We start from the raw sequence: 62,298 nt of genomic DNA on the forward strand, positions 1-62,298 counted from the left end.
CGCTTGAGGTGCAAATTGTGTTGACATTATATGAAAGGGAAACAATCTTTTGTTTATTCTATTGTTATTTTAAAAATAATTGTTACATTCTATCCGTGTCCTGACAAATATTTATATCATTCAGATTAATAGGTAAACTGTAATGTGATTTTAGGGTTAATGTTTGGGGTATATGTGTACGAGTACTACGTACGACTTAGGCAATGAACTAAAAATATGTATGTAAGTTTATGGTAGTGAGGGCTAGTGACGGTACTTGCTAGTTAAAATCGTGCTAGTAAGTGACATCATACGAGATTTTATTTTACTGTATCCTCTACATATTTCTTCAAGATATAAAAGCAAATACGTATCCTATATTTTTTGGAAATTTATCTGACGGCTAAACAGGTTTCTTTTTTAAACCTTCTTCATACAAAAATAATTAAATAAATATCAACCAGACTCAATAATATCAAATTAGAAAATTGTGGCCTAGGATACAGGGACCCAAAATAGCACACAACACATAAACATTATTAAAACATAAAACCTATTTTGGGTTAATCCAGTAAGTATTAACCCAAAATAGATTTCACCAAAAAAAGACTTCTGTACACAGTAACAGGTTTATTTTTGGATATCGGATACAATTAGCGAGCCTACAAGCGAAGGCTTCGTTCAAAAGACAGGCGCCATCGATTACCGCTCGTTACCTGCCACGCACTGAAATAAATTAAACATTGATTGTGAACATAGTGCGGTGGTTACAGTGAAGCAAGTCGGGAAAGTGGCTTGAAGATACACTGATAGGTTATGTGTGCCTGGTATTTTGTTGCTTTCTTTTATAATGCTTATGCTGATCTTGAAGGTTTTATTTTTCCTGTGATTTGTTTGCTTTACTATGGTATTTTAGCAAAAGAAGAGAAATTAGGACCTTTAAACTTAGGTAGCTTTAAGACGACTGGTTGATACAATACAAACATAAAATAAAACAATACATAATATTACATGTCAACATATTACATGCTATCTACTTATGCAAAATGTAACAATACGATCCAAAACGCCGTCAGTTACCTTAACATTTAGATAAAAAAACATCATTAAACAGATCCGTTTGATGTCATAAATATCACAAATATTTTACGACATAAAATACAGTTCCCTCAAAAATACAGATATTAAAATAATTTTTATCTTTCCAACAACAGCGGTCAAAAATTCACGCCTTAACGAATTTAATACAGTTGACTTACCACTCATTCATCGACTGGGCCGAGGTTCGTTCAAATTCAACACCGCCAGCGTCCGTGGCGGGGATTTTCCGGGATTACTTCGAATCCCGTGACGTCATCGTCCCGTGGCTTATACCCGGCCGACTTATCCGGGCACGTTTTTTTCCCCTCAGAAAATATCGTCTTCAGTCGCTTAGCCGGTACAGTGCCGCCTCTGAATTATAATTAACTGAGTCTATGTTGAATGAAATTTAGAAAAGATGAATTATATTTTTTACCTCTTCCTGGTTTATTGACTGTCACACCGTTTAAGTTCAGATTTATTTTTAAGAGTTTTTTTAATGTGTATTTTATTAAAACTATTAATTTGCCTACATACCCCACAGGGGATCTGACGCAAGCTATTTAAAAAAAATAACTTACTCGTATGTTTTAACATGGGTTTTTATCACGTTTTTTTTTTCACTTAGACAAAAATAAAGGCAAGTACTGGGGCATCATCTTACCATAGGAGCGTAAGAAACATGTGTAACCAGTCTTACTAGAAATAATAGATGTTGTCTAGTAAGGCTTGATAAGCTGACGTGAGCTGGGACTCATCTTGTAACCGAAGAGCATTATCGTGTGGCTACTTTACTTGTGTTTGCTCTACAATAAACACTGGTTGGGGTATAATCTGCCAACACAACAGCTGTAAACTCAGCCACATGGTTACCCATTAACGCATTATAAACAAGTTACAATGTTGGTAGAGTTTTAATTTTCAGAATTCTTAGGTTTTAAATGAAAACGATACAATTTGTTTTTTGGCATGTTTGATTATCTTGTTAACATTTTACCTATGTTTCATATTGTGTAAAAATTGGTAACATGTCATATGCTGGAAAAATATGTAGAAAATAACCACCTAACTACCAAGTACGAGTACATACTTAAAGTGTATGAAACGTTCCTTAAACCAGAATAACGACGACCGAAGCTTCTTATTGTTCTAAACTCCGTCAAAGGACATACCCTCACACAAACCATATTACAAAGACAAATATCATTAAATTCACAACAATAGGATTTCTACTGGAGACCGCAGCATAAAAATAGTCGGTAAACAACAATATGGGTGGACAGTGAAATCCCTCAAAGGGCTTGCCTGCGGCTTGAAACTACCAGGCGCCAAGAACATGCGAAGAGATAAAAAAGTAACGTACCATCGCTCATAATCAACGCCATACGTAGTACAAAGCGAATAAAAACATGGGAAAAGATTATGTCAGGGATACAGTGAGTTGCAAGAAAACTGAACAAAGATTGCACAGTTTTGTGTGTTTGCATAGCAATAAGTTAAGCGATAGTTAATAATACTTGCTCAGTTCAATCTATTTATGAGGACTATTATAATTAATCAATATAATTATATTTGAAAATCACGCCTGTCACTGTCACGTCATCAAGTACATATAAAATCATTTATGTTCGGTTTCCATACAGGTAAATAAGTTATACGCACAAAACGGTACAAAAAATGCATTCACGTTTAAGGTTCTGGTTTGTAAAACATTATTTTACACACAACACAACTATAAATAGAAGCTTTAGTAACTAAAACAAAATTGATATGGTAATAAAAAAAAATACAACTTATTTTTACCGCTGCTGACTTGCCTCAACCTAAGTAAAACCAAGAGTGCAAAATATTTCAAAAATTCCTTTCATAAAATAAATAAAAATCTGCTGAATATAAAAAAGTGTATCATATTGATCGGCGTGCAGTGTACCAGGCGATAAGGCCGCGAGGTGTTATCCCACAGGCGTGTCATTTATTTTGATTACTCCCCTATCAGGTGGTTTATTATTTATATGACGTTACCTAATGTTTTGGCAACAATGTTATGGTGTTCTGGTACTTTTAGTAAGATTTAAGAGGCAAACCACTCTGTAAGGAAAAGATATGCCGTCGTAAAGACAGAATTTATAAGGAGTTTTAAGGGATTTTCGACCACTTTTAGTTTTATTCTTTGTTGCGCCAAAATTTGGATTGTCTATATGAATCTGTTTTGTCTATTTCACTCACGGCATGATTTCAATAAATACTAAAAACAAATCTCAAATCAAGTCAGTAAGATACACCATATGATACGTTAATATCTAATGCATATTAAGTAGAAAAAAGTACCAATAATACATTTAAGAAAGCCGCTCCATAGTACGAACCATTGTTTGGACCTTTAAAAGCTTATAAAGAATAACATAAATAGAGTAAGAGCGCGAACTCAGTCGTCCATGTTGTAATGAAATCGTTTGACGCAACACGTGTGTTCCCAACTCACTGCCGCGAATTACCCCTGAGTTACCTTATTCTGTAGGGTTGCCATGCTAACCAACGATTTAGATTTAATGTAAACATGATAAGGGTTGTCTATTGCGATGCCAGTCATATTTTATTTAAAGGCTTTCGTTCGGTTGGGGGTTAATCCTTTTTTTAATATAGGCTTTTGTTGGTTTAGCGGGCGGTAAATTGATACGGTTTTAATTGAGCGTGGTGATATTTTTGTATTTTAGGATTCGTCATTTCATACTAATCATAAATACGGGTGAAAGGATAAACAATACAGTATCTACTTAATAAATGTTAGAGATATTTATAAATAATGCTTACCGTGAAGTATAATTTAGATGCAGATTAGTTAGTTTCTTAGATAAATAGATAACGATAGTTACGTCGTCAAGGCGTCTAAATAAACAAATATTGCATTATACCACTTATCTTGTTGCTAAAACGGCACAGCCCTATAGGTAATTGCCAGAGATCTACGTACGCCTCAGTTTCACCGTCAGTTTAATGTTACGAAAGCACATTTACGTAGCACGCGCAATTTCGACTCTTTTTGATGACCTGGAAAGGTAAAAACACCGCTCTTTCATGCCTTGTAGAGCACTAACAAGGGATTCCGTATACCATTTTTATATTTACATTGCGTAAAAAGTACGAAGACCATTTGCATGATTCAATTTCAATAGTAAAACGAAATATTCCATGATACAGATGTATCTTTCGTATAGCAATTCAATCATTGCAAGCCATCGTATCTCATGGTTGGTGTTGGAGGACGAAATTTTGGAGTCCTAATTTATTAGGAAGCAAACATTAAAATCACAGACGAATTGACAACATCTTCCATTTTAAAGAAGGTCGAAAAAGACATCCACGTATTCCAAAAGGCTAAAAATAAAATTATAGCTTCTATACATGTATCGTGTGCGTTCATAAAGGTATACAGGTATATGGTATACAGCCTCGCGTTAAATGTCCCGAGTACACATTTCTAACGCGTGATTTCGCGAGTTCCTGATGGGCTGAGAAACTAGAGGGTGTTGCTTTTGAACGAGATACATACAGTGCTACTGAATGGCGGTTTTGAGGATTCGTTTACGACTTTGTGTATTATATTCTTACGAATTTGAATGTATTGTTCATAACTATATAGTGTAGACAGCTTAATGCTGTTTTTATTTCTTTGGCAAATGACTTATATCATCGAATTCCTATCACTATAGATTTATAGTTCCACCTTATTACTGTTCGAATAATTACAATTATTTAGTGGTAAATAATTTTGGATCCCGCAGTAATCCTTGTATGGCGTGGGGTTTTACAAACATTCAAACCGTATGCAGAAAGACACCACACTCATACAAATACTTGTCCTATGCAGGGACCGAACCTGCGACTCATCGTACACAGTGGGTTTGGTGGGCTAACCTCAACCACTCGGCTAACTTTGCAGTCAAATATGATATATTTAACTGCATGGCGAATATAAAGTTCAATTAAAATACTAACCACAAACACAGTCAATCTAAACATTTTGATACATCCCGTAATCGATTCCGAAATCCTTTCACTACATCAAAATAACGAGATCCAACGGTTTGTTAGTTTCAAAATATTTTTTCATATAAACCAAACACATAATTTACATGTTGAGCGGATCGCGTAAATCCAAAGTCGTCCCGCTACACCGATCTGTTACAATATTTGACATATTACAAATGCATCGATAAAATAAAAAAAACCCTGTGAAAAATTGTCGGTAAACTTTTTTACAAATCTGCATGTAAACTATCGTATTTTACAGTTTTGCGAGCATTGTTTGTGATAAACTGCGATTTTTGAAGCTGAGTTGTGTTGCCTTACATATCGTTTAATGTTTGGCACACAAGTTCTACGTGCAGAACAATGTAGCCTTGGTAAGCTCAAATATTGAAAGCTGATGTTGAGGTAGTCTAATTAAGTTTTTGTTTAAGTGTTGTTATGCTTAAAATTGGGGTTCATAAAATGTTATTAACACTTCTCGCTCTCTCCTCGTCGGTCAGATGGTTACAAATATATAATATTATATCAGTGTTAATAGTTCGAAAACAACCTTACTTTGTAACAGTCTGAGCTAATCTTTGTTATTTATGCAACTGTAGTTCTGCGGTGATATTAAATAAACACCAAAACGCTGAGCCAGAAGGAGCAAACACTAATTAAAAACACAAATTCTTTATTCACATAAAATGTCCTAGGAGAAACAAAAAAACGCACAAAATGTCCAACTAACGTAGAAACTTTAATAACTACACGAAAAAGTTCGCAACCGACATGACATAGAAAAATAAAATGTAAAAAACTGTTTGCGCTAATTGGTAGACGAAGTGCAAAATGAATTCATACATTTTTAAACCACCATCTGCCTTAAAATAATATTACTGACATATGCACTATGCAGTACTCTGCTTTTAGCGCGGCGGACATGTTTTATAATAAAGTCTAATTTGAGTCAGCGTGTGCCGAATAATATGAAAACCTACGGCCGTCATCAAGTCAACACGCACTGATGGATGTTTTGAAACGTTATTTTTTATTTATACACGACTAAAATGTATAGTTTCCCACATAAACTAAAATTTTAAACCCCAGTACGAGCTTAAGAAAGTATTTCAGCTATTCCATTTAATTAGTTGGGCCGAGTGTAATAATTACAATTCTACGAAACAAGTTGAAATGTTAACGCTTGTTTAACTTGTGTTACTTCATATAACGTACATGATTATTTAAATAAGACATATATTTTGGCTCGGGGCGCGGCGCGTTGTGCTATACACGCGACCATTATTTGTGCTGTAATTTGACAATGCACGCCGCAGCAGCGCTCTTGCCAGATAGATCTTTTCGCTTTGATCGTAAATCGTTTACATTTTTATTCGAGTATGAATGACATAGTTTACAATTCTTGTTATTTAGAGAGTAAGTACTATGCATTTTTAATGAAGAAATTTTTCTTCGTACTCTATATAAATTGAACAACTACCTATAAAACAAAATCCATGATATGTGTGTATAGCTTAACAACTAATTCATTTTAAATCAAATCAAAATAAGACACTCATCAACTGATTTGAAACGTAAAGTACAATTTCCAACTCTTCGAACGTAATAAAAACCTTTCACTTTTTCGTTTATGTTTTAAACACTTTTAAATATAATTCCATCATGTGTTTGTTGTACTAAAAGTGATATGTCTGTTTCCATAGCAACAGATAGAGAGATCCTGCTTAAGACAGTGATCTTTCGAAATAGTTAATATTGTAAATTTACTCACGCGAATTTTTTGGCATGGAGTGAATCTTCCGCACGAAAGTGACTAAAATACTGTCCAAAATAACATTATCATGAGCAATCTCTGGAAACTTGCAAATTAGGAATGGTATAACAAGGCACACAGCAATAACATTCGGATACATAACATCGACATTTCTGTATTTCCAAATTGTACCAGATTTTATTCAGCCATCATTGGTTGAATGGTTTACACGCTGATTAGAGAAACCCTTTTTATGGAACAACTAGGTTTATCTTTTGTATAAGAAATACAAGGTAATATTATCGAAACGTTTCGCATGATTTATTTCCCTCCGATGTACGTCTAGCTTTCGATATTTTTAGTAGTATCATATTGTGTTTTGATAGCTAGCGGTTTGAAGAAATTTACGTATGACTGCGTGTTAGCTTTGAAGTATTTCTTTTAATCTTGGCTGTGATTCTGAGTATAGAATAACAAGTACACCGAATGAATCAAATTACTTGTCTGACTTTTACAATTTAATATACATAAATTGTTTTAAAATAAATGTACGTTGACTATAACACAAAAATAGAACCTATTTTTGATAAATCAAATACAGGCTTGTTTATGCCTTTAATCTTTACGCGGTATAAATAATTTAGTTACCTACCACTACCATCCAATCACGAGCTCTCAATAAACAATTAATATTTTTAAAAACAAAAGTTCGCGATTGCTATAAAACCATGATAGGTTGGCGGCCCTGACCGTCCGCAACCAATTTGAAAAGCCTCGCAAACAAAATGAGTGTTTGCATAAGTTTAACAATGTTTTTACTATGCTGCATACATACAGGAATGTAGTCAAATATGTATGAGTTGAAACTTTAGACGCGTTTGTGGAATAATGAAACAATATAAGCGGTAAAACGTAGTAGTGTTTGTGTAGTCCAGTGGCGTGATCATTACTAAAAGTTGTGAACTAAAGGTAGTAGATTCGATCCCTGTACAATACGCATATAATAGGAAAGAATTAACTTAACTTCCAACTTCCATACGTTAAGTAGAATCTTTCCTATTTTTACATTTTTTCTAATTGAAGCAGGCTGAAGTGGACAAGTCTCTGAACAAAGAATGAATGTTATACCCCCTAAAACAACTACAAAATAAAACAAAAATCTAGTTACACAATATTCTTTAAGCACACACTCAGGGAGCTTCAGACACTGTAGAAAAAAGAATACCCAAGCAACTGCAATTAACAACCACTTTTTAATACAAAAAGTTGGTTGCTGTCTTGCTCACTCCACCTATATTTGCATACGTTTGAAGGAGATAGACAAAACATTGTCAGCTCACATCTGCGTCCCCACTTACAGTTTTTCCTGCATTTTTCCCACCTACAGAGGTTTTTATGCTAGTATGTCGGTTATTCAGCAGTCTTGTTAGACAGAGAATATTGGATGCTACTCAACAACACAGAAAATTATTTACACAATGAATACCGATCAAATTCTATTTCAGAGTTGCGGCATCCTTTAAACCCTGATATTATCAGTACTAAAATAATTAAAGCCAGATTTCGATGAATTAGGGCATTAAACGGCTGGTATCTCAAAACACAGACCTTTTAAGTACTTGACCTCATAGTAATTTGCCCTTTCGAATCACAATAAAATTTATCGCCTGCTCTTAAATATATTTTAGTACAAAAGCTTGTTCCTCCTATCTACCAATTTCCAAAGAGAAAATTATGTCTTGAAAAGATCAGAATCGAACAGATTTAATGCCATGTTATCAGCGGAGATAAGTGTAAAATAATGGATTTTTCCGGCTGTCTCTCTACTTCGAATTTATTTTCCGTTCATTTAGGAAGTATTTTGAAACCGTTACTTAAATTGACTACGTAACGTTAATGATGTCGTGGTTGTGAAGTCAAATGTCTAAAGATCGCCAGTATTTTTGTTTCTATTCTTAAACACCTACTCTGGTAAATGCGGTCCTGGTACAAATATTATTCGCATTCAATCAGTAAACATTTATTTATTATCTGTTATTATTGTTTGACTAACTGTACACGAGTTTAACAAAAATCTCTTTATTTTTCAAAAATGTAAATAGCCTAAATTATTCCTCATTATACTGATAACAGTCTCGTCAAAATCGGTGGAGCCATTTCAGAGATTAGCCGGATCAAACTGACCGATGAAATATTTCATGAATGTTATATAGCGTTTATTTATTCGTAAACATAAAAAACTGTTATTCCAATGATACTAACAGACACTCCAATTTCATATATACAATGTAAACATGTAAACGTATACATTTAAATAGGTTATCATCTCTACCCATCCTAGCTTCCATTCATAGCGCTGTAATGAGTCGCATATTTTAATTATTTACGGTAGCTAATACAGTGTCGTCAACGCGTCAGGGTGCTTGTTCCACTTTTCCCCACGTTACCCTTCCATTACTCTATTATGATGAGCGAATGTTTTGTCGTTTGCACGCCTCTCCGCCTGAATTATACTGTTTTTGTTATATTTTCCATTAAAAAATTTAAATATAAATATTTTTACTGCACAGTTCGATAGCCGCGTCTGTTTATGGGTCATACACACGGCTTGACTTAGAAATAATGTTTTGTAGAGAATAATTGTTTGCTTTATTTATTTGTTTTTTTTTAAGAAGTAATAGCGACCAATGATTAAACCAGAGATTTGAGAAGGTCTCTTTCTACTATGAGAATCGCTACTTTTATAAATTTGCGAATAACAAGTTTTCAGTTTTGTATTTTTAAAGTAGTTTTAATGAAATTTGAACCGGTGCACGGTGTTGGAGCGCTTGCGCTTCATTTAATATTAATTTTTAGATCGGAACGAGTTTTAAAATCAAACACCGTTTTATATTTACTTTCAACTGTTGACATGTAAAAGTGATATTAATTCTATTTGTAGAATAAAGTATTTAATTTCAATACTTTATCATCATAGGCATTTAAGACTTCCTTTCCATTATAGATGTACCTACGGCTAATGATTAGACCTGTTAATTATTCTTTGTTCTAAGGTAACGTGTAAGTATTTTGTTAATCTCCAATAAACTGGTTATAACTAGACGTGGTGTGGATTCCTTCGCACGTATTACTGCGAGGCGTGTCGTGTGATCCGCGCGCCTTATCTGCACTAAGGAGGATTTCCTCAGATAAGCAAGGGATGTGGGGCGTAAGGCTTGGCTTCTTTTGTTTTTCGCAAGTTTGGAGCACCACGGCTATTGGCTGTTGATAGGGAGTCTCTATCTAACGAAATAAGATGGATCATATCGTCATTCTATTATTGTGGTATGATAAAATATATTGGCTTTATTACAAAATAGTTTAGCTGCTTTGATAGTTGTTTGTTTGGTTATAACTGTTTTAAATATTCAAAAAGGAATAACTTAAAAATAATGTCATATGATGATCATTTTATATAAAACTAGCAAACAAAATTGCTAATGGTTGCCTGTCTTACACGTCACATTAAACCCACACATGCTTGTACCAATGCCAGTTTTATTCATATTTTTAATGCTCGTCATAACATAATTTTATGTATTTTTAAAACCGTCTAGACGTATTAAAATGGTCAAGAAAAGCATAAATTCTCTTTCAGACGTTGTTCTGCACTGCATTATGCGATGAGCTGGAGTGAACCACTATATTTTTATGTGCTCCTAGTATTAATCCTGTCCAGAATCTACATAAATAGATAGCACCATAGCGAGGTACATTAAGGAACATAAATAAACATTTTCCTTTCCGTGACAAAATTATACAAAACGAAACATTATTCTTTTAAATGAAATACAGAGAGAGAAACTCTTAACACTCCATAGGCCAGACTTAAGTCCGTAAGTTCCCAAGTCGGCGACTTTTAAGTCTTGTCAAAATATTTCGTTGCTCCGACACAGCGAACCGACAAAGTTGGCCGACTTTTATTGCTGTATTTATTACTGTTGTTCATTCATAGCTACACGTTTTAATGTCGCTAAATCTGTGGGACTGTATAAGTTCCCCAGTTTTATTTGACTTAGATATGCATGGGATATTTATGGTGGCTAAGGGAAGTATTAAACAAACAATGTAAGAATAGTTCGGGATTTGTTCTTGATAAATTATTGCTTTTTGACTACTGACATGCTTTTTGATTGATATTGAGCTACATTGTATTCTACGGCATACAGTCAGTCGCTCATACATACAACGAAGTACATGTCTTAAAAATATACCAGGGCAGCATAAAGACAAGGCTGTCTGAATCACTCAATAGTTTTCAGCTTATCCAATTTAAACAATAAATTCCTAAAATCTATAGGTACTTCTAACTATCCCGTATTTAAAGCGACCTTGACCGATAAAGTTCCATCCCTATGAGGGACTAAAGTGGCGAAGATAAAACTTTCCCGAGAAATCTCGAGATTGTAACGTTAATGCCGTAAGTTTTTTACACAAACTAAGTTTACAAAGTTAAACGTTTTTGTTTCAAAGAGAATCACTTAAGAATGTTACTGAAAAAAGGGCGGTAGTGTAGTTGTTCTTTGAAACGATATAATTTTCATACTGATTTCCCTATTGGGCATTAAAATTTGGCAAAATATTCCTTCTGGTACCTACATTTATAAAAAAAATAGAGATGCATCTTTACTTTATTTAATCGATAAAACATGCGATAATCGATAAAACTCATCAAATATTATGAAACCTGTGAGAATGGGGACTAATTACGTCACTTGTCAGTGAAAGTGTACTAATAAGAGACAGAGAAATCACATGTATTTCCACTTAGATATTTATCACTTCTAGACAAAAAGGAATCTACTTGTGAACCGTGTGTCCTACATCAGAGTACCTAGTTAGTCTTGGTACTTATTAAAAAGAACAATTGAGTTAAAACATAAAAATACATTATAGACTAGACGACTCCCAGCTTCAGCTGCTACAACCGTCTTGATTTAGAAGTTAGTGATAGTTATCCAAAATAGGAATAGTTGTTTATGACACTTATTACCTTATACGTTTTGTTTTTATTGTAACGAGATTTAGTAGATTTTTAAAACATCTGTATATCTACTCATGATCGCAATAAATATTTGAAGTTTGAAGTTTAGTTTCATCTTCCCCTTTTTCTGTCTGTCGGTCTAATAAAATCATGCAAGTTGTATTTGATCCACTTCCCGGTTTCCGATGGAGCAGAAATTTCAATAGCAGAATATATATTGCGTGACAATGCAATTTGACGTGACATAGAGCTATAAGGAGGTCCGTTATAAAATATAATCGAGTCAAGTTTCTTTAAATTGTCTTTTCGAGTTGAAATCTTTTTTATAATAACTTGTTTTCTGTCTGTTTCGTCTCGTTTTTCAGTCAGCCTGACTGTGTAAATGGATACTTACGACAAAATCCGAAAGTTTCAAGAAAATAAGATTAAATTTTAATTAATTACGTATGAATCGAACAAGCGATCCCCTGCACATGTAGAGCAAGTTCGCTTTATAATAATGTGGAATGTTGAATAAATAAAAAGTTTGAATAATTAATCCGTTTGCGAGGTGCACTGCGGAAACTTGTTGACTGAGCTTGTTTTAAAACTTAAATTTTATTGAAAGCTAATAGTTTGACTTTGTTGTGTAGTTGAATTTGCTTATTTTTTGCAGAGTATAGATGGTCTAAAATGCTCTGTAATTTTGGAGACACAAGTGTTCAGTGTTACGATTTGCTATTTTTTTGTTGAATGTAAAATAAATTTACAATTATTAATAGTGTGATGGCTAATAGGAACAAAATTTGTTTGTAAGTTACGGAATTAGAGATACTCTAAAAGACAAAGATACTATAAGCCAAAATAATCTCATACACAATTTGTCAGGTCATCTTAATCATTTTAATGTAAATAAAATATTTTTAAAACTTTTCTACAGACACGGTATACTAACAACGATATTACGTATTCACGTCCGGGGTCTAAATCTATTGTCAATTGAGATACCTGTCGAAGTGTCAACTCTGTGAAGTGACATGCTGCCACATTAATGCTAGTAGGTTGACACTCTTCCTGACACTGGTGTACTATATGTGAATATAATATAATAAAAATATTTTGAGTTTGTTGTGACGTATTTGAAGTTGTAAATAGGCGATGAAGTTGAACATCAATTGTCAGTACTTTTTGGGATTCCGTAAGGAAAGGGTAAAAACGGCACCCTATCACTCAGACTCCGTTTGCCTGTCACCAAGATGTACAGCAAGGAAGTTAAAGTTTTTAACGCTGATAAATTTTATTACATTCTCATTCTAGTAGCCATCATTACATCCTCAATCCCACGAGTTCGACTCACGCTTGGCCAGGGTTATTTTAATCACTGAATACACAAAAGCAAAAAATTAGATAAAGAGCATTTTATGTGAATTGGCTTGCAAAACATACGAAAGAAGTTAACGTGGATGTTTGTCAAACTGTACGTATTTATGTTTCCAAAATAAATAATCTTGGCAATTAGAGACATAGGTACATATATTACTTCCGAGTTGTTTTCCAAAACGTTATTGTATTTTCGGCCAATATTTCTCTTCGAAGTGTTAATTTTCAAACCCTATTTATATCAGCAGATAAAATCAGCTTTTCAATAACGGATTAGTAGTTAAGTTTAATTATATTTCCAAGTTTCTACCACTCCTACTGCTACATGTGATCTCATTAGAAGGCTTCGTATCTGAACAAGATAGCATTGAACGGGCGTGTAATAGAGCGCAGCTTTATCAAGAGCTCGATAGCACTCCTAGAGTTTCATTTTATCCTGGTAACTAGCTTTGAAACTTTGAAATATAATATTTACCGTTCAGCAAGCTTTCTTAAGCTATTAATGATGAAATAAAAAACTACTATTCTTTGTTATAAATATTAAACTAGCGGTCTTCTCGGATTACTTCAATAAAGAAGATTCAGAAAATAGTTTATTTTTATATTTATTTACACTTCTTATTCATAAATAATGTTAAGTCGACTATACCTGAGACATTGTCTACTAGTAAACTATAAGGTGATGCCAGAGGTAACAAGAAGGTGCATGAATGTAAAATACCTAGTTATTATAGTATCAAGATTCTTCTTTACAGTCTAGGAGAAGGCGCTCGAGACCTAACGACTTCGCATTTTTTTTACGCATAAGTTCTATATACTGTTATTCCCTATTGCAAACGACAAATATATTCACAATTGATAAATAACTTAGATTTTGTACAACCGTAATATTTCAACAAAAACGAATGCCGTCTTTTGAATTTCAGAAGTTTCTTTGAATTAGTAAAAAAAATAAAGAAAATCTAAGACTATTAATTGAATTAAATCTGGCTCAAATCCACTATTTGCGAATATACTCGCGTAATAAAATGTCAAATACCAAACTTTTTTAATCCCGCACACAAACCGCAGTTTATTTTTGTAGTGTAATTTGTTGTGTATTATAAGTGCTCATGCACAAATCTACCGATTTGCTTATTAATATTCTAATTTTGCTACTCGAAATTGATTTCCATGAATTAACAAATAAATTAGAAAAAGTCGAATAATGTTCAAATGAATATTATTCGACTTTTTAACGATAAGTATCACATTATTGTTATGAAAATACATTATAACACGAATTTCTAATGAGGAAATTTATCAGGAAAATTGGTGTTTCCTTAATACGTTTCCAGAATTTTAATGTGAAATTAGACATTCATTATTACCAACTTTATTACAAAAACATATATTTTATAAGTACACATCATTTTTAAGAAATGAGTATTTTTTACAAAGAAATTCACCAGAATATATGGAACGTATGGCTAATTCCTAGCAATAATATTGATAAGGGAACAAATAAAATGTATCCAAAGCACAACTATTTGTCCGCGGCCTTCGTCAGACCTTAACAAAGAGATTTCAATTTAAGTAAAGCAATCCAATTTCACACGCTCATGGATACAAATGGGCGTAATTTTATACCGCGGATGTAAGCCCCGCTTCAAATTAACGACTGTTAGTTATGACGACCTGGTACTTGCTGAAAGATTCTTTATTAGGTTTTATTGAAGTTTATGTGGAAAGGACAGAAAGAAACATTTAATTAATTATTGTTTTCATAGCTCTCTTTTTCCCTTTCTTTCCACAAACGACGTCGTTCTCATAACTATCAGTCTAATTTACTGTAGATTTCATTACTTTTTTTAAAGCTTAGGATAGTCTAGTGATGGAACCGCAGGTCTGCCAGAACGAGGCTCGAGTTCGATATCGGCACGCACCGCCATTTCAAATACTTTGTGCGTTTTAGAAAAAAAATCTCAGCTTGCGTTTTTTTTGGAAAAATTTAAAGAATTCAATCAAATTTCAGTAATATTTTGTAATTGGACTACTACTTCCACATTACGCGTAACAGATTTATTTGGACGTAATTAGAGATATATCGTGAAACATTGGATAGTTACAGACAACCCTTGCCTGTATCATGTCAACGACATCCGAGAGGCGTCCGAACCAAGGCGGACATAGAATGTAACAGGTTTCGCTTGGCTAGGTATTATAATAGAGATGACGAAAATTATATTCTTCAATGTCATTTCTGTGCATATATTTTGAGAAGTCGTTCAGACAGGGAAAGTGAATTGCAAAATGTTACAATGCTTTACAAAATAAAACTCTATGAGTCATTAAATTATATTATTTTGTGTCGGATTTGGTATTGAATTTATTTATTGTAGCAACAAATCTTTAATATGACTTATTGTGATTCCGGAAAAAGCATAATTACTCTCGTAATATAAACATTTTCATCCATGCATTGCCCGATTAAAATATCTCTCTATTTTTTCACAAAACTTCAAGATTCACAATTACATCAAAGAGCCACCAGGGTATAAGAAAAATAAAACCTTAATGAAACATTTACAAGGTCTGTCCGTACAAGTCGGGCACGTCACTAAACGGATTAACGTTACGTCAAGCGCCTCGATACACCTGTTGGTTGCACTGCAGTTCCGCGCAATGTACTCTAATATTATCTACGACTGCTTATGACGTCCTGGTACGCGTAATAAGGTTTAGTCTACTAACGAGTTTATTTTAATTTATTCAAAGCTTTTTTCTAATTTCGCGTACCCTTTTATTACGAAAAGTAAATAAAAACGGTAACTACTTGCCTACAGGCACTTAGATGTGATACAACAAAAAATCATATTTTGACATTAGATATTTTCTGCCATAACGGATAAAAAATGACATAATACGCATTATAATAGTTGTACCGCGAGCACGCACTCTCTCGCCGAGTATGACTGATGTATTCACATTTCCGTATATACACGTAAATGGCTTTTTGCGAACACCATCGTTCATCATACATCATAATACATGACAAATAAAATTGTTGGTTTCGTATTTTTAAAGGTTTGTCAACAAAATCCGATTAATCCTTTCGAACGTTTAATTAAAAACGCTATCAGTTCATAAAAAAACAAAAGCAAGCGAACTGTTTTTATACGAATGTTATCAAACGTGACATCATAAATCATGTTCGTTTACTTTTTCATTCTCAATACTAATTGATTACTTAAGGTTATGTGAGGAATTTAGATAGTGATGAAATGCTGACTAATATCCCCCAATGTTAGGGACAAAATATTCTGTAAAATCTGTCTTAATGTTCAATATCATCTAGTCTTCGCCTATGCCTCGGAATACTGGTATTGCGATCGCCACTGAACTTCACAGACGGACAGTTCGTTTGCTCAGTTGATTTAATTAAATATTTACATGAATATCATAAATATTACGCTATAATTAATAAATAATAAGCTATTTACAAAACTTAATAAATGATGTATTAGTACGTTTAGTTCATTTAATATCATCATTTAATTTCCAACAGTCATCGCTTTTGGCTGCTCCCCTGGTATTTCAGCATTTCGCGGTGATTTAGACATGAAACCATCTCCCGAGCTGCGCTCCCACACCGAGTCTGTCACCACCATCAAAGAGTTCAGTAATAGTAACAACATGTAGGAGATGATAAAGCTCCTTCGATAGAGTCATTTCTAAGCTAGAGTGGAACAGTACCGCTTCCATAACGTCGACCGTTATTATCTTATAGCAAAAAGTCCCGTTGAATACAGAAACAAGAAACGTGATTACAACTAGGTACACTCGGACGTTGGCTGCCGACGAAATGTGTAAATAGCGTTCCCGCTTAAAGTTCCAGGCATCCAGCGCACACCGGTTCTACCCAGTTTAAACTAGTTGTAAATGTTAGGGGCACTGTTGCGAAACAAAAGTTTGCTCTAAAAATTATCGCTGTTACTTACAATTGTTGTTCTTGTACTTCGTTTCTGGGGAAATTTAAAGTATTTTACATTATGCCTTTAGTAATGCATGCGATACCATCGTGTGTGAGGGCTTTATGTTAAATTGTGCGCTACATTTTTCAAATTTTATTTAAATAACTTCAAAATGAATAGTTACTGCGAATTTGCTTAAATCGTAGCAACCATACCGAGAATGTACTAAAACACTTCAAGAGCGTTCGATTTGCGACCCCGCTGCTGCGTCAGATCATGATTAGGGACACCAGTTGAGTCCGACAGTAGTCAGACTATCTCTATAAATACGCGTGAGTGAACCGTTATTAAAAATCAACGATCGACTTTAAAATATATCCTCCGAAATGAATTGACTTGAAAAAGCTTAAACAATCCACAGCCGTGTGAGGATCATAAAAAAGAACTAAATTCAAAGTATTTTTTTAAAATAACAGAGGGATATAAAGTTGCCATTACCGCTCTCATTATAAGTACATCACATAAATGATCCAGGCATTTCAAAACCAAAAAAACTTGAGGTATCAAAAGAACACGTAGCCTGAATTTATAAAAGAAAGTGCGAGCTGAAAAAACAAAACCTTAAGAGAAATTCCCAAACTTCTGTCTAGCCCTAACAAAAGAAATGTCGTGTGCCGACATTTTTCTTCTAAATCCTTGTAATATATACACTTGGAGCGACGCATCGTAAGGGCGTGGGCGCACAGAGAGACCCTGTGTGAATTCGAAACTTTTAAACGTTATCCCGAGCTTAAAGTAGGTAAGATTTTTTTCGGAACCACGGTAGATGAAGTAATACACTAAATACGCTTTACAGACTTACTGGCGGTTGTCTATTCAAGAATATGCGTAATTTTCTTGTTAACTCACTGCAGTGAACGCTAACCAATATACATAGAACTTGTTGCCAATAACAAGCCCTGGTAGTACCCAGTGTTCAGAGGGCAACAAGATAGCTTTTGCCCATATGCAATAGTTAGACATGTACACAAGGAATAAATTCCTTAGTACGGAAGCTATTTAAAAGAAAAAAAAATAGATTTTGATGTTTAGTACCACTCGCACCTAAACCCCAACGGTTCATAATTCGGTCACGGAACTCCAGACAACACGTCCTAACACTCGACACAATTATGAGTCGCTACGTGACACCCTGGCAGGCCTCTACCAACTTTGTGGGAGCCCGCCGACTGCGTATCGGATTGAATAATGCGTATGAATAAGAAGTTCACAGATAATATACTATCTTATAAATACTTACTGTTTTATTACCGTTTATATTCAAATAGTTTATCCACACTCAGTATTCCTCTACTAAGACAGGACTATTTCTTTTTTATGAGATGATTACTGTTGAAATGTAAAACAGGCTAACATACTTTTGACAATGAGCAAATACAGACAGGGTTAATGATCGGTATGTACTGTCAGCAATCCTAGTCGAGAGACGTTGCAAGTTGGTTCAGGGTTTTTTTTTAAAAAAGAGACGACGCCCGCATTCAGGATTTCAATCCATGTGTCGCGGGGGTTTTCAAAAAGAAAAAGTTCACATGCAAAAAACAGCCAGACTCAAGACACATATTTATGAATTCCATTAGGATTCCACCACCTTACCAAAAAAGGTTTATTCCTCAATATAATAACCTAGAATACTAGATCAATATAAGTCCGTTAACTGTAGCGTTAAGCAGCAGGGCAAAAAGATAGAGCAAAGGTAGGCATAAAAAGATATTCATAAAATAATTTCTAGAAAATACATCTACGTAATGTTTCTAAGTCAAAACACTCCCCAGCCTACCTGTCTTTACCACTAGCTATTCTTAGTAACATGGTATCTGGCATCCAAGTGAGCTGTCCGCGTTATTAAAGTCTGCGATATGTGATAACGACACCATCGGTGGCAGTTACCGCGTTATTATGTGAACCGGGCGCCAGCTGCACCACACGCTCTATATTTATAAGTTTCTTAAACTAACGTTATAAAATGGATGGTACGTGCGCAAGGAAATGTGCTTTAATTATTACGTCTAGGTACGATTCTGATTTACAAGAAAAATACAAGTTTAAACATTTGACTATATAACTATAGTACGGAAGGCCGGAAAAAACGTATGACAAATTTTTAAATGTAGTTCATTTACAAGCAAAATTTGCAGAAAATTTAAACTGATGTATAGAGTTTCAGAAGATTATTTTGGTATTGTAGAACGCGCAAACATGTTTAAACATTTCTTCAAAACCGCGGCATATGATCAATAAACCAATTTAGCATTAGAAATTTCATAACGTCTTTGAAGATATTTTTTGCTAAATGATGAAAGTCTCAGTTAACATTCCATCGCATGATCACGTACCAGGCAAGCATATCTCAAAAGCGGTTGTGACCGAATAATTACCCAGTGACGTCACGTCGTCACTCGGCAAGAGCTCAGGATTCTTAAGGTTCTCGAGCGCCTCTCTTACTTACAATAACTGACAATTGCGAGGGTCCCGGCGATATCTCGACAGCTCAACAGCTCTGAATGGTACTTCCGTAAATATGTATACGTTTGAAGCAAGGCTAGGGTGGAAGGAGAAAGGACATGACTTTTGATGGCGTTTTTTTCGGACGTCACATGTTTTTTTGCCCTCTGTTTTGGAGTGTTGTTAGATTTCAAGTTGGCTTATTGTTAAAAGAATACCCAAAACGAACTTTACCTTTACAAGGTCACTTATAATAGAATAGAAATCATTTGGGTTAGCCGATTTAGTCGCTATAGTGATGTGCCAACTCATGATCAAGGATTAAGCACTTTTAAATAGATCCTAAGATTCCTGTTTTAGTACCAAGCGTAGGTAGATACAGCACTACTTTAATAAATCATAAATATTTGATATTTGTCAACCTACAACTACATAAATATAAATAAATCAAATACGCATCTGGCTGTGTGACGCAACATCAAACGTTATAAGCGAAGCAATATTGGAAAATTCCCTCTGAGAAATATGTTTGTACAGTTCATTAGGTATTGTAAAAGATGGGTAAACCAACGAGTGAATGTATGGAGTAGGGTAAATTTCCTGATTTACAAAATAAAATCGATTCTAGAAGCGCATAAATACAGTTTAAAATAGCATACTATTGTTCGTCCTTCAAGACGGATCGTAAAAGATAACAAATTAAATACGAATTTCTATTATAAACCTTATGCAAATTGATGGACGATAAACAATAGAGTATCAGGGAACCAAGTCATAACCCACGGCAGTCAAAGCATTTCTCCAGCAGAGAATACTGTGCCCCACATAAAAAGTATCATATGAAATTCTCAAAGAAAATAAAACCTGCTACGCACGCTATCTTTATCCCCTTTATGACGGAGCGCGGGCAGAAAAAAAAATACAATATTTCTTTCATGAAACGACCACCTCTCAAATCGTTGGAGAGGAAAAGTACAAGTTTTCATATAAAAAAATTGTATATTTTATTTATATTGGAACGGTACGAAACGTTATCGATAATATTGTCTAGTGTTGCTATATTATTAAAGCTCGACATTTATTTGCCATTATTCCGTACGTGATACTTGCCAGCCTGTTAAAATCAATAGGGGGAACATACTCCTACCTTTATACTTGATATAGGTAACATGTGTCAGAATGTTTTCAGGGTAGTCTGGCAAATTTCTATGTATAATACAAACGTTATTGTATGTTTCTTTGATTAATCAAATAAAAAGAGACGTCATATTTGCAGGTAATGCTAGAGCATATTTTGGTGAAAGACCGCTTTAGGTTTTCCATTCCATACCAAGACATCATTAATATATAATCACATCATGTAACATAAAAACCGTTCAACTTCTAATCGGCAACGCGACTCCAAGGATTCCGTACAAGTAAGACAAAGAAAAACAAACTTTTTGGATTTTACCTTTTGAGTACGAAACCCTGATAATGTCAGGATTTGACACACACACATCATTGTCCTATAACAAATGTAGATTGAATCAAGCAACAGTTCAGATTATTAATAAAAAAAAACAAATTCTTATAATACGTATTCCAACCTTATTTCTTTGCCGATAAGTAATATAGGTATCGTTTTTTTTATTAAAAATCACCAGCAACATTAATCAACTAAAAATACTCGAAGGTATATAGAACGGCTCAATTTAAAAGAAAACTACCTAGTAAGTAGCATATGGTATTCTGTAGTGTGGCAACAACAAAAGCAAGTAAAACTAAAAGAAGTATCAGCTGTAGTGCAGTCGGTTTGACGGGAGCTTCGATAGTTTTCAGCTTCTTTTCGACCGCATTTGGCATTAGCAGTGAGCGGTGCTACTTCAATCTGGCTAAATAATTATACTTATTTTTTGTTAACTATCTAAACGTCAATGTCTACGTTGTATTTTGTTGTCTTGACTAGCTTAGACCAGATTGTCACAAAAGTTTGAAACATTCTTTGCTACCTTTTTTTGCTCAACTAAGCAAAATCGATCGTCTATAATTTACCCACACTTTTTGATTTACTCTGTAGGACTATATAAGGATCTAGGTGAAATCCATCTTCATATATGACGCTGCATTCTTGCCATAGTGGATTTGGTTATCATGTACCGGATCGAACAGCTAAGAGGATCGACTTCAAGATGTCTCACCGCCTCTGCCTCCCTGGTAGTCAATCGGATCCATTCTTCCATGGGATCGCCCACCACCTTCATCTATCTATTTGTGCTACCCTGTGGCGCTATGTCGTTCGACCTTACATTTTACGGAAAAACGTGACTTCGTCCCCGTGGTTAGAAGATATAAGTTATGATTTATACCTACTCTGTTTTTTCACATTTTTCATTATATCTTCGCTCCTATTAGTCGCAGCGTGATGGTTTATAGCCTAAAGCCTTCCTCGATAAATGGACTATTCAACACAAAAAAGATTTTTCAATTTGGACCAGTAGTTTCTGAGATTAGCGCGTTCAAACAAACAAACAAACTCTTCAGCTTTATATATTAGTATAGAGTATAGATTATCTACAAGTGCTCTGGAAAAAGTAGGATAAAAAATATACCTAAGTTAAACATCTCTTCACCAATAATTCCAGCCTTTCAAGTAACTAGTTTCTGTCTGTTGTGTTACCGCTTAATCTATTTCCCTGGTTTGACAAGTTAATAATAACCTCTCACTGCGTACATTGTTATATTATTTATCGTTACGCAGTACTAAATCGCTACTTAGAAGATTGATGGACTTGTAAAGATTGGTCTTTTGTAGGTGATGGCACTGTCTGAGCTAAAAAATGAATGAAATTACTGGACTTAAACATAAATAAGAGAAACATAGGACACATAAGACTACTAAAAGAAGATAATATTTTGTAGTGAATAAAATGTTGTTGCCTTATCATGTTCAATTATCTCCAATCATCATCCACAAAGAATACCCCGAAATTCCGCACGTTCCACCATAAAACTACTTCTTTATACCTCTTCACTCCTGGTATGCTTAATCTTTGTCGCACCTGAGAACTGTTTGCTGTATATATAAAAATTCGCTTGTCCCTCATATCTTTGACCGCGGCTACTCCGCATTCGCGAGCTACACTCAATCACAAGTTGAACTCGAACCCAGTTCGGAACGTGCACAATTATCTACTAACTAACCAACTAACGAGAAAGTTAACCAGCACTTAAACAGCCACTTCGCCCCAGGCTTTTTGTTTACGATAGTACTTGCTCACTTTTCGTGCTAAGTTCTATAACACGACTACAATTTGATTTGTTTATGCATCTGTGAACTGCTTAGTTTACTGCTATCCTGGTACTAACTTTGTAAACTCCGCTATGTTCGAACAAAGTTTAAATTATACATACAACATACAAATCCAGAAGATAATCTGGGGTTTTGGTTTCAGCAATTAATAATCGCGAATAACTAGGGGAACCACACTGTGCATATTATTTTAATCAAAATTATAACTTCAAAACTAAGGAACTTCTTAAAATGTTTCTTTGTTTGTTAATTTTTCACCCTTATATGAAAACTACATAAACAGATGACAGAGGTTTCAACGCGACTTCATTCGAGAAAGTTCGACACAAGAGGGGGAACTTGGGGCTACATTCCCCTGCCGAGTGCCTTAAAAGCTTCTGACTTACCTTCACAACTAACATGACTTTGTGATGTACTTCACAAACTATAGTTTAATGTTGTCTCCTAAACATATCAACAGGAGCACAGCAAAAGAAAGAAAATACAGCTACAAATATTATTAAAATAACTGACGTCAAATGATCTAGTATTACATAAAATATCATGCATCATAATGTATGTATGTTAAACATGTATTTTACCGCGAATCAAAACCATCCCTTTTAGAATCGCACAATAAGGCTGTCATGTAACAATGGATGGTAACATTGTATCAAAATATGGTAACATTGAATGAAGTAAGGAGCTCATTACCGAGCCCTCATTCTCAGAGTATTGGAAATTTCACGCTCCGACAGCCAATAGACTAGATTCAATAATATTGTGGTTTTATGAACTACACCGCGGGGGAATATTGCGGAGGAAAAACAATTTTTAATAAGCCGTGCTTTCAGAAAAATATTTTATGAATGCCCAATGTTTACATCCGAATGCACAGTTTTTATTCGATAATGCTTCTGCAGATCTGGTACTCTATTTGTTTACTATAGATAGGCAATGTGTATGTAAGCAATTTTGAAATCTGCGTCTATGTGAATTAATTACATCAAGCATTTTATGACTAAGTTTGGCTTTAAATTTCAAAATACCTTATTGTACCATAATAAATAGCTGCGTTTTCAACGCACTAATTTACCTTGATATGTACCTATTATTAAACTTTCTATGAAATTTTTTTACCCCGACTGGACGTAAAAACATTTAAATTTTTCGGTATTTTACACTAAATCAAATTTCAATAAATAAAAATAATGTGTAATTTTAAAAGAGCGCATAAAAATGTTATTTTCGAAAGCCGATGCCGAAAAACAGACTGACGAAATGACGTAAAATGTAAACATTCTAAATCTTAAACCTGATAACAAAATTAAAACCAAAAATATACAATCCAAACATCGTCCACACTAGTTAGCAAGTCAAACAATCTCACAAGCACGGCGGCATCGTGCGAGAGGCAGCTTGTATTCATTAAAAAGCATCTAACAAACTTTCGTTTACGATACCAATAAATCGATATTTGCCACTTATCGGGCGCTACGCCCGTCGTGTCCCAGCATACTAATACAAACTGATACCTAGACCCCAAGTGGTTTAAAAGAACCTTTCACAAGCACTTCTACCGTGAATATTTTACCGTCGCTAATTGGTTTACATTGCTTTCCCAACGATAGCTACGTATCGCGTTTAATTGATGATCGTATTTTTTTCGCGTAAACAGGACGATTTATACCGGCTCGTCCGTGCCATAAACTGTACTATAAATTCGGTAATGTTTTGTTTTACTGTTATGTTTTCCTGGTACCTAGTAAATTAATTATGCGAGAAAATAACAATGAAACTGCCTAACCAAAAAACAGTTTGAAATTAATTTATTTCTTACTAGCTGTTGCCCGCGACTTCGTCCCCGTGGGTAGAAGATTTAAGTTATGATTATGAGTGTATACCTGCCCAGTTTTTTTCACATTTTCCATTGTATCTTCGCTTCTATTAGTCGCAGCGTGATGGTTTATAGCCTAAATAAAGCCTTCCTCGATGGATGGTCTATTCAACACAAAAAGATTTTTTTAAACAAACAAACTCTTCAGCTTTATATATTAAGTACAGATATAGATTTTAAAAAGTGTTTATTTTTGGTGCATAGATCTTAGTGAGACAATAGAGATTCCAAGTTTGTTTTGTTAAAAAAAAACGACTCCCGGATTAAGGAATTTAATCCTTGTGTGGCAGGGGGTTTCACAAACATTCAAGTCACATGCACAAAGTCACCCAGATTCAGGACTAGCATTAATTGATCACACGAAAACTTGTCCTACGCGGATCGAACCCGCGACACGTTGCGCACAAAGGGTTTGGCGTGGTGACCTCAACCTCGACTATCCGTGCAGTTTTATAAAACCACTCTTTCCAATGTAACCACTAAGACAGATATTCAACATTGAACTGCTAGATATAAGTAGGTACCCACAGCCAAGTGACTGCAGCAGTTTCCATGTTCTGTTTTTTCGATAGTTCGCCGTAACAAGAAAGACTTTTATTACGCATCATATTTCACAAGAACCGGATAGCAGTCGTTATGTTGGCAGCACGTATTTACGCTCCGTCATCTGATTAAGTTGGTAAATCGAGCTGAACCTGATTGATGGATGAGATCGTTAATTATAATGTGCGTACCGATGATCTGCTCGCCAAAAAGTTGGTAAGCCTTTCATAAATTGGTTTGAATTTTTTGTGACTGAAAAAGGTAATATTAATGTCCATACGTGTAATTTCTACCCTGATAAGGAAAAAAACACATGTTCGGTTTTACTTTTTTGGTTTCACAGTGGATAAGGTCGGCAACAAAAGTAAACAGAATCTTGTAATTGTTCTTCTAGTAACAAAGTAAGTTTGACAGCAAGCATAGTTACCGGCCTCTAGCATCGCCAGACACCGGTCAGCTGCGCAAGATATAGTAAGTGCACGAGCGTGTGCGCAAACACAGGTATCCCTTACTCCTTCCTTTTCTCCCTTACTCTCATGTCGGAGAGAGACCAGGCCCAGGTCTACAATCGATAGTTATTTCTAAGACATTCAATTTGTTGGCGCTTGCTATGGGATCGAACTCGAGACCTGGCAGTCATTCGGTACCACTGCCCTATTACAGGTGATTCTACTGTATGTACCATCTAAGTGCCATATTATTAAAATTCAAACGCTTATAAAATTCGTAAAGGATACATCGCCTTTGTATATAGTTAAACACATTGTCTGTTTTTCTTCATTTTCGCATATTTTTATTACAGTCTAATACCAAACAAAAAACTATTATAGTTAATTTAAATAAAACTAAACGTAATTAAGTTTATTTGCTTTACATGTTGGTGAATTTACATTTACAATAATATTAATACATAAAGCAACAATACTGGGCGAACGTAACATCAGACAGGCGTTATTTTCTGTAATAAAACTTAAATAGCAAAACAGCAAATAGCGAGCTCTCTAGTAAAGTAATGTATATGCATCCGGCACCGAACGCCGCAAACAATAGGAGGCGAGTTAAATGCTCCTTGAATTATTGCAGTCCTGGTATTTGAGACAAATTAGTTTACTTAATATAATTTAAATCCAAGTCTATTTTATTTGAAGACAAAAGACTTTTTCTACGTACAGTTAGTATTTCCTAAAATATTAAAGCTTTTCAAACAGTAGAGTTTTAAAATTATATTAATATGCAAACTGATTTTATTTGCTATAGAAAAAAAGCTAACATTATAACACGACAGACTTTTACAGATAAATGACTTAAAGGATTCGACGTAATAGACAAAACCTTTGAGTTTGATTGAAGAAAAACAATAGTAAGAAGCCAAGTAGGTCATATGACAAGACAACGCAAGATATGCCACAAGAACCCGGTACTATACACAACTCCTACAGGAAGGATATTAGTTTCCAAATAAGACAAAAACTTGTGGAAGTAAATTCAAGACGAACACCGGAATGCAAATTTTTGAAAAACAGCCAAAGCATAAATAAATCTGACAAACTCAGCAGTATATTTCGTCTGTATGGAAAGTCTTTGAAGATAAAGTAATAAACAAAACTTAATATCAAGTGTTCCGTCACGCAGCGAACGCAAGCCGAAATAGTCATAAATTCAGATTAAGTGAGGCGAGTCCCAGGGAGCAAACGCCGTAATGATATACATTCGTATAACTCACACAAAGTTAGCGACAACCGAAGAGAATGTGGACTCAATATCTTATTTAACATGGTTTCCTAGTAGTCCTTTTATCATTTCCATTGTATCAGGTATAGTTTTGGTTTTAATCGTGGGATAGGGGAAGACCAAATCAGGTAAGAATCAAGAAATAAGCCCAAACAATCAAACTGAAATATTCAATTTTAGACAATTCATATAAGTCTATTTCTACGTTTGCCAAAGACTTAATCATTCATTTTATTATTCTGTAAAGAAAAAGTAACAGCATTTTTTTATAAACTTAAAACAGATTGTAGACTTGTTGTTCAAATAATTTTAAAGTAACGACCTATAAAGACGCTGAAGCGAACACAAACATAAATGGACGCCATTAGTTGTCCTTTGAAGACAAATTAATAAGCTTACAAGATCAATTCTTTAGAACTACGATACAATTTTATTGGAAGAAAATAACCTGGAGAATTTAAGTAGTCAAGTGACTGCCGGAATATTATCTATCATATTGATCTAAAATCTTGTCTGCAATTTGTGCAATTTGACCAATTATGAAGGTTAAAACTGCGTATGACGCGGTTTCCAGATTGTGGAACACCATGATTTTTATCGCTTGAACAGGCTGTGACGTATTTCTTTGTCAGATTACATACAAAACATATGACATTACATTTCTGTCAATACTAAGATGTTATAGAGCTGTGAAGATCATAACTTGGGGAAAACAGGAATTGGGTGTTGGGGTTTACATATACATAAAACTTGTTTGATTGAAAATATGCTCCATATCGGTTAATAACGTACTTAACAAAAAAAAACAAATATTGGTGAGTCTTTTAAAATAAACGTATTAAATAAACAAATTCAGTGGTATAATCGTTTTTTATATCGTAGGATTATTGTTTTTTTAGTATTTTTAGGGCAAAAAGACTCCAGGATTTTGCTTAAATTTTGTAGGTCTCTTCCTAATGATTTTAGTAATTTGATTTCATGAGTAGGCCTTTATCCAGTATTGAACGAATATGGGCTGATGATAATGATGATGACAATTTCATTCAAAATGGATAGTCACACTGTTATAAGTTCTCGGTACTAGACAAGCAGAAACTTGCTTTTTCCGAGTACATTAAAGTTATGATCTGTTCTAAGAATTCTGCTTTCACAAGAGAGCTCTTTCAGGGAAAAGATGCAAAGGTATGCATTTATAAATGTGAACCGATTTAGGAGAAGTCTTTTCTAGAACTAGTATAACGAGTTTCAGAACTGGTGCTACACTTAACAATAGATCTATTCTACCTTTAAAAGATTTACCTAGGAAAATAATCGTTTTGCTTATAAAAACACTTTGTCCAAATAAAACTTCCTAAGCACTCTGGACCATTTGGGTTCATTGTTAGAAGTGATACTATCTAGTAGGTTACTATCATTTCAATGAAAGTATAACAAAAAAAGTGAATTTGATTTTCTATCCAGGTGATAATTTTCACGGGAATTTTCACTGGCAGGTAGGGGCGTGCCTGATTTTTATAGGACAAAACCACTGGGGTATATTTTACGCATCCAAGCGAACCCAAGCTGAAACGCATTACAAATTTATCGTTATACATTCAAAGAGCCTACCACATGTCACGAAATTATAGTATCGGAGTTGTGGGAAAGAGACACCGTTTTACGAGGTGTAGTGCGGTCTCTCGCTTCCACAATACTCTTTACTAAGACGTGGCATTATGCTTATTGACCTGCACCTAGGTATTACTAATTATCTAATTAATTCGTTACACTGGCGCGTAATGAACTTATGATTCGGTACGAGATCGCTTTGATCCCAAAACTATTCAGGTATTTCTGATCGTTCGCGCGATTAATGTCAGTTTATTAATTTTTTTGCGACTATAATGTCTCACCAAAGTTTCTTGGACAAAAATGACTAGGGCACCATAAACGATGAGCTTTTAAAACAGGAACATTACCGCTGTGGAAGCAAGACGGAATACTATTTAGGGTAGAGCAGTGACAATTGACAGCACCCCTACTCGACCGCTCGTTTCTTAAGTGTAGGTACTTGATGCGGGAGAAGAAACAGCACATCAAACTTCCCAGCAGCACGTCTTCCCGATCTTATTTTCTAGGCGAGCAGTATTTCACACCACCATCTTCAGAGTCCATTTTTAAAATCAGTTTATTTTAATCCGAGCACATTTTGACGGGAAACAATAACACTGACCTTGGCTAAGGCAAACCGGCCATCACACCGATAAGGTTACATATAAAACCACGTCTACTAAGATATATTATATTTTCCACAGTTCTTCTTTACGTTCCCGCGAAGCGAGCACCAGCCTCGTAAATTGCTCCCGCACGTGATCCGACTAGCATATCTCCAAACACTCAAACTTATCTGGAATTATTTTGACTTAGACGCTTACTTGTAAAAAATAAACTTTTTACTTTATTAACAGTACAATTTCAACCTTAAATGATGTAAGAAAAACAGAATTGTATTCGTCCGTCGAACCAGACTGTAAATCATGAACTGGGCTAGCTAGAAAGTTGAAGTTTTCACAGGTTATGTATTTCTGTTTAAACTATAATATCAAATACTAGAAGTAAAGATCGAGTTTGAACAATAGTTGTAGTGAATCTAATAGAAATATAATTGATCAATGGTCTTTACATTTGAACCTTGTCTATCATAAATTGTTAAAGCACTACCGTTGTTGTATATTTAACAAGAGAGATAAACAATCAGATAGGCAACATTAGATAAATAGGTAATCAGAGGTAAAAGTTTGATTACTAAGTATGAACACTTAAAACATATAAAATACAGATCTAACATACCTATCTAGCAACTTGCAATAGGTAATCAATCAAATCAAACAATTTCGATAGCAGTAAAGACACAAGTTCAAACACACCAAATTCTCGTTTACTTAAACACGATTATTATAATGATTCGTTTAATCTCGTAAATGATAGACGAGTGCAATTATAACGCTCCAGTCAAATCGGATTAGTAAAGAATTAGTAAAGCAACAATTTCGTATATTTATCGGTTTATTTGCTCAAAGCGGTGGATGTCGCATCGAAATTGGCGGCCATTACTCAGATGGGCTTACTGGCTGAATTTTAACTGGGATTTAGTTTAAAGGCTCGTTTGCACTCTTTTTTGTTTTATGCCAGTAGTTTGGGCAAGTGGTGGATGTAACTTACTTTTTACCAGGGCTTAGCTATGTAGTTGGTAACATGTTTGTACAATACTTGCTGTTTTTTCTACACCACCTAAGCGATGAATATAACTTGTTTACTAGTACTTACTACAAAAAATAATAATTATAATTGTTGTTGTCAACATTTAACAACGTAGAGTTAAAAACTGCTCTGGTTTGGCAGTGTTCATTTAGCAAGTAACTCGACTCTCCTAATCTTGCGATCTAAATGAGGCACGAAGACGAAATCCTTGCTTCAGTATTTACGATTTAAAATAAATGGTAGGGATTGGTGGCTAAGGCTTTGTACACCAACAACATAATGTCTCGGCCTAAGTGAGGAGATTACGGCGATAGAGTACCCTTATACATATTGCATTCTGGATGGAAAAGTACCTTAAAAATATCGGCAAAGTGCGAAAGTCTGGCAAAATCGGACTGATTCATGGAAGAAAACGGCGTGCAAGACTTAAATTCGAATTATAAATGAATCTTAAATTGGATTATAGGTAATTTTAATACTTGTTGGATGGTAAGTAAGTACTTGGTGTCGGATGGTAACACTTGGTGTTGGATGATAAGTACTTAATGTTGGATGGTAAGTACTTGGTGTTGGATGGTAAGTACTTGGTGTTGGATGGGGAGTACTTTGTGTTGGATGGTAAGTACTTGGTGTTGGATGATAAGTACTTGGTGTTGTACTAGTACATGAGGTGGTACCATTCTTCATTTCACTATCTATTTCATTGTTAGATAGTTTATTAATTGAGGAGGATTTAAAATCTATAATCTCAGCATAATTAATAGGAGCCGAGCAGTGATGAAAAATCTTACAAATATGGACAGAAGTTGCGTGGACTCTAAAAACTAATCCGATTTCAAAAAATCCTAACTTACGTCCACGCGGACGAAGTCACGGGTAACAGCTCGTTTATTATAATCACAAAATTATACCGCCACCTCTTGTGCCTTGCACTGTCATTAAAGAGTTGTAAATGATAGATAGAAAAGGAGACACTCGTAAGATAATATCCGAAGGCGTGCTCGGAACAAACATTAAAATTATCTTTGGAACTAACAAGACTATCAAAGGAAACATTAACTAGCTCAGGTTTCTTTAAAGTAATCTGAATAAGCAAATATTCAGTGTTGAAAAATGTGATAAATAGGTGAGTACACTGAGTACCTACACTGAATCAAGTGTAGGCTGTTCAAATTATCATGGTAGGTACTGCTGATCATTCATTAATGTCTGAGGAGAATCTGAGTAGGTACTTCATGAAGTAGAATTATCATCATTTAAATTAATCGACCGTATTAAACCGACTGCATGATTAGCCAAGTGGTTGATGTCATCACGCCAAAGTCACTGTGGACGACGTATCGAGGGCTCAATTCCCACGTAAGACAAAGGCTTGTCCTCAGTCTAAGGACCTTTGTGCATAGGACTTGAATGTTTGTGAAACCCACGTTACACAAGGACTGAATAACATAATCAAGGAGACGTTGTTTAAAAAAAATACACGACGATGCACGTCAAGTCTGCGAATCTCTAGAAACTTCCAAGTTTCCAAGAAATTACATTTCTTAATAAACTAGCATATCTAAATAATACCTCTTTGATGTCTGGTGTCAGCGGTATTCGTAGTAAACTCGTCTGCATACCAGCGACCCTTTAAGGGCTCTTGCACATCTGACTTAAAAACAACAAAAAATTATCATAACAATCTCACATTCAAAATCAAGCAACGTTTTACGGTCATAAATTTGATGGGTGACCATTTTAGTATGCTAATTTACTTCACGCAACATACAACAACATATGCTGTCAAAATTTCAGCTCAACGGGCAAAGCAGATCCATTTTTTTTCAAGTTTTGACTACAGACCGATAAACAGACAACGAAAGTTGGTAATGTGCGCTACTTCATCCACCTGATGTGCTTGTACCCTAATACAGTTGAATGAACTTTAGTTTACTGAATCGTTGCACATTTAACTGTTTAATCTGAATATTATAATTAACACTAGTCTCATTAATATTTTAAACAACACCGATATATAAGCTGTAGTACTGAAAATTAATTGCGTTGAAACAAAATAACTAGATTATTTAAAGTTTCAACAGATTTTTGTACTTTGATCTCACTGGATAAAGAAGTTTGCGAAACAATAGGATTATGAACTAGACCAGTCTTAATCTAGGATTACAGAGTTTAAAATTGTTGAAATATTGTTTTTATCTACACCACTGTGATATTAATATAATAATGTAATATTCCCCAACTTTCACACAACGTCATCTAGTCTCAAACTAAGCAAATCTTGTATTATGAGTACTAGACAACTGATAAAAATACTTATTTATTGAAAAATTACCCCATACACGGAACAAAGATCGTGCTCATCACAAAAACATTTGTCCTGTTTGGGAATCGAACCCACGACCACGACGGAGGTATAGCAGTCAAGGCCACAAGACCAACATGCCAGTCAAAGCGGCCAGGCCATTGAAAGTTATATTATATAAATTAACACTCTCCTTTTATTATAGCTTTAATAAAAAATAGTTATTGTTAATTATTTCTAAAAATAACTTTCGGAATAAGTATGTTAATATAGAAATTCTAAAGTAGTGTTTATTGTAAAATTATAATATTTCTACACCTGATACGGTAGTATATGTGAAACTATAATATAAAAACATCTGTAATACCATGTACTAAGAAATAAATGATTATTATTATTATTATTGGTTATGTCTGATGCAATTAGCTTGACTTCAGACGATTCGTTATGTGCTCCTTACTTTAACCTAATTTATTTCTTTGATTCATGCTGTACATATTTATATGTTTGACCACAATATTAACTAGTGAAGATTTAAGTTGAAAAAACAATAAGACTCGCCATGATTGTTAACCCTTTTCCGGTACTTAAACTGATTGACTATCCATAGTTAAGAACGACTCCCAATTATTCTAGGAACTGGGATCGTAGTGTGCGTGATGTATGTCTCTACCAAACTCAAGTTGTGTGTTTATTTACAACATATTCTTTGTATATACAACATATAAAGCAGTTTAGTTGTGACCGGGAAGTCAGCTTGATGTGCAACTAAAATAAAAGGCAAATTATAAAATAAATTTTACTTTCAATTATTTTATTTATGTACTACGGAATGCAAACTTCATCTCTTAATTTTGGAAGACATTCGATCTTAAATATACAATAGACGCTTACATACTATACAAATATTAACAGCCTTGTTACTAGGCAAATCAGCCAAAATATTCGAAAGCAATAATAATGATTAAAAACACTGGACACTGGGATTTGGTATAAGAATTTACAGAATTGACACTGAAAAAAAATATTAAAATAAACCCGTTAAATTCACAAACAAATGCACATCCTCTTAGCATAATAATAACTTAATAATTACGTAGTTTTTAAACAATAAGTATCAGGTAATAACAAAACACAGACTTGCTTATATTTGTAGGACATTAGTCATATAGACTCAATAAGAATTGTTTACTAATAAATAGGTAATTAGGTTCCATATCACACTGTCGTACGAATCTTTTAGCTATCAAAGTATTATTTCCCCATAAATATTTACAATACTCTTTTCAGCAAATACTGAAACGTAGCATACGTTCCTAAATGTCTGTCTGTCTCCCTCTTATCCCTTAAAATGACTGAGACAACATGAGACTTATCAGCAACTTTCAAGCCCCTTAGACTTCAAGACTGATTGGTAAGTTGTAACTTGCAATACATCTTGAATTACAGTACTTAGATATTTATAATATTCTATGGCCAGATTTTACTATGAACTCTTTGGAAATCCTCAAAGCTGTTTAATTTTAATAACACCGGTAAACGTATTCTAACATGATTTCAATTTACTACGCTGATCTAATATAAGATTCTTCGGCAATTCGGCATGTGGTGATCCCATCATGGCTCCAATTCTGAAAAAGTCCATCAGGTCACCCGATCTCTTGAATATCTTTTAACATGAATATGAATCCAGTGCGCTAAAGTTGGTTGCGGTTATAATCGCCATTAAACCATGATTTGTATGCTCTTGTTTTATCTGTGTATTTTTTTCCCATCAGTGGGATCAGTGTGTTGGTGTCTTGGTGTTACAGCCTGGACATGTTCTGCGTGATGTCAGTCTGCGTGAACCGTGGGTTTACTGAAACACGGGGTTACGTCATCACTTGGCTAGAGGTTGTGATGTATGAGGCTTAGGAGTGAAAAGTGGGTGAAAATTAGATGTGCGAATAAGTAATGTGCGAGATGAGAGAAATGGTTTTGTATTTGTAGGTCGTGAATTATGTGTGAGGAAATAAATCTTGGACGAATTTCACAAATTCTCGGTAAAAAAGTATTTAAGGTTTTTTTCACTTAGACTTAGGACTAGCATTCGTGGATCACATAAAATGATTATCCTGCGTGGGTATTGAACCCGCGACATGACGAGCTTAGTGGGTTCGATGTGGTGACCACAACCAGTCGGCTATCTGTGCAGTCTAATATTATATAACATGGATAAAATTGTAGCTTAACTGTATTATTCTTGAGCCTTTATGGCTCTGTATTTTACCAAAGAGTTTCACTTAAAATACAATAGTTACGTTTATTTACAATTACTTTTAATACAATGTAGATATTGAAAGTAACTCACCTAATACGTGTTGGTCTATACTGGGTCCGTCGACGAACCGACTCGAGAAACCTTTACTCAGGTCTTCAAACAGCCTCTGATGACTCTCCTTGAAGTTCCACAGCAGGAACTTATGTCCTTCCTTCTCTAGATCTAGTATCACAGATATTAAGTTCTGGAAAAAGAAAGGAAAACGGTTATTAAATTTTATAGAAATTGTTACACTAAAAACGTTGTTCTAACAAAGTATTCGGTTTTTAAACATGAAAATGAGTCTTTTAATTGTCGATTAATATTAATTCGAAATCAAAATCAATTCATATCTAGACCGCAGCATGGTTTTTTAAACTATATATACTTCACTTACTATACTGAACTTTTTGAACGTCCTGTCTATATCAAACGAAATTCGAAGTTTGTATGTAAATGACTTGCTTATAACAGACTTTACTAAGAAGTCTAATTCAGCTCTTTCCTACTTCTTATACAGTTTAGTTTCGTCTATCCAGTATGCCTTTAAGTATTTGTGGGGCACTAGAAACATGTTTATTTTTTAAATGTATGTGAGTGTGTGTGTACCTGCGCGACCCCCAGGTCGAGGTGTGAGAGCAGGCGCGCGTCCAGCACGAGCAGGTGCGCGCGCGCGGCCACGCGGCGCACGCGGCCGCCCGCGTGGCCCGCGCACGAGTACGACAGCGCGCCCGGCAGCGTCAGCGACACGCAGTCCTGGTTGCCCACCTGACGAGTAACGCTCAACGTTCATGGTCGCCTGGTCACTCGATACTTGGATATATTCTTTTCAACTTTTACTGGTTTTGCTCAAAATTTAACAAAATTTAACTTACTAGTTAACTGCATCTTTGGCATAATATGGGCTGTGCAATGGTTTATCTAGCAAGTTACTAACCATTTAATTAATCACATATCGCAACTAAGAACAACATGGAAGAAGCAGCAATTGAATAAATGTCATTCGAAAAATCGAAATAGCTTCGGAACTCAAATGACACTTACTATTGATATACGTAAACAGAATGAAGCTGGACCAATGAGGTCAAGAATCTCTTATATCTGCTGCAACATCAGTGACAGTAATTACCTTGAACTCGGTGACAGCGAGTACAGGCCTCGCGGCGTGTGCGAGCGCGCGCGCTACGTCCGCGGCCGCGCCGCACACGATGCCGTACTCCAGCCCCACGCACGCGCCCGTCACCACCGTGCCCAGGAACACCAGCAACTCCCACTCTGCACGGACATAGGGACCAGGGTTACATGAATGCTAAGGAGGTGATATTTTCACAACCACTTCTGTAAGATGTATCAACAAGAAAAAAGATCGTGGTGGCCTTGCGGTTCTACGCATCGATTTTCAAGCATGAGGTACAGGTTCAACCCCAAAACAGGCAAAGTAATAATGTGACTTCTTCAAACTTATGGGTCTTAATTAAATAGAATGTTGAAAATATATATTTCAGAAAGACAATAAATACAAATTTAAGGACTACTCACTGCTATTCCGCCACAATTTGCCAACGATAGAGAACTCCATGAGGCTGAACATGGCGACGATGATGATGCCGGCCAGCGTCGCGCGCGGGATGAAGTAGAACGCGTCTGACAGCAGCGTCACCGCCAGCAGGACTAACATTGCTGCACATAGGAATTATTACAGTATTACTTTAGTTGATTTTAAGTGCACGGATGACCGAGATGACGGACCTAGTGGTAGAGTGGTGACTTCAACCACTAAGTTCGTACCGCGCTAAACACGCCGTGATCGACATTTGTGTGATCCTGGATTCACGAGTACTTTTTTTGAGTCTAGGTGTATCTCGTACACGGAATTTGAATGATTGTGTTAACGACAAATTTTATTTTGAAAAGTTACCAGAGACGTTATTTTAACACATGCAAAGGAGATTTTATACATTGCCGGTTTCATGGCATAAATAAGAAGAAATAAACAATAATGTCACTTATTTATTTACTAAACTCTGTTTCATACGCCTTATGCAACTGGGGTTCAAATACAGTGGCCTGCTTTAAATATCATCTACCAGGAGACCAGCTCTGGCAGGTTTACCTTTGAAGAAGCAGCCAGCGGGCGTGACGACGCCGCTGGCGTGGTTGAGCGCGGTCCGCGTGAAGGAGCCCGTGGACGGCATGGACTGCGCGAACGAAGACACCAGGTTACACATACCGATGGCGATCATCTCTTGTGTCGCGTCCACCGGGGCACTGCCCGCTGCAATCAAATAAATACGTAAGTAAGAATGGAACAAATTCAGTGTTAAAAGGATACAACAACGCAGATCGAACATGATATTTATGCCCCATGTCATAATATGCCCAGAAAATTAAAAACGAATAACTACTTACACAATTACACTGAATTAAGCAGACATTATTCGCCTTTCCGTGCTGGTTTTGGAGTCGGTTTATCTATTATTAAATACTAGCCGTTTCCCGCGGTTTCACCCACGTAGCACCCGATATCGTGGTAACTTTACGGTTTTCAAATATGTTATTTTTTTGGCTTTGCCGCAATTTTTTATACTTTCTCACCGCTTAAACCTTCCCTGGGCTTCTCCGAATATTCGTGAAATATTTGAATATTGAAGACCAAAACGAGCCAAATCGGTTCAGCCATTTTCGAGTTTAAGCGAGACTAACGAACAGCAATACATTTTTATATACAAGAAGATCATTAATCAATTAATTATCATAATAATATCACTATAACACGAGCTTGAAGCTGCTTACCAAAAGCTTTAGCGATGGCTATGCTCTCCAGTATAGCGACGAGCGGGATGACGATCCCCTCGCCACCGAACACCGTCATCATGTCGTCGAAGTTCAGCGTCTGGTTGTTCACCACCGTCTCGAAGGGTGGTGGCCCAAAGTCTGGAAGACCACCGTCAATTTTGCCTGGAAATAAAAATAAGAAAATGCATTAATGTGTGTCATTTTTTTTACTAATGATGGAAAACGGTAGTTGAATGGTACTAAGAACACAGATGGTGACAGAGGTAACTTTTACTCAAAAAAATCATATGCGGCCAATTGTTTCACTGATGCGACTGTTTTTCTCTCTCTCTTTCAGTCTTAATGACTAAAGAATGATAGAGAGAGAGCGAGAGCGAAAGAGATACGATTTAAAAAGTTAAATATTTGCTAATTTTACTAAGTAAGGAGATAAAACGGAGGCAAACAGTTTCAATATGATGATTACGCAATGTCCATTAGTAGAAGAAGAAAGTAATGTGTCATGCACAAAGTACCAGGCGCTCATAACAAAAAGGCAGTAGTACTGACCGGTGAGCGCGAAGGGCGTGAGTCCGCGCAGCCGCAGCAGGTACGCGAGGATAGTGGCCCCGAACACTACCAGCGCGTTGCGAGCTCGCACGGCGTACAGCCAGCCGCCGGCCACGCGCGCTAACGCAGGAGACGTGTTGTCGGTCACTTTTATTGTGGCTCGCTGGAATGAGGAATTACACGCTATAGTATTTATGCGTCCCTAGTACATCGTTTGAACATGGACTTGGAAAGTGACATTTTTTTTGAGTAAAACTAGTTTTTTTTCCGTGCAACATTGAAGTAGAGATATTGTGACCTTATTTATCAAAGTTCGGGAAAATAGTTTCTGCATAAAAACAATCCAATAATCAATACGTACAACGTCCCTCGGAAATATAGATAGTTCTCGTTTGTCTTGTTGAAAAAGCTCGAAAGTTTTTGCTATTAAGTTTCCCAAACACCCCCTCACCCATCCATAAAAATGCTCAATTTTATAAATGCAAGGGATAATAATCAGCTACTTACTTTAAGCAATAATAAGGCGACAATCGTACTGATTCCCAATACTGTGTCCCATAACTGTACTGTTTTTATGTTTTTGAAGAAGTTTATCATTGCATGGATAAATGTATCGCCTGACGATCCTAAAACATAAAAAACTCATAAATTAGTCGTCACATCAATCAAATAAAGCACAAAAGAATAAGCGAAACACGATCCTCTATGTAAATATGGTTAATGACCTGTTTCATTTTATACCAACTAGTATCTATTCATAAATTATTCAAGGCAAACGACATTACATACTAAAAAAATATTAATCATCGTTAGACGAAATCTGCTCACTGGTTTTTCCACATGTTTGTAATGAAATATCGTAATAATAATTTGTGCCAGAAATATTATCGATCGAAATATACCAATTATTGAAGTCTTAATTAAAACAAACTCTGCTTGGGACCTATACACGCAGTCTACACAAAAACGATACCTATAGTAGAAATCATTACGACGGCAAACAATTGTTACGATCAAGGTCTAACAAGTTCAATTGATGATAATAAAAAACAAAATCAAATGTCATCATCTGATTAAAATCTTTGATTAACCGTTTTATCTCGGACTAAGAACAATAAAACTTTTAATTGACCAATTAATTAGACTCTAAATATTTCCTTATTCTTAGCTAAAATTAATGTTATCCATACGACGCCATATTTTTCTTGTAAGATTAAAAATATATTTTTACAAGAAAATATCGATTCGTCGTAATCTTGAACTTGATTATTTATGGAAGACAAAAAGGCAAGACTAGCATTGATATTGAATATAAGAGAAATAAAACAATCAACGCGAGACGTTTTTGCATCAGTCTGTATGTCAAGGTTATACATCAACAGATTCAATAGACAAGTTTACTCAAATTACTTTTTTTGGTGCTGTATTTATCATAACTACAAACGAAAATTATTAGTTTTTTTTCTAGTTGCATTGTAAAATTATGCATGTAATTAAATCTATTAAAACGCCGACAAACTGACTATCAGATTATCCCAAAAAAAGGTCCCAATTATAGAGGTCCATTATAAAAATATAAGATTTTCTTGCGCTTTGTAATATCTAACAGAACAACGTTGTAATATCTATCTTACACAAACAAGGGATTGTCAAGAATCGAGAGCTCATAAAGCAAGACTGAATATAAGAAGTCTCGCTTATTCTACCACCGCAAGAGTAAGTTTTAAGTTTTTATAGTATTTTTAATGAAATATGTGATCTTACCTGATATACTAAACAATGACTTCAGTTGTGACGCACTAATCTGCATCGCCGCAGCTGTTGTGAAACCGCTTATTACTGGCGACGATATGAAGTCCAGTAGAAAACCTGAAAATAATAAATGAACTAGTTAAATCTTTCTCCGGATGAATACAATGTAATACCAGCCTGTATTCGTCCCACTGTTGGACACAGCCTCTCTTCCCGTATAAGGAGTGTTTGAGCATTGGTGATTTTACATTTGGAATCCAGGTTTACTCACGTTGTTTTCAGAATTTGTCAGAGGTACGTATAACTTAAAAAAGAAACATATTGGTACTTTGCGTTGGGATTGAACCCGCATCTCGAGCGTACAACTCCATGTAAGGAAGGATTGTCCGTTTATTATAAAGGGTGCAAAGTAAACGGCCAGACACAATGAAAGAAAATGAACATAATGTTGTACCCTAATGCGTCACTTTCCCATTCGTTATAATAAGCAATCAGTCATCACTACACTCTACATAACTATGATTCAGGAGTTAATATTTACATAAACACAACTTTCTCTGTTAGCATAACAGGGCGACAGACGCCAAAGAATAATGAACGTGCGATAGCTATGCTAATCAATACATTAATTTGAATAAACATGCTAGATAATTCTGGTGGGGTCAGACAGAACGCGGGGACACCCAAACATAGAAGATATAATGAACAAAGTTCGGCTTGTTTCATGTGTTGATCCTAAGAACTAATTGTAGTTCCTATATTTAGATTATTGAGAAAATAGATTTTAGCCCAGGTTGAGAGAAATCTTGTATTGGCTCGGTCATGAAGGTTCTCTTAAAAACCTGCGAGAATGCTAGCGAATTGACGATACGATTGACCAACGTTGGCGAAAGTATTGGGGACAATGTGCCAAGATTTAGTTATACAGAATAAGCCTGCGCTGCAGATTGGTAATTTTAGGCTCCAGGTTACCTCACGATGTTTTCTTTAACTAGCTGTTAATTCTTCAATAAAAGTAGACATCACTTGGTAAGAGTCATATTGGAATCGATCCTGCAACTCATGGAACTGCAAGACCATCGATATCATAAAACCGATTCGTATTATCTGTAAAAAGTAAGTTCTTACCTAGTTGTAGTATTCCCAGCAGCATGATGAAGCATCCTGATAGGAACGATGCCAAGTACGCGAAGTCCGCCGACTTGGCCACGTATTTGGCAAGGAGCGCGGACAAGATGGCGGTCGGCCCAACTGTCACGTCCTTACAGCTGCCAAACAGCATGTACATGAGGCCGGGGAATATGCTCGAGTATAGTCCTACCTGGAAACCACCAATCAATATGTATTTGTACAAGAGAAGATTTGGCTCGCGAATTCGATTGTTTGAAAAGCGGTCATAGCTGTAAAATTGGTCTGTGTTGGATCCATGGTGTTACCTACATCTGGGGTTTACCCATTAATACTCAAAACCCTCAATAAAGTGGCTGGTCAGTGGTCTGTCCAGCTATAAGTTTCGACGAAATGACAACCCTATTATTTAAGATATGAAGCGTAAACGAAAATAATGTAGCAAACATGCTCATATCCACTTTTACAATCTTTTGCCTCTATTCTGTTATTGTAGAGTAGTATATTATTATTCGTATTAGTAGTATATTATTAATACTAGTATTCTTAGATGTTTCTAAACAACTTTTTATACCTCTACAAAATACACCCGTTATCGCCCACCATTCACCACTAACACATTTATTATTATAAACATGTATTACTCATTCATAAACTTCGTAGTAAAGTTGTTGAAGGCAACTATGTTTGAATGATCAGTTTATATCGGGATATTAAACTTTCATTGTAACCTTAAGGCAAATATTATACATGCGCTTTGGAATCATAAGTTATTGTGGACAGACTTAAACTTTAAGAACAATACCAGTCAAATGTGAGTCGGACTAGCGTCATTGAGAGTACCGTACAATTATGCTAAAAATAAACAAATCGTTTGTGTGACAAACAAATTTGTAGAAAAAAAACCTTCAATATATTTGTCAACTCAATCGTTGCTTAAAGTCGACCTTTATTTTCATCAGGAATACATAATCTGCGAAAATTTCAACGGTCTAGCTATCACTGTTCATAAGCTTCAGTAATAAAATACCTTATTGTTGTTAAAATAATTACTAATTCTCCGTTAAATTAGATTCACACTTTTTTGCTCAAGCAACAGATTTCAAGGCTACAGAGCTTAACCCAATACACGAAAAGCTGATCAACAAAACAAATTGTATAATTAATCTCTTGACAAATCTAATTTTAAGCGTAAGTCTTTTGAACGGCCATCACACCGCTGAGAAACCGCTCAGTCTTGCAGTATTCAGCAGCTGTTATAAAGAAGTGTGTAGAATCAAATACAAAAACTATAACAACTCCATGTATCACTTTTCGTGCAAATAAACGTTTTCTACTCCATGAACCGGAGGTCAAAATTAAAACTTTATATTTAATGAAACTTCTATTTGGCTTTACCTGTGGAGGCAAACCCGCCACCATTGCGTACGCGATGCCTTGAGGTATCGACGTCAATCCTACAGTTATACCTGGAAAGAAAAATAACACAATCAGAAACACTCAAAGACAATATACCAGAAATAGGACATACATTTTTTATGAAGTTATACAATTCACAAAGGGAAAGCAAAAAATAACTTTTGAGCTCCAGATGATTCTTAGAAAATGTCTTAAAATATAAATAGGTAAAACAAAAAAGAAAATATCACAACATTCAAATTGTGGTTAAAACATTGAGCAGATAAAATTAAAGAAAACGAATTTTCCTCAATTAAATGTGAAGGGAAAATACAGGGGAAGGTCGTTGACGATAAAATAAAAAAGTTAATATTGAACGACATTATTTTATCGTAGTATACCAATATTGTACTAGAACTCAAGTATGTTTTGCTGGTCCAAAACAGTTAATGATGTCAAGGGCTGCAACATGATTACAAAAATGCATTACATTTTTGGTATGCGCTTTGTAGTATAGAAACTTAATCCGATAAAATTGCCGGAATTTCAGTATACTGCCTATTAAACCTACCTGGTACAAACAAAAATCTTTTCTTCAGGAAACGGAGCTAACGTTCACGGCGAAAACCGGGATAAATATTGTTTCCCACTATTTTGTTATACATTTCACTATAAGACGAACAAACAATTAGTGTGTTCAAATTATAAAAGTTATCTACTTACAAAAATAAAATAAGAACGTCTACAATTTAAGAACCATTTCGAATTCAACTTGCTATGTGATCCGGATTCAAATCAGACAATTCCTCAGTTTACCTCAAGCGCGTGGGAAGATAAGACTGGATCTACTTATTTAATTTAGACATTATCTGGAAATGTATTATTCCATGAGTAAACAGACAATTAACATTCAAAGCACAGGATATTACGGTTATTAGTTAACACTTAGGAGTTAATAGCCGTGTTATATATTCACGGTAACTGGTGTTAATATCGGCCTAAGGAGACCTGATTTCTAATTTTGACGCGTTTTTGGTGTAAACTTACACGACGTACATTATTTACTACAACTGAATGACATACTATGTAAAACATGTAACATTATTCTTGTAAAGAAGGCACCATAAGTCGCCATATAATAGATACCTATGTGTGACCCCTCCACATGACCTTTGAAATTAAGATACCCTGACGGTTTCGCTTCGAGTAGTAAAAACTAACAAAAAACTCGTCGAACCAGTGTTAGTTTCGCTCTATATAACGGCTGTGTAAGTAATATCTGTGTAACATTTGAATATAAACTCTATGGAACCCGGATAAATTCAACACTAGGAAACTGGGAAAGTACCGCAGACTCTGGTCCAGACAGAATTATTTCTGGGCTTAACTCCAATAAAATGAATAAAAACGTGCGAAAGCTTTTCTTTTAAGAAATTAACATGACACAACACACAGATTTCACTTTTTTAGGATAAACCGTTAAAAATTAAATATTCAAATACCCTATGTTCACAGTTATGTTTCAAACAGCAGCTGTTATCATTGGTTATGTCATCGCCAAACCGGTTGTTTCGTCGGTCAAACGTTACATTAGCACAGTTTCATGTAAGGACTTGCTACTGTGCTACATTTGGCACACTTTTATATGTGATTAGTATCCTTATCAAAATTCTAGTCAGATCGCTTTAAACTGAGTTTTTATGATGGTGGTTTATGAATGTACTTGACCTCGCGTTTAGCTATCAGACTGACAGTCAGTCACTGACTATCCCGCTGTCCACAGACAGAGTAAAAATATATCACTTCAAAAACTAACGAAGTTTATTTATTATTGTTTATTTATTAAGAAGGCACATGGTAAAAACAATAAATCTGGTGAAATGTCCAACAAAACTATCGACATAGTTTGTCTGTTGGATCTTATTAAACGTAGATTTGTATCAGTAAGTTACTATGCAACTTACTGAAACAAATCTATGTTTAATCGGACTGCACCGAGTGGTTGAGGTCTCCACGCCAAACCCACGTGTTGCGGGTTCAATCCCTACGAAGAAGTATGTGTGATCAACGAATGATTTTCCTGGGTCTGGGGTCATTTGTAAAAGTGACTGAAAGGTCTGTGAAACCCTCCACGAAACAAGGACTGAATTCCTTGCTGTTGGAGTCGTTTAAAAATGATTACCGTTTTTTTTACATTGATATTATCTTGCATCAGGTGCATCAGGTGTATTACACATCCCTCGCCCCTTTTCTTATTGCTTCTCTTAATGTCAGGATTTGACAAGAAAAATAATAGCTCATGTAATTTATGAGTAACGCTGACAGCGAGTGTTTAGTAATAGTTTCGAAGCGTGAGTAATATTGAAAGAAAATAAATTTCATGTTAAATGTTTTGATAAAGGCTCTGTTACAATGTGCAAAAGTGTTACAAAGTACATCTTTTTGTAGTGTTGTTAGATATTGTGAAACGGGTTTTCTTTTGTCATAATATTATTGAAGATTCCGATGCCGAGATCATTTAAAGTCTATACCATATGTAATATTCGTGTGTAACTTCAGCTTCTTGTTTCGGATATTTCATCAATTTACTAAAGTGAAGATTTATTCAAATTAAAGAAATACAACTTAACCTTAGATAAGAAAAAAATCGTAAAAGAACAGTGTAGTCATTGATGAGGAATATCGCACGTCATTCAATTTGTAATAATTCAAACAGATTGAAAGAATTTTAGATTTTTATTTAATTATTCGGTTTTTAAACTAACAATCGTTTGAAATTCATAGAAAACAAACACGCGAATTTAAAAAATAGAAATCTAGATTTGGGATCACTGAAAAACGTAATCGATCTATATTATAAATATAAAAGACCAGTATGAGACTGGTTCGGTTAGCCTTATTATTTGGGTTAACCATATGAACGATGAAACGGATGAAATTATCACCTGAGTGTGTCATTGCATGCATTTAAATCCTCATTACGATGCAAACGTGTCTAATGAAAAACAAGATAAAATCTTTAATGAGGTATTTTTTACAGAAGTATATTTTAAAAACATACTTTATGGAATGTAACAATTTCCGGATTCAATTCGAATATTATTTTAGAAATAATGCAAAGGGAGTGTTTTGTTTCCTTGTGCTAATGAAATTTTGTGTGCTTATTAAAGTAGGTCTGAGAATAGCACAACATCTATTTTTCATAGCCCTATTTTTTTTTCTTATATAATGTTTTATTTCTGTACCTGACAAAACATTGTTTGCTGGTACAGCTGGTACTATACCACATTACAGACTTATTCCATTATGTTTTTAAACATATACTATGTTCAGCCAAAAGCTACCAGGATAACATAAGGAAGAAGGTAACTTACCGGCAATGGCGTCTCGCAGGAGATAGTCGAAGCTGTACTTGGGCAACCATATTGTGATAGGTAGCCTGCGCTTCCAGGACTCCATACTGCAGAGTCTGGACGCCGTCCGGCGCAGTCTACTGTGCTTCACGTTACCTGGTCAAATAAAAAGTAAATTAACAAAATTAAGGTGAATGATATACGTGGTGATCCACGATTGCTTGTTCCCAGTCTAGGAGTTTTAGCTCGCGACTTGAAAGTTTGTGAAACTCCCGAGACACAAGGATTAAATTCCTCAGGGCGGGAGTTCCTTTTTCTAAATAATAACTAAAAAACAGGCTTCCATGTTGAAAGAAACTAAAAGTTGGGATAATTTTTAATTTTGAAATAAATTTACGCTATTTACGGTACGCAGACCGGGAATTGGGACAAATTAAGATTCCAAGATTTTATTACGTAGCTGCGTAGTTACAAGTGAAGTAAATAAAAACGCGTTAAAAAGAAAATTTAATTTATTATCTAGGTACAGATGTCACAGGAGCAAATAAAAAATTCCTCATATCTGGGTCGTAAATAACGTATACACGAAATCACATTATCACTGCCGTGACTAGGAAAACCTTGATTTTTATTGGAAAGGTACAATGTTGATTTAGTTGCATGAGTATTAGAGGCATTGACCTCTTATCATTAATCCTATATTAGCTAGAGCAACTCCAAAATGCTAAGAGTAAAACAAAACTACAGTTTTCAAATTTCAACCAATTCCAAAAAGGAGGAGGTTCTACTTTGGTCTGATTTTCTTTTTGTATCTTTTTTACCTCTGAACTTCGGGCTGGATGAACCGATTTTGATGTTTTTTTAACATGAAATGGCTGTTATTTGTTTTTATTGTAAGTCAGTTGTACGTTTTGTTAAATATTGTAAGTCTGATGATATCAGCTATTATAGGTAAAATAATTGTAGGTCTTTAGTTTAGTAAGGCTTACGTTACAGAAATTTTGAATCGATAAACATTTAAGGTTTTCAGACTATCGATGTGAATTTTGTTTCTACATTTTAATATTATTAAACACAAAAAAAATGAATCAGCCAAATGGTTTCAACTTGATAAACGTCATAAGATACTTTAAAAACAATGGTTCAGCCGAGACACTACGAAGTATATACACACGCCTGTGGGGATACCAATTAATGGGGCTGTCTGTACATCATTAAGAGGCATATTGGTTAATGAAAAAAAATGACTTTTTTGTGCTTTTGCAACGATAATGTCTATCGGTGCAAAAGCACAAAAAACGTCAATTGGTTGAGGAAAATTCGTAAAAATCTTAAAAATTTACATTCCTACAAGTTTTTTATCTCTGTGTTCATAGAACCTGATTGTTTACTTAGTAATGGAGTTCCACCTGTCCACACACACAACCGCAAAATTCGCCAATACATGCGAATAACATAGCAATTCAATAGAATAAAAAACAAATAAACTTTTGGAAAAACCTTTCCGGAATACGAAATGACCTTGAAGTAGATAATAAACAATAGAAATTCGAATAAACAGGTACTGAGTGAAGAGGTTTCACAAGTGGCTCTAGTTCAACGCTAATCACAGAAATTATAGCTATCAATATTAATCAGCACTACTTGTGCCGAACTGCCATGTAAAATATGATTTATTCATTTTGCATGTTTATTTGTGAATCAAACGAAATAAAAAGAGAATTTTATTACTAATAGAATTTTTTGCTTATATTCGTTGGGGCACTAGGATAGCAGAAACGTAAAGGAGAAACTTTTTAGAAAGATACTACAAATGCTGCCTACCTTGACATAGCTTGACATAGCTGAACTGATACGTTTAAAGAATCTAAATTCGCGAGTTTGAGTTAAATATCGGAAAATGTAAGGAAAAGAGCAAACTGACTCACCACCAAAACAACCAAAGGAGATCATATAGAAGACTGGCTGAGAAGCGAAACTTCAATCAGTTTTAAGTCATCGATAAGTAAGTAGTATTATGCTATCTCTGTCACGTGACAATGTGTATTGAGGAGCACTTAAATAGTGACAGATAAACGTAGGTACCTTAAGGTACCCACAGTCAAATGACTTTAATAGATATGTGAATTTTTCTATATTCGGATAATAGATGATTCTGACTAAGCAAATTTACAAAAAAAACAAAGCTGTTTAAAAGTCAGTACACTCTAGAAAAAATAAGAATGAGATCATTAGATTACCTTCACAATGAAACTTTCTTTAAAACACAATAAAAGAAAAGTCGCAGGATTGTTGTAAACGTAAATTGTTTAAATAACATTGTATTCTATGACTAGGCGCTGTGGGAAATTATGAGGTTATTATCGTTTCAGTGCAGTTCGATTAGATACCTACCATCAGCGACTGCCGTGTCAGAGTGAAAAAACTGTTTGTTTCCATACAACGCTATAACACATACAAGTGCTATCATTTTGTTAGTACTTAGAAGGAAACATAATCGTCAAATGTATTGCAATGCATTGAAAACAATAAACGCTGTATTTAATCCTAGTTGTTAAAATAAAGTATCTACTTCAATATTTTAAATATATAATCCAATTGATAAAAGCACCAATATAAAACTGTTCACACTTGAGCTTCACGATACGATTTCTGAAGACCTAGCTAATTATAATTATTTAATGATACCGCATAATTATGGCAAAAGAAAAGATCTTCAGATTTTCCTGCTTCGAATATTTTCACTAATCAGATTCAACGTTCCTAATCAGAATATACCGCAAGTAAATAAATAACGAAAACAATGTATTTACCCATAACTTCAATCATTTTCACACAAAACTGAGCACAAATATAACTATATCAATGTCCACTTATTACATTTCGTAATATTTTTACAACTTTTATGGATGTTAAAATGCCGTAAAAATACGATAAGTAGGAGCTGTCAGTGAGCACGCGGCTGCCTACTCCGGCGTCTTGTGACGAACTGAGGTGGTACGCAACTACACCGTGACTACACTGCGTCTTCAACGGAATCCTGCAAACGATTTGATCCAACGCAAACACAACTTACAACTCATTGCTTTTCGCACCCGTAACTTTTAAAGGTTCTTACGCAGGAAACCAGCAATGGAAGCCAGTATTTATACATAGGCAAAAATTTAAAAATTAAGATGCGATAATAATAAGATATTTCGATTGTCACAAGAGTACATTGATCCATGCTTTAAGGACTGAAATATCAGTGATGCAAAACCTCCTTTCTTCCGTCCGGGGTAAAATAGAGAGGTATGCTGACTCCACCGAAGAACTTCACTTCACCCTTCCTTTGTAGCCTGGCACATTGGTACCACCAAAGTGAAATTTTTCATTCAATACTATATTTTACAACGCATTTTGGGGTAGGTTTTTTTTTTAATGAAATCGAATACACGTCTACAATAATTTAGTTTCTGCATCAAGTTATGCAAAAATCTACGAGTAGCTACGTAATCTTCACAATCAATTTAAACATTTCCGCCTGAGTTAAAATCATAATTACTTAATATCGATTCATAGTTATAAAAACGTAATACATGTATTGTTTTAACTTAATTTTTAATACCTTCCAATTTTTTTTATGAAAATCATAGGTTGGTACAGCAACTTTACTTTTATTTTTATACTTTTTTTGTGTGAAATAAAAAAAGAAAGTATACCTTTTGGTCGAAAAGTGTTACGTATAAAATTATAGGCGAAAGACTAGATGAAAATTATAGATTTTCAGAAATATTTTTTTCCTATTTCCAAATGGTGATGGCATTGTGTTTTTTTTTTTATTTTTATCGTAAATTATCATTGCTATCAAACTTGGCACTAACCTGTAGATGTCCTATTGCTGGGCAAACCAATTTCCATATTGGGTAGATTTGAGTATTGATCATTACCAGGCTAGCTTACCGTAATATGGTAATAACAGATTCCATTATTTGGAATCAAGTTTTCTGGATGCTATTCTTAAACTCTACGAACTAACGATAAGAGTATCGACATATCAATTTAAAAAGTTATTATGGTCCGATACAAATCCATACATAGAATCGCAAGTCCGAATATATGTATTGAAATGATTAACATAAATAAGAAGACGCACATAATACGAATAATGAGCATTAATCCAAAAAAATGAAAATTTGCTATACGTACTATAACCCAATGCAATACTGGTCTGCTGTCCGGTATTCCATGGCAATCATGGCTAGCAAGGCATTAACTTAAATTTGCTTTGGTGAGGAAAGGCTAAACAAAATCTCTGTGTATTTTTCCTGTCCTTACGCTGAGTTTCCAATTCAACTTCGTTCTCCTAGGAGGAAATGGCCATCATGATGGAACATTACTCCTTACTCTAAAATGCTATAATTCAATATTAAGGAAGTTTAATCAGAGAGGATCCATCAAGTGGGGTCAGTCTTAATTTTCCGTCTTGACTCTCCTTGTCAATGAGTATTTTCTTCCCGAAGTATTTTTTTCTCTAACATTAAATGTGCGATTACAACCTGGAAATCCAATAATATAATATCCATTGTTAGCGACGATGACAACTACGTACACCTAAATTAAGTATGTTATAGTTTTTGTTTGATTAACGTTTCAAGTTTCTTAAAGTTAATGAGTTTGTTTACGTTTGCAATCAGTTATAGGTGTACGTAGGTATATATTGAAACATTGTTTATGTTATGTTAAGGTTTGTTTGCAAATGTTTAGGACTATATGATGTGTGCTAGGGACTTAGACTATGGTTAAGAACTAAGATTTAGTTACCTAAGTGTTGTCCATATACTATTTAACCCTGAAAAACCTAGAAAAAGGTTTTATGTAGAAACAATTATTGATAGGAATTGTTTCATAAGTACCCGCAATTATTTAGAATTTGTTGTAACTAACTCTCGGTAGGTGGCGACGCACGTAGATTAGTTTTAAAAGTACCTACATAAAATTCACTTTTTAGTTACCGATTCTGTCACAGGGGGCAGCACCATGTTGTTGTCATGATTAAGGTGCGGGTTTTTGCAATTATCTTTATTTTAAGACATTATTTTATGTAAATAAAGGTATAAGGATAGGGTTAAATAGGGTAAAAAGGTCTAGAACATTTGTAAGGGACGCCTAACTGCCGGGATAAGCCTCTGGAAGGGTTTCTTGCCGGCCGGCGCGGGAACGCGGCACGCCATGATTGGCTGGCGCCAAATACGCGCCCCCGTGATTGGTCGGCAGTCACTATAAATAGAGGGCCCTCCCGGCGGTTAGGCATTCCACATCCAGTGAGCATCCGGAAAGGAACCTTGGAAGGCTAGGAAGACTAGGAAGCCTAGAAATACTGGGGACAATAAAGAACTATGTAAGTACTGCACAATTATCTTTTACTGCGTTGAACCCCTGCTTCTTTGTATCCCGCCAGTGCCCGGTCCGAACCCATTGGACCAACGGACCAACCACAAATACAGTCCACTCGCTGTAACATTTTTTGGTCCTTTGTCGAGCCGGATTGGGTTATAATACGAAGATGCCAAATACAAGATCGGGTTCGACGCAGTCTAAGACTGCAGGAAATAGTTCGTCGTCGGACTAGAGTATGCACACTCCGAGCGATACTGCAAGCTCCGCCGCTACGAGTATCGCAAGTATGTCGACGCTCACGAAGAGAGCGCCGACAACAAGCCTGAAGGGAAGTCAGGCTCCCGTACCCCAGTCCAAGGACGCCACCAGGAGGGAATCAACGTCAGCAGAGGCGGTACGCCCCGCCCCCCTGACACACGCCGCCGCGAAAGAGGTTGAAAATTTAAACCCCGCACGTCAAGAAGGCAGTCATACCACGCTACAGAATCCAAATCGAAGCGTTGGAATCAGGACGTCGTCGAGAGAAGGGACTCTGCAGCAGCTTGATCCTGGGAACGAGGCCCGGGACAGGGACACAATGTCTGCTCGCTCTTCGCATAGGAAGAGAGCAGAAGCGCAAGCAAGATTGACTGTGGCGTTACGGGAGCAAGAAATGGCGGAAGCACGACTAAGGGTGGCGCAAGCACAACTAGAGCTTGTCGCCGCTGAGTCGGAAGATGAAGATGGAGCTGGTGAAGAAATATACGAGCGAACTCATGAACTGGAACAGTGGTTCATCCAAACCAGCGCCGGGTCAAGCAAGGAACAGAGGCTGGTCGAGTCACAAGATAAGAAGAGCGACATTCAGAAGCTGGCAGAAGCAATAGGCAAGCTGTCCGGGAATTCGCGTGACGTCATCGCGCCGAAGTACATCGAACTTCCTTACTTCTTTACTTGATAAGAAATGGGACATCATCAAGAAAGCGAAGATTTGTTTCAAGTGTCTTCGCTTCAAGCACTTAAGAAGCAACTGTAAAGCGCCTGTCTGCAGGAAGTGTCGAAGATGGCATCACACTATCTTACACTCGGACAAGCCAGAAGTACAGAAGTCAAGCAATAAGGAAGGCGCATCAGAAGAGAAAGTCGCCTCAGTCCACAACAACAAGGATGAAGACAGAGCATATTTGAAGATTGTTCCGGTGCAACTCTACGGGCCCAAGGGACAAGTTCGTGTGCTCGCGTTGTTGGACGAAGGGTCGACCGTCACTCTCTTAGACGCGTCGATAGCCGAGAAGATTGGAGCTGCAGGAAGTCGCGAAGCACTCACAATCGAAACCGTCGGCGGGAAGGTCATAAGGAAAGATAGCTCACGGAAGATCAACTTGAAGATTAAGGGGGTTCACAGAAGGGATAAGAAGACTATCACTGCTAGAACCATCGACGATCTGAAGCTATCTGAACAAAGGGTCAACAGGAGCACTGTAAAGAATTGCCTACACTTGAAGGCAATTGAAAGGCAGTTGCTCTACGACGCAGAGCGACCGAAGTTACTGATTGGGCAAGACAATTGGGGACTCATAGTCACAAGAAGACTGAAGAAGGGCAAGCCAACTGAACCCGTAGCCTCACTCACACACTTAGGGTGGGTGCTACATGGGTGTGAAACCGGATCGAACGCCGTAGTCAACTTCACGCACTACGGCAGGGCAACGTCAGAAGGTGAAGACATTGAAGAAGTCGTCCGGGAACATTTTCAGTTAGAGTCTCTGGGGATTCAAAATCGACTGCCATCAAACGGCAGCGATAGAAGAGCATTGGAAACCTTAGAGAAAACAACGAAGCGACTACCAAGCGGTCAATTCGAAGCAGGCCTCTTGTGGAAGAAGGAAGGCGAGACCCTACCCAACAACTACAATCAAGCGTTTCATCGCCTGGTCAACATAGAGAAGAAGCTGGATCGTGAAGAAGATGTCAAGGAATATTATGAGAAGCAGATCCAGACATTAATAGAAAATGGTTACGCCGAGAAGGCCCCTGTAACCACCACTAAGGGGAAAACATTCTACTTACCTCACTTCGCCGTCGTACACCCGGTCAAGAGGAAGCCAAGAATTGTTTTCGACGCAGCAGCCAAGTATGAAGGAAGAAGCCTCAACGACGCATTGCTAGCAGGACCTGACTTGCTGCAGTCGCTATTTGGGGTGCTACTGCGTTTTAGAGAAGGCCCAGTGGCAGTCATGGCTGACATACAAGACATGTTTCTTGGTGTCAAAGTTAAGGAAGAAGACCGGGATTGTTTAAGGTTCCTCTGGAGGGGAAGCAGAGGAACAGGCAAACCGGAAGAGTACAGGATGTCGTCGATGATATTTGGAGCAGCGTCATCACCTGCGACAGCTATATACGTGATGAATAAGAACGCAGAAGACTTCAAGATCACGCACCCTGAAGCTGTGAAGGCAATAAGAAGAAATCATAACATGGATGATTATCTTCAAAGTTTCTCGCCAACCGCCGAAGCAAAGAAAATTTCAAGAGAAGTTAAAGAAATTCATACAAAGGCAAGAACTCCTCTTGAAAATGCAAGTAAATTGAAGAAAATAGACGTGTACATCGATGACGAAGGAATCATAAAGCTACGAAGTAGAACTATGAAGTTTCGTGACGGAGGAGTAAGAAAAATGAACCCTGTCATCTTGGACGGAAGGCAGAGAATCGCGCAACTTATCATAAGAAGCTATCATGAGAAGTTTCTACACGGTAACACAGCGACCGTGATGAACGAGGTCCGACAGAAGTATTGGATTCTCGGTTTAAGGGCAACAATGAAGGCAGTAGCACACGGCTGCCAATGGTGCAAACTAAGGAAGAGTACACCCGCCATACCGCCGGCGGGCGACCTGCCGAGCGAGCGGCTGCAACATCATCAGTTCCCGTTCGCTTGTACGGCAGTCGACTATTTCGGGCCGATGCAAGTAACGATCAGCAGGAGAGTCGAGAAGCGGTGGGTGGCATTGTTCACCTGCCTCACCACCAGGGCTGTTCACCTGGAGTTGGCGCGATCTCTCAGTGCCAGCTCCATGATTATGGCCCTGCGACGGATGGCGGCAAGAAGAGGGACTCCAAGAACGTTGTTCAGCGACAACGGCACGAACTTCGTCGGGGCGAACAAAGAATTGGAGGCGGCCGCACTTGAAAAGGGAATCAAGTGGAAGTTTATTCCCCCGGGCAGCCCAAACATGGGAGGCGCCTGGGAGAGGCTCGTGCGCACCGTGAAGACGGCGTTGGCGGTGGTGCTCAACGAAAGGAGCCCACCAGAAGAGGTGCTCCACACGCTGATGACTGAGGTCGAACACATCGTGAACTCAAGACCTCTCACCCCAGTCAGCATGGACCCCAACGATGCAGAAAGTTTGACCCCAAATCACTTCCTGCTGGGGAGATCGTGCGGAGCAATGGCGCCGGGAGAGTTCGAGGACACCGAGCCGGTCGGCAAAGCAACCTGGAGAACAGCGCAAAGGCTCGCCGACCACTTTTGGAGACGGTGGGTGAAAGAGTACCTGCCGCTCCTCATGCCGCGGAAAATCGACGGGCGAACAACCGTCAACCCCAAAGAAGGCGACGTCGTATTGATAGTCGACGCCGCGCTACCCCGCAACTCGTGGCCTCGAGGTGAAGTTATCAAAGTCTACCCCGGGCCAGATGGAAGAACGAGAGTACTGGACGTGCGGACATCAGGAGGAGTGCTGCGCCGGCCAACCAGAAGGGTCGTCGTGCTCGTGCCTGCAGCAGCATCGTCGCATCCAGAGGACGGCGTGCTACGCACCGCGGGGGAGAATGTTAGCGACGATGACAACTACGTACACCTAAATTAAGTATGTTATAGTTTTTGTTTGATTAACGTTTCAAGTTTCTTAAAGTTAATGAGTTTGTTTACGTTTGCAATCAGTTATAGGTGTACGTAGGTATATATTGAAACATTGTTTATGTTATGTTAAGGTTTGTTTGCAAATGTTTAGGACTATATGATGTGTGCTAGGGACTTAGACTATGGTTAAGAACTAAGATTTAGTTACCTAAGTGTTGTCCATATACTATTTAACCCTGAAAAACCTAGAAAAAGGTTTTATGTAGAAACAATTATTGATAGGAATTGTTTCATAAGTACCCGCAATTATTTAGAATTTGTTGTAACTAACTCTCGGTAGGTGGCGACGCACGTAGATTAGTTTTAAAAGTACCTACATAAAATTCACTTTTTAGTTACCGATTCTGTCACAGGGGGCAGCACCATGTTGTTGTCATGATTAAGGTGCGGGTTTTTGCAATTATCTTTATTTTAAGACATTATTTTATGTAAATAAAGGTATAAGGATAGGGTTAAATAGGGTAAAAAGGTCTAGAACATTTGTAAGGGACGCCTAACTGCCGGGATAAGCCTCTGGAAGGGTTTCTTGCCGGCCGGCGCGGGAACGCGGCACGCCATGATTGGCTGGCGCCAAATACGCGCCCCCGTGATTGGTCGGCAGTCACTATAAATAGAGGGCCCTCCCGGCGGTTAGGCATTCCACATCCAGTGAGCATCCGGAAAGGAACCTTGGAAGACTAGGAAGACTAGGAAGCCTAGAAATACTGGGGACAATAAAGAACTATGTAAGTACTGCACAATTATCTTTTACTGCGTTGAACCCCTGCTTCTTTGTATCCCGCCAGTGCCCGGTCCGAACCCATTGGACCAACGGACCATCAACCCAACAAATACAGTCCACTCGCTCGCTGTAACATCCATATTGGATAGATTCTGTAGTTCTGTAGTTGATAGCTGTACCACATTATGAAATGCAAATAAATTGAATTGGATACTGGATGTCCAGGAAGTGATCGCCAGTTAAAGCAGGTTTTTACTAAGGACTGGACTGGAACCCAGGGGTTTTAGCCTTTAAGGTTTATCAGCAAAATGACAAGTGAGGAAAAGAAAAAAAAAATGAAGATATGAATTAATGTATGAATATTCTTTATTGTCTTTCCTAGGCTCTACTAACATTAGGTTTTCCCAAAAATGCGCATCCAATCCGCATTTTTATCATAACTTGATCCGTATGCGTAATCAAATTAGTAGTACCAGTTATTTACTTTGTAATTACTCCTGGCTTCAACAGACACGACTTAGAAACCTGTCTTGTACAATAAAAAGTGGTTTTCACTTCCCCAAACATAGTTTAATACTACGAAAATATTTGCAGACATTTGCACGATTTGTCAAGTTTGTCTATGAAGTTTGACTGATAACGTTGATCTTATAAAATTAAATAGTTTTAAGAGGACGAGACATTACGATATAGACTTATACGTAATTTCGTGATAATTTTCTCGACTTTTAAGAGGGCAAGACTTTGACAGTAAAGTAGCTTATTTGAAAGTTTTATTGAATGTCTCAGAATATAGTCCTAATACGTCTCATAGATTGAAATTACTTGTTAACGAGCTAAGTACTTGCTGCTACAGAATCAGAAGGAAACTATTTATGAGTACCCTAATTTTATAATACATTAGGCATCGATTACACTAAAGATATTTTACAAAGGAACTCGGTTCTTACAGTAGGTACACGTAAGTACCAGGAATAATTTGATATGGTGTGTCAAAAATTAGAATCAAAGAGTTTTTAAATCAGGCGCTAAAATTAGTTACAGAAATTATGGTTCAAGTGCGCGGTTCCAGAATTATCATTCAAATGGAGAAGAACCGGAAAGATCCTCTATAGATTGAATGTTGATTGTACAAGTTCACAGATATGCGTCAAAACCGTAGGATGGCTTTTGAAATTTCAGCCACAACATCGGATAAACATGGTGGAAGTTTGATTTCACAGCAAAATATCTCTTTAAGCTGTAAAATCAAACTTATAACTACTTGATGTAAATTTTTGATATAAACTTCAATATGAAACCTCTTCGCTTTTCAGAGAAAGGACAGGCAGACAGACCGACGGACAACAAAATGGTCCTATAAGGGGTTGATTCAATTATTTATTGCATACCATTATGTTACTTAGGTTGTCAATTATTTTTAAGTTCACAGCCCATAATGGACGCTGTCGGGCACAACAAAAGTAGGAGAGAGGTGGTATATATATAATATTTATAATAATTATTATATATGTACACCCTCCGACGACCTCCGTGGTCGAGTGGCGGACGTACCGGTCTCAAGGTGTCGCTAGCTCTGAGGTCTCGGGTACGATCCCCGGTCGGGTCAATGTCAAAATTCACATTTCTACATTGTCTCGGGTCTGGGTGTTTGTGGTACCTTCCTTGTATCTGAATTCCATAACACAAGTGCTGTAGCAACTTACTTTGGGTTCAGAACAATGTATGTGATGTTGTCCGCATTTATTTATTTATAATAATAATTATAGATCAATGTTTTCCTTTCGTGGTAACGAACCGTAAAAACTAGAAGCATCGTATAATCTAAGTAAAGCATTAACCAACAGAAAATTAAAGATTATTTATATATTTTAATTACATGCAATTCAGACCACTCGTCTCTCATATAATAACAGAGTAAAGGTCATTGTATTTAAAATAAAACCTTATGTCTGTAGATTAAAAAACTACGCAGTCTTAAACTGTTCTAGATAAGAACACCATGACTTCACGCAAAACTGTTTGTTTGGTATCACGAAACAGAATAAATACTTCGTGACTATAACAATTATGTATAAATAGTGTAAAAGATTAGTTCGTTTATTTACTAAAATAATAAAACCATTAAATGCTTATAGCACAGACATTTTTTGTTTACACGTCTTTGACTACATCATGTCTACTAGGGAAATATGATACTGTGATGAATAATAACAGTGACTAGAAATGCTAAATGCAGCTGATATAAAACTCTTTGATTATTAGATGACATCTAAGGAATTCTGGCTTGACTTTGTGAGGCCCTTTGTACACGAGGCACATTACCAGATACTTGACGATTTATTTTTCTAACTGCTATACAAATTCATAAAGTGCCGAACAGAGGTCTAGCGCGGTTGAAAGTCGAAGAGCTCTTTTGTTGCTTTGTGTACGCAGGCACCAAGTAAATAGTACGCAATTTTCTGCGGGTTCGAAACCCGCATGGGAGAAAGAATGTGTCATTCTATTTGCATTTCAATCAGTGCCTTTATGAATTCGACGGAATTATTTATGACTTATACATACTCCTATTCGCATATTAGGGTTCCGTAACCAAACGGTAAAATCGGAACTCTACTAAGGCTGTGCTGAATATCCGCCTGTCGGTCCGTCTGTCAGCAGGGTGAATTTAATGCACTATTATAGCTAGACAGTTAATAATTTCACAGATGGTGTACTTATTACTGTCGACCGCGACGCAGTAACGAATACAACAATTAATTCGAGGCTTAGCAACGGTTAGTTTGTACATACATTTGATGGACGACCTATTTTTTTTTTATCATATTGGGACGGGAACGGGACCTTTAGTATCGAGAGTCCAACCCGGCAGGTTTTTCTTTATATTTACTAATTTGTGAGAACCCTTTTTCGAAATCAATAGTTACCTCTATTTCAGTGAATGTAATCTGTTTTTTTGCAATGTTCTGTCAATATTTTAGCCATGGCAATGGATAGGTGTTATGGGTACAATAATTGTACCAGGCGCAAAGAAGCAACAAGGAAGTCTAAGCTTATGCCAATATTATTAAACCCACATGATATATTGACACTTAATTGCAACCTACCTACTATTATAGTATATGAGATTATTCCTTGTGATGAAATCACTTTATTAGCAGATGTTTAAACTAATATTATAACAATTAAAGGATTTATTACTGTTTGTGGTTGTGAATTAAAAGTGATTTATAAGGAAGTATAACAAGGGCACACAGTTCAAAACGAAGCCTTGTTGGTGGTCCTATTCTTAATTTATTTCAAACAAAGGAGTTTCAATTTCTTTATTGATACAGAGCAGGATATTCAAGTAAAAATACTTAACAGGGTTAACACACACACATGCAAAATAGTGGCATTTACAACTGTAACCATAATATGAAATGACATGATTTTAGTAGTGGATAATAAATGAACAGATTTTATTAATTTCTATAATATGTCTACTTTTTTATCTGAGTCGCACTAATGGACAAAAGCATCCCACAAATACTCACTGTACCTAATTAGAAAAACACTGCCAAGGAATTATAAAAACCAGGAAAGCAGTACCAGCTAAGAGCATGGAAAGACAATTATTGCACAGCACATAGTAATTAGTTCAAGAAAATGCATGCATTTACACTGTTACAATGTTGACCTTGCAACTAGTTGCGAAGTCAGATAAGTGATAACTGATAACATTGATTGATCAAGACTCAAGTCGAATTAATATAATGAGGTGTTAATCTGAGAATAGGATATAGGAATAGGCTGAGATATAACGGCTAAAATATCAACAGAAGATTAAAAAAAAAAAAATAGTATTTGCAATTCAATTGTTTACCAAAAAGAAGAAGTAAGGATTACTTTCAAATTCAGTGGTTGAAAATGTTTGGTTTGGTAAGTAACCCCGCTCCAAGCAACGAAATTGCTGCAATGTATGGGCATTTCGGGAAATCTTGACAAGCATGCTGAGATGTGCATATGATTTCTTTGTATACAAAAAGGATCTAAATCCGTCACATTTTTATGAAATAATAGCTTGTTGTTTAAAGGATTGTAACTTTATTCATAATATAGGAACTTATATGAGGTTTTAAGATTGGTTAATAATAGGCAATAATTATTCTTAACCTCTTTATCCCTAACTATACATCAGATCAAATCACTTAAAGCATGATATTAAACACAGCTTTCAATAATATGCAGAAAATAATTGTATTTTTTCTAAGAGCATGCTGGTTGAATTGCCACGAGTCAGGTAAAATGCAAATGAAACATGACAAAGAGATCATTTAGGTCAACTAGATTATGAACATACAATCGTTGTATCCAATTAATTGAATGCATAATAATTGCTTCAAATATCCTAGAAATGATAACATCGTTTTGTAACTGGCTTACCCAGCAAAGGTCTTCTAGGATCGTCTTCATCCATTTTCTGTGTATTCCACTTGTTTAACTATATGATACCCGCGCAATAATGACATTAGAACAGTCTTATCAATTGAATAATGATTGAAATATAATAGGTAAATTATTTGTTATTGTTTACAATTATCAGCGAGCGCGTGACATTGACGTTGACACAACGGATAATATCAGAGAGCGTTTTGATGCTTCATTCATTTATTTCAGTTTATGTGTTAACATAATTTGCTACATAACTTAAGTAATTTAATTGGAATTTCATTGCTATTATTTTTAATTGTAATTTTTTATTTTAAATTATAAAGTAATTTATTTCATTTACACTCGCTACTCAAAAACTTATCATTACTCAGAAGCACCTTAATATTTAGATTGAGCAATTCACATTGAAGCATTTCTATTCTCATAAAATTGTATTAAAAGGTATTTGTCCTTAAAATTTTGAATATTTGTAACATCATAAAATGGTTTACTTGTGACATAATTATATCGGTTTACTATCGTGTTCGCCCGACTATTTCTAGCCTATCCGGAGATCTCTGGGTTGCAAATCGAACTCATTTATTCGTTAATGCTTGTTTTATTCTCATAGGTACTAATGATCACCTGTAGAATGTGGGACTCGAGCGATCAATATTTTTTTAGTTGTTTCTGAGTTGACGAACTCCAAAACTAAATATCAAGACGTCATGAATGTTTACCACATGCTATTTTGAAAACAAATGATTTTATCTATAGCTGAGCAATAAAATTACAACATCCTTGATGTTAGCAAGCACGTCATAAATTCGATAAAGGTTGTTTTGTTATGGAAATGTCTGTCGTCTGAAAGTGTATGCCTTGACCCTCTGGTGGACCGTTACACTGCAATAACCTGTAGTAAATAAAGTTTAATTGATCTTGCATTACTTAAAGTGGCCTCAAAAAGTCTGTCAATAATTTAAGGGTGTTTTTTGGCCTTTTTTTCCTTGACTATAATGTTTTCTTCCTGTGTCATCACCAGGTTTGCAGATAAACTGCCAAACACACACGTTAATCGTGATTTTCTGAATTAAAAATTTACTAAACTATCGTTGAACAGTCTAAGCCTAAGTGGTTGCTCAAATCATTTGGCTTCAAATAAATCCCATGGCATTTCGTGCAATTAACTTAACACTACTAATATCTCTACACAGGTACAGTTCATAATTCCTCCATGCTTATCACAACTTCTTAAGTATTCATCAACTGACCTGATTTTTACACTGAATCAAAATTGTAAACAACAGTGCCCTCGTTTTACTTAATTTACGTCAAGTTAAATACGTTGATGTCAAATGTCAAATAGTAAATTTTGATGTTTTCTTGGTGGTTCCGCCATTTTCTCTCTATTTGTATAACTGTGGCTTCCAACAGTAAAATTAGTGATTATCACACAACATTTGTTCTGGGAGGGAATGGAGCCCACGACCGGTATAGCAGGCTGGGCTACTAACCACTCGAACAAAAGGCCAGTCATATGAATTAAGCGCTTCACACACAGCAGCTATAATGTAGAGATGTACATTACACTTTACAGCACGATACATCTCATTACATCTTTCCATAGAAATCGTCAGGAGACCACACACGATAGCTATAATGTATATTTTTACATCTTCGAATCTTAAAGTACAGAGCGATACGAAAATATACATTTATATTTCGATACATCTAATACATCTCAATTCATTTCCGTATATCTATCTTCGAAAAGGATGTTCAAAAATATAGAAAAGATACATTAAATTACCTGTTGTGTGTGTGATACATTAAGATAATTTAAAGCTATACATCCCGGGATGTAATGTACATTAATATACATTATAGCAGCTGTGTGTGAAGACCTTTAGGTCCTAAACAATGAAAGACAACAAACAGGTT

The 62,298-nt window shown here is 36.0% G+C and overlaps 1 protein-coding gene across 3 annotated transcripts; it reads right to left on the reverse strand.

Moving 5' to 3' along the window:
* Positions 1-33,450: 33,450 nt before the first annotated feature.
* On the reverse strand, positions 33,451-60,554 carry LOC113494836 (sodium-independent sulfate anion transporter-like). Of its 3 annotated transcripts, none has more exons than XM_026873331.1 (14): positions 60,370-60,554; positions 45,962-46,096; positions 42,588-42,658; positions 41,190-41,382; positions 40,074-40,178; positions 38,817-38,935; positions 38,310-38,472; positions 37,758-37,922; positions 37,078-37,239; positions 36,504-36,644; positions 36,094-36,239; positions 35,574-35,732; positions 35,016-35,169; positions 33,451-34,296 (listed from the first exon to the last, which is right to left on the reverse strand). In XM_026873331.1, the coding sequence occupies exons 1-14, from the start codon at positions 60,401-60,403 to the stop codon at positions 34,283-34,285; spliced, it is 1,761 nt and encodes a 586-aa protein (XP_026729132.1). In that variant the 5' UTR covers positions 60,404-60,554; the 3' UTR covers positions 33,451-34,282. The 3 variants fall into 3 exon arrangements, with proteins under 3 accessions (XP_026729132.1, XP_026729130.1, XP_026729131.1); XM_026873329.1 differs by having other exon boundaries at positions 33,451-34,523; positions 60,370-60,553; XM_026873330.1 differs by lacking the exon at positions 60,370-60,554 and adding an exon at positions 48,754-49,310 and having other exon boundaries at positions 33,451-34,523.
* Between the last annotated feature and the right edge of the window lie 1,744 nt (positions 60,555-62,298).

Source organism: Trichoplusia ni, chromosome 6 (assembly GCF_003590095.1).
Source record: "Trichoplusia ni isolate ovarian cell line Hi5 chromosome 6, tn1, whole genome shotgun sequence".
Classification (NCBI taxonomy): domain Eukaryota; kingdom Metazoa; phylum Arthropoda; class Insecta; order Lepidoptera; family Noctuidae; genus Trichoplusia; species Trichoplusia ni.

Bases quoted from the DNA above. Each gene is read 5' to 3' on its own strand.
- LOC113494836 (XM_026873329.1), bottom strand. From the start codon at position 60,403: ATGGATGAAGACGATCCTAGAAGACCTTTGCTGG. The intron at 42,659-45,961 runs GTAAGTTACCTT...TTTTCTTTCCAG, and splicing joins CCTGCGAGACGCCATTGCCG to GTATAACTGTAGGATTGACG. The intron at 36,240-36,503 runs GTGAGTAGTCCT...ATGTCCGTGCAG, and splicing joins CAAATTGTGGCGGAATAGCA to AGTGGGAGTTGCTGGTGTTC.